This window comes from Cinclus cinclus, chromosome 29 (assembly GCF_963662255.1).
Source record: "Cinclus cinclus chromosome 29, bCinCin1.1, whole genome shotgun sequence".
NCBI lineage: Eukaryota > Metazoa > Chordata > Aves > Passeriformes > Cinclidae > Cinclus > Cinclus cinclus.
The window spans coordinates 3,693,644-3,764,089 of NC_085074.1; the positions used below are offsets into that span (position 1 = coordinate 3,693,644).

Genomic DNA, 70,446 nt, shown 5'->3' on the forward strand with positions numbered 1-70,446 from the left:
GACACCCCCAGGGACATCGGGGACACCCCCAGGGACACTGGGGACACCCTCAGGGACACTGGGGACACCCCCAGGGACATCGGGGACACCCCCAGGGACACTGGGGACACCCTCAGGGACACTGGGGACACCCCCAGGGACATCGGGGACACCCCCAGGCACATTGGGGACACCCCCAGGGACACTGGGGACACCCCCAGGGACATCGGGGACACCCCCAGGGACACTGGGGACACCCCCAGGGACATCGGGGACACCCCCAGGCACATTGGGGACACCCCCAGGGACACTGGGGACACCCCCAGGGACATCGGGGACACCCCCAGGGACACTGGGGACACCCCCAGGGACATCGGGGACACCCCTGGGGCCTGGGTCAAGGAGCCTCCAATGAGGTGGAGCCACCCCCAGTTGGCTCCAAGGGTCCCAAATTCATCCATTCCAGGAAAAACAGGAAGGTTTGGGATTAAAGGGGAGGAGGGGATCCCAACTGGGGCCTTGGAATGGGTTTGGGGTGGGAAGGATAGAGGGAAGGAAGGATTCCAGGAGGGATTCCAGGATTCCAGGAAGGATTCCGGGAAGGGAGGAAAGATTCCAAGAAGGATTCCAGGAGAGATTCCAGGAAGGAAGGAAAGATTCCAAGAAGGATTCCAGGAAGGACTCCAGGAAGGACCAAGGGGAAAAGAAAAGGGACGAATAATTGATGAACGGCTGGATCTGATCTTTCCCAACCTAAATAATTCCCTGACCCCGTGAGAATGGAGACAGGAGAGTCTGGCCCTGCCCATCCCAAGCCCCTGGGCAGGGCACGGAGCTGCAGGATCCAAATCTGGGGGGAGCCCTGGCAGGGCAATCAGCGCCAGGGCGCTAATGAGAGGCCCTGTGTTAATTGGCAGGAGCCGCTGCCTAAATGAAGATTTCTTATGTGCAGGAGGAGCCGAGATCAGGCCTGGATTCGGAGCCGGGCACATCCAATTTGTGCCTGCAGCTCAATTAAGCTGCTCTGGCTTTTCTAATCAATCCCAGTGCGCTCCCCCCGGGCTGGCGAGGGCAGCAGGGCTGAGCCTGGATCCTGGTTCCAATGGAAATGCCATCCTGGGATCCACAGGCAGCAGGGAATTCGCTTCCCTTATTTGTATTCTGTTGGTTTTTGGGTTATAAATAAACGCCCGAGTTTTCCTTTGGAAGCGAGTTCCTGGAAAAGACAGGTTTGGCTTTTGGGTGGCGTTTGAAACGTCATTCCTGAGGGAGATGGGGTTTGAGCTGTAGGATCTGCTTTTCCAGGGGGATTGGGATGGTTTGGGATATTCTCACTGCACCCTCTTGTCCTGCTGGGATGTTCCTCAGCAGAACCCAGGGGTGACAGGAAAATGGGATTTTCCCACCTGTGGAAAATTTTCCAAGGTTTCTCCGACAGGGATTTCCCTGCCTCGTGCCTCGGATGGAGACAGGAATGGGGCTGGATTTGGGGTGGGGATGGAGGTGTGGATGGATTCCCTGGGCTCTTGGAGCATCCCCGTGCCCAGCTCACCTCTCCCTCACTACTGCGGCTTTCCCCATGGATCCTTTTCCCTTGGGCAGGGAGACCTTGCACCATCCCAAAATCCCATCCCATAAATCCCATGAATCCCATCCCATCCTGGATCCAACCCGGATTTGGACACTTTCCAGGGATGGCACAGCCGCAGCTTTTTCGGGAATTCCATCCCACCACCCACACAGGGAAGGATTTCTAACACCTAATTCCCATTTTTCACGGGATGGGGATCCTCTCCTGGCACCCCAGGGAATGAGGGGACATCCAGCCTGGCCTCCTCTGCTGATCCACAGGAATTTAACTTTTCTCCAGACGTTTCCCAGCGCTGCTGCTCCCCTGGAGCCGCACAAGCATCAGCCAAGGACGCCACGTCCAGGCCGGCGCTGCCGCAATTACTCACTTAGCATCCCGGGAGTGCTTGGAAATCTCATTCCCGGGGAAGGGAGCGGGAGCGGCCGCCCAGCCCCGGCCCGAGCTTTTAGCCAAACTCGATTTGCTGCATTCCCCGGCCGGGCTGAGTGCGTGACTGGAGCCGGCCCCGCTCCGCGGCTGCTCCCGCGTCATTCCCGAGCTCTGCAGGGCTCCTCTTGTCCCTGGCCTGTGCCTCCATCCCATGGGAACAACTCCCTGTGCCCTCATCCCATGGGAACAACTCCCTGTGCCTCCATCCCATGGGAACAATTCCCTGTGCCCCATCCCATGGGAACAACTCCCTGTGCCCCCATCCCATGGGAACAACTCCCTGTGCCTCCATCCCATGGGAACAACTCCCTGTGCCCTCATCCCATGGGAACAACTCCCTGTGCCTCCATCCCATGGGAACAACTCCCTGTGCCCTCATCCCATGGGAACAATTCCCTGTGCCTCCATCCCATGGGAACAATTCCCTGTGCCCCCATCCCATGGGAACAACTCCCTTTCCCCCATCCCTGCTCCCTCCATTTAACAGGAATAATTCCCTCTCCTTTGCCTCCATCCCTATTTTCTCCATCTGATGGGAACAATTTCTTATCCTTTGCCTCCATCCCTGCGCCCTCCATCCAGCAGCAACAATTCCCTTTTCCCTCATCCCTGTTCATTCCCTCTGATGGGAGCAATTCCCTCTCCTTTACCTCCTTCCCTGGTTCCCTCCATCTGATGGGAACAATTCCCATTTCGCCATCCCTGTTCCCTCCATCCAACTGGAACAATTCCCTTTTCCCCACCCCCGTTCCCTCCGCCCAGTGGGAACAATTCCCTCTCTTTCCCCCATCCCCGCCGCCTCCATCTCCTGGGAATGCTCTGGTTGTCCATGGAAGACTCTTCCAGTCCATCCTAGGAGGCTCCTGATCCCAAATCCCGGCTGTCCCGGGCTGCCACTCCCGGTAACTCCCCGGGGCGGGGCTGGAGCCACGTTCGGACACCGAGGGGACAGCGAGGAGCCAGCAGGAATCTGTTCCTCGGCACAAAAAAATTCCCGAGCTCTTCCCTTCCAGCGCCGGCGTCTGGCTCAGGTGCCGAGGGCTGGGATGGAAATGTCAGCTGCGATTTGGGGCTGCCGGGGCTGACGAGAGCAGCAGAGGTGACAGCTCCGCGCCTGTCCCCACCCCCGGGCCACCAGCGCGGTGAGTCTGCCGTGGGCAGGTCACCGCAAATTCACAAATACCCAAATTCCCAAAACTTCACTGGCAGGAGAGGGTGGCTGCAGCATCCATGGTGGCACTGTGTCTGTCCCCTCCCCGGGCCACCAGCTGTGCCATGTGCAGGTCACCGTGAACTCCCAAAAATTCACTGTCAGAAGCGAGGTGGCTGCAGCATCCCTGGGCAGCCTCGCTGGTGGCCCTGTCCCAATTTGGTGCCAGAATTCTGGGATACCCCAGGGCTGTGCCTTTGTCCCCGGCCTCCTGGAAGCAGAGAGGTGGAATTTTAGGGAAGGTTTGGGAATCCCTGGCAGGGCAGGGCAGGGCCTGGCACGCTCTCAATGAGAGCCGGATGAACCCCGTGGTGGAGCATTCCATGGGAAGGGGGAATCCTGGGCACCGATGGGGCTGAGGGTGTCACCAGTGGGGCTGAGGGTGTCACCAGTGGGGCTGAGGGTGTCACCAGTGGGGCTGGCACTGCCACCAAGGGTGCTGACATTGTCACCAGTGGGGCTGAAGGTGTCACCAGTTGGGCTGACACTGTCACCAGTAGGGCTGAGGGTGTCACCAATGGGGCTGGCACTGTCACCAATGGGGCTGGCACTGTCACCAATGGGGCTGGCACTGTCACCGAGGCACACCCATCAGGGACAGTCACCAAACGAGGCGGAGGAGCCGCCGGGATGCTCCAATGCAGCCCCCCGGGTTTATCCAGAGGGGATTTGGAACCAGCCGAGTTCCATTTCTGTTCCATTTCTTCCCTCGCGCTTCCCGAAGCGTCAGGAAGCAGCAGGGAAGGGGTTGGGTTCCCCGGCAGAGGTTAAAGAGGCAAAATCAGCTCCGAAAACAGCAGCGAGGGCAAAAATAGCCTGAGCTTTGCGTGGAGCTGTCGGGGTCCATCAGTGTCGGGGTGTTCCAAGGACTCCCATCGCCCGTGGCCACGAGCCGGCTGCTGTCAGCAGCCCTGGGAACGCGATCCCCAGGGAATCACCCGCGGGAAGAGCGAGCGGCCGGGCCGGGCCGGGCCCCGACAGCACCGCGGGATCGGCCCCGGAGCAGCGGAGAATCCCGGCCGGGCCCGGAGGGAGAGGGACGGTGAGGATGAGGATGAGGATGAGGATGAGGATGAGGATGAGGATGAGGATGAGGATGAGGATGAGGATGAGGATGAGGATGAGAGGCTTCCCCGGCAGCGAAGAAGCTCTGGGAAAGGGGAGGAACTCGGAATTGTCCCCAAGGGTGTCCTTGTGCCCGCGGTGAACCCGCCCGTGCCCTCCGCACTGCCAGGGCTGGGGCAAACCTTGCCCCAAGTGAAAAACAATATAAAATAAATAGAAAATATCGGAGTCACGTCTGCAAGGGCAGGAAATGAATTCCAGGCCGGGCTTGGAGCAGCCTGGGATCGGGGGAGGTGTCGCTGCCCGTGACAGGGGTGGCACTCTGTGGCTCTAAGGTCCCTCCCAAGCAAAGCAAGCGGTGGGTCTATAATGGGCAGAATTCCAGGGATTTGGAGCTAAAAGGAATTAATCAGAGTGGGCTCGCTTTGCTGCACATCCCAGGAGGGCAAAGCCCTGATCTGGGAATTCCCAGCCCCAAACTGGGCTCTGCAAACGGAGCAGCAGCTCAGGGAGGTGATGCTCTGGTCCCGCTGCATCCCCGGCATTCAGGAGCCCCGGGGTGCGAGCAGAGGTGTGCTGCCACCTTCCAGCCACATCCCAGACCCTAAAAACTCCCAGGAGTGACAAAAAAACCCTCTTTTTTTTTTTTTCTTTTATTTTCTTCTCTGCAGCTGCCTGAATTGAGGCATTTCGTGGAGAGCAGAGCCAGCCCGGCTGGGGATGTCCCCGCTCCTCATCCAGGTGTCCCTAGAGGGGGACAAACCCAGCTCGCAGCCGAGGTGCTGAGGCTCTTGCCGGTGTTTTTAGGATGAGGAGCAGGCAGGGAGCGCGGCTGTGTCCCCATGGATTACACCGTTAATGCCTAATCCATCACCGTAACAACCTTGACTCCCATTAATGTGATAACGCTCCGCGGAATTAAAGCCCGGAGTCGGGAGGGTGAGCAAATCCAACCCATATTAATGGGACTTACAGGGAAGGAGGGGAGGAATCCGCAGGTCCCATCCATCAACTCCTGTGCGGGAACAAAGCCACGCCAGGGAGGGTCTGATCCCCCCGGGAATGCTGGATCCCGGCTGCGGGATCCTTTGGAAGAGAGCAGCGCTCCAGGGAAGCACTGGGAGCACTGGGAGCACTGGGAGCACTGGGAGCTGTGTCCTTGTAATCGGCTTTGCTGATTAACCTTGTCATCCCACAAAGGCTGGGAATAAAGTTGTGGAGTTTCTTGTGTTTCTGTTGTTTTGTTTTTTTTTCTCTCTCTCTTTCCTACTCCCCAGGGCTGAATATTTCTACGGGTACCTGGATCTACGGGATTCGGGTAGGATTTATCCATGGATCCAGGCGGGATTTATCCATGGATCCCAGCAGGATTTATCCATGGATCCAGGCGGGATTTATCCATGGATCCAGGTAGGATTTATCCATGGATCCAGGTAGGATTTATCCATGGATCCAGGTAGGATTTATCCATGGATCCAGGTGGGATTTATCCATGGATCCAGGTAGGATTTATCCATGGATCCCGGTAGGATTTATCCATGGATCCAGGTAGGATTTATCCATGGATCCAGGTAGGATTTATCCATGGATCCAGGTGGGATTTATCCATGGATCCCAGCAGGATTTATCCATGGATCCAGGTAGGATTTATCCATGGATCCAGGCGGGATTTATCCATGGATCCCGGTAGGATTTATCCATGGATCCAGGTAGGATTTATCCATGGATCCAGGTAGGATTTATCCATGGATCCCGGTAGGATTTATCCATGGATCCAGGTAGGATTTATCCATGGATCCCAGCAGGATTTATCCATGGATCCAGGCGGGATTTATCCATGGATCCAGGTGGGATTTATCCATGGATCCAGGTAGGATTTATCCAGGGATCCAGGCAGGGAACAAGCAGGAATTTTCCCTCCTGAGGAAGACGCAGAGGGACCTGGCCATGGCCTGGAGCAGCTCCTGCTGTTCCTGTTCTGGGATCCCCCCAGGGCACGAAGGGGAGGGAGAACAGCAGGATCGGTGTCCCGGGAATGACACTTTTGGGAAATCTGGCTGCGGGGGGGGCAGGAGTAACACCTGGAAAACCACGAACCAGCTGGGAGCTGGCCCAAAGCCCAGTGGCTCAGTGACCAGTCCTGGTCTCTGCCAGCTCCACCTTGGGAATGGGGGGAGCCCCGGGTCTGTGCCCCCACCTCCCCCCCCTGCTCCCCAGGCCTTTTTTTGGGGCGATCCAGATGAAGCATCCTCCTCCTCCTCCTCCTCCTCATTCCTGCTCCCCAGGATGGGATCCCCCAGGGCTGGGGCTTGTAGGGTCCCGGCCCCAAATCAGGGACAGAGAGAGGGGTGAGAGGTTCCAGCACCTCGCTGGGGCTGCGGGGTGAGGATGAGGAGGATGATGAGGAGGAGGAAGCCGGGAAGGCTGCACTGTGGGTGAGGATGAGGAGGATGAGGAGGAGGAGGAAGCCGGGAAGGCTGCACTGTGGGTGAGGATGAGGAGGATGAGGAGGAGGAGGAAGCCGGGAAGGCTGCACTGTGGGTGAGGATGAGGAGGATGAGGAGGAAGCCGGGAAGGCTGCACTGTGGGTGAGGATGAGGAGGATGAGGAGGAGGAGGAAGCCGGGAAGGCTGCACTGTGGGTGAGGATGAGGAGGATGAGGAGGAGGAGGAAGCCGGGAAGGCTGCACCGTGCTGCTGAAGTGGGGTGGTGACCCCAATCCCATTCCCAGTATGGGCCAGAGGGTTTGGATACTGGGCAGGATGCACGGGGAATGTCCTGGACGGAAATTTTGGGTTCCCTGGGCTTGGGGTGATGACCCCCCCAAAAAAACCCCGCAGTGGGGAGGGCACAGCAGCTGCTGGGTGCCCCCGTTTGGGTGGGGTCCCCCTGGCACCGGGCGGCACCTGCGGCCCCCCCGGGTCCCTCCTCCCGTTCCCATGGTTGTCACCCACCCAGGGATGTGGCGCCTTGTCCCTGCAGCCCCCCGGGACCCCAATTTCCCATTCCCAAGCTCATCCCCCCTCCCGCCCCCCCAGGGATCTTCTCCCACCCCACAGCGTCCCCGTTTTCCCATTCCCACACCTCTCACCCACCCAGGGATGCGGCCCCTCGTCCCTTCAGCCCCTCTGGTGTCCCCCTGCCACCCCCGCATCCTCCTCTGCCATCCCCTGGGACAGAGCAGCGCGGGGCTGCGATTTGGGGAGGGCGGGGGTCTCGCCTTCGGCTCTGCGGCAGCGTGAGAAGCCCGGGGGCGCTCCCCGGCAGGTGCATCCCAACCGGGAGGGATGGATGGGGACACGGGGATGCAGGAAAACGAGGGACAGAGCTCCGGGGGTCCTCACAGAGCAGCCCCGACCCCCGCCCCGGGCGGAAGGGCGGCGGAAGGGCGGCCCCGGTGGAGCGGCGGGCGGGGGCAGGGGCGGGGAGGGGACGGCGGCCCCGCCGGCTCTGCCCCTTGGCCGGGGCTCGGCGGAGCGCAGCCGCCCCTCGCCGCGCCCCCTCCCCGGCAGCCGGAGCTCGGCAGAAGCCGGCGGGAGCCCGGCGGAGCCGCCGAGCCCGGAGCGCGCAGCGGAGCCCGGCGGGGATGCGGGAGGCGGCGAGCGGCTGAGGAGGACCCGGCTCCGCGGGAGCCGGGCGGAGCACACACCCCCCGCTTCCCCTTCGCTTCCAGCCCCACTGGATTTGGGAATTTAAGATCTATCCGAGCGCCTTGGGAATTATTATTATTTTTTTTTATTGTTCTTTTTTTTTTTTTCCCTCCTTATTTTTAACATTTTTTTTTTTTTTGGCACACGTGGAGGAGCGCGTGGATTTCCTACCATGATCTTGGCAAACGCCTTCTGCATCGTCCTCTTCGTAGGTGAGTGGCCTCAGCGGAGGTGCCGGGGGAGGGGGGGGTGGTGGCGGCTGTCGCCTGGCCGAGGTGGCGCGTCCCTCCCTCCCCCCCCCCCTCCACCCCTCCCCACCCCGGGGGCGAGGGGCTGAGAGAGCGAGCGAGCCCCTCCGGGCTGGCAGCGGCGCTGCGGCAGGAGAGGGGCACGGCGAGGGGGTTCAACTTCATTTCCTATTCCTTGTCAACTTGAAACGGGGAGGGGGACACGGGGGACACCACCCCAGCAGCCCCCTCGGGGCTGGAGCGGGCAGCATCACCCAGCAGCCGAGCCTTGCTCGTCTCCCATCCCTTCTCCCCTTAAACCAGCAGGGATTTGCGTTTTGGGGGAGATCTCCCCATTTTTCCCCCCGCTCCCACCCGTGTCTTCCGCTGCTCCCTCCATCCTGGCTGCTTCCCCCCCCCCCCCAACACACACACACCCCCCGCGCCATTCCAGAGGTTGGGAACGCGGCGTGGAGACTGGGCTGGGAAAGTTGAGCTCGAGCCTCGGGAATCCGCGCTGGAGCCGCGGGCTCGGCTCGGAGCTTGGTGCCGGGAGAACGCTCCCGTTCCCCGGGCAGCCTCCTCTGGAAGGAGCCGCTGGGAAGGGGAGAACGCACAGCCCGGGCTGGGTTTGGGGTGAAAAGGAAAGGAAAAGGGAAATGTTCGGGGTTTTTTCTTTTCCTTTTTTTTTTTTTTTCCCTCCGCGGCTCGGGCGTGTCGCTCTCCCGGTGCCGTTGGCGGCTCCCGCATCCCTCGGGTGCCTGGGATGTGATCCCAGCTCGCTGCAGCGCCCGGAGAACTTTGCAGAGCCGGGCTGGGACCAGGGACCAGGGACAGGGGACAGGGACAGGGACAGGGGACAGGGACAGGGGACAGGGACAGGGGACAGGGACAGGGGACAGGAGGCCGCTGAGGGAGACTTGAAGGTTGGCACAGCCGCGTTCCGGAGGGCTGCGGGGCTGGGGGTGCTCGGGGTGCCCGGGGTGCGCTCTGCTCCCGGCTGGAATGGGGGGCACGGGCTGTGCCCCCTCCCAGCGCCACCCGAGCGAGCGAGGGGGTGCCCAGGGGCGTGAGTGCCACCCCCCCCCCCCCCCCCCCCCACAAGCCTTTGGGGACTCGGGGACAGAGGCCTGAGCTGAGCCCTGGGTTGGGGGAGTCCCTGCCCGGAGGGGTCGGGGGGGCTCGGGCAGTGGAAGGGGCGCTCGGGGGGCGGGGTAGGGACACGAGTGGGGACAGAGAGGGGGAAGGGTGCTCCAGCCTGGCTGGAGGGGACAGCCGGACATCTGGACGTGTGTCCAGGCACAGCTGGATGGCTCATGGAGAGATTGGGGGCACAGGGACCTCCAGGGGGACACGGGTCCCCCAACCTCAGGCATTCAAACCAGGGCCCGCCCTCACAGTGGGGCTGGCATCGAAACAGGACCGGGTGTCCCCCCATTCCGGGGTGTCCCCCCATTCCGGGGTGTCCCCCCATTCCAGGGTGTCCCCCCATTCCTGCGTGTCCCCAAGGTCCTGTGGGTGCAGGGCGAGGCTGAAGAGCTGGACCCCGAGCAGGGACCCTGCACCCCCGGATTTAGGGATGGGGTGACCACGGCTTTTTCCACGGCTTGGCCTCACAGTGAGGATCCTGGAGCAGGGAACATCCAGCTCTTCCCATGCTCGGGAAGCCAGAAAATCTCTCTGGTCCTGGCTGGGGAGCTGCGTGTTCCGGAGTGATCCTGGCGAGGAGAAATATTTCCCTCTAAAGCTGCCAGGTGTCCAAAGGTCTCCGGCAGCAGCAGAGCGGGAGAACATGGATTAGAGCTCGGGAAGAGGCTGCTGGAGCCGGGAGAAGCCGAGGGAGCGGCAGGAAAAGCAAGGGGCCATCGCCTTGTGCAGCAAATCCTCGCTGTGCTCCGGCACCCCCGAGCCTGCCGAGGATCAGCCGGGAATTCTCTGCAGATGTTTCAGCGATGGGAGTTCGGGAAGGGCGGCTCTGTCAGGAGGATTTTTATTTTTGGGAGGTTGGGGGGAAAGAAAATCCCCCTCCTCAGTCTCCCCCTCCTTCCAAACTCCCTGGGTGGGAATGAGGAGCTGGGAGGAGCGGGGGGCTCCAGGAAAAGCGCCCGGCCCGGGCTGATCCCTGCGGGATTTGGGGGCACCACGACAAAGGGCTGTGCCTGCCCTTCCTGCTCCAGCGGGATCCAGGATCTGCCGGCATTCCCGGCTCCGGGATGCTCCCGGGGCTCGCAGGACCCCGTTCCCTGCAAAACCGTGGGGGAAATGTGGGGAAAAAAAGGCAAAATCCAGGAGGATTGGGGCCAGCTCACCCGCACACCTCTTGCCCCCTGCTTCCAGAGGGTGGATTTGTTGTGGAATTCCCAATCCGGCCCAGCCGGCACCGGGATGTGCTGCTGAGGGCACACACGGATATTCCGGGTGGATCTTTGGATGTGTCCCTGCCCGCCGGGACAGGAGTGTGGCCAGAGGAGGGGATTTTTTTGGGAAGAGGCTTCTGGAGAAGCAGGAGCTGGAGCTGGAGCTGAGCTGGGAGAGCATGGAATGTGGTGGAGATCTGGAATGGTTCTCCGTGTCCAGTGGAGATCTGGGATGGTTCTCCATGTCCAATGGAGATCCGGAATGGTTCTCCGTGTCCAGTGGAGATCTGGGATGGTTCTCCGTGTCCAGTGGAGATCTGGAATGGTTCTCCGTGTCCAGTGGAGATCTGGGATGGTTCTCCGTGTCCAGTGGAGATCTGGGATGGTTCTCCGTGTCCAGTGGAGATCTGGAATGGTTCTCCGTGTCCAGTGGAGATCTGGGATGGTTCTCCGTGTCCAGTGGAGATCTGGAATGGTTCTCCGTGTCCAGTGGAGCTCTGGAATGGTTCTCCATGCCCAGAAGAGCTCTGGAATGGCTTTCCATGCCCAGTGGATCTGTGGAATAATTCTCCATGCCTGGTGGATCACTGGAATGGCTTTCCATGCCCGTGGAATTCTGGAATGGCTCTCTACACCCAGTGGAGCTCAGGGATGAATCTCCGTATCTGGTGGAGCTGTGGGATGGCTCCACACCCAGTGGAGCTCTGGAATGGCTCTCCGTGTCCATGGGTCTCCAGCATAGCTCCCCATGCCTGTGGAATTCTGGAATAGCTCCCCATGCCTGTGGAATTCTGGAATAGCTCCCCATGCCTGGTGGATCTCTGGAATGTCTCCAATGCCCTGGAGCAGTTTCTCTGTGGCCACGGCTGCAGCAGGATCAGGTTTTCCCAGCTGGATGCCTCGGGATGGGAATTCCCAGCGTGCGAAGGCAGAGTTCATCCCAAAGCACCATCCATGGCCCTGGATCAGCGTTTGGGGCTTCCTGTTTCTCCTCCAGCACACTGGGAATGTCGCTCCATGGATCCCTCCTGCTTCCTGTGTGGAGTTATAATCCTGCCAGGCCAGGTCTGGCCTTCCTGAGGGGAATCTGCTTCTCCAGACTGGATCTAACCTGGATGTGGGGGCTCCTGGATGCTCCCTAGAGCTCTCAGAACCCAGCAGGGCTGGTGTGGGAACACCGGGACCTGTGGGACCTGTAGGATCTGTGGGACCTGTGGGACCTGTGGGATCTGTGGGACCTGTGGGATCTGTGGGATCTGTGGGATCTGTGGGATCTGTGGGACCTGTGGGATCTGTGGGACCTGTGGGACCTGTGGGATCTGTGGGATCTGTGGGACCTGTGGGACCTGTGGGACCTGTGGGACCTGTGGGATCTGTGGGATCTGTGGGATCTGTGGGACCTGTGGGACCTGTGGGATCTGTGGGATCTGTGGGATCTGTGGGATCTGTTCCTCAGAGTGACCACAGCCAGCAGAGGTGTCCCCACCTGGGCACTTCCCACCCTGACCTCTGTCCCTCCTCAGAGACCCCCGAGGTGGGCAGAGTGGTCCATGGCCACCGGCTCCAGTGCCAGGGACCCACTCCAGTGCCAGGGACCCGCTCCAGTGCCACCCAACCAGTGCCAGGGACCCGCTCCAGTGCCAGGGAGCCGCTCCAGTGCCCCCCGCTCCCCAGCCCCGGGGGTGGCAGGGACCAGCCAGGCCCTCTGGGGGGGACAGGCGGGTGGCCCGTGTGGCACTCCTGTAGGTGTCACTGTCCCCCTGCCGGAGCAGGGCTGGGAAGGGGCTGCCAGCGCTGGTGCCAGGGGGGAGGGGACGGGCACGGGGCTCCCGGGGACTCCCCGAGGGGTGACCCCTGTCCCCCACCCTCGGGGGGCACCAGGCCGGGGACAGAGCGGGGTCCCCTCCCCATCACCCCTCCAGGGTCCCCTCCAGGCCCTGTCATTCCCATTTTTCCCTGCTCCGGGGCTTTCCTTGGAAGCTGAAGGGTGGAGCGGGGGGGCCAGGAGTGACAGCGGGTCCTGCCCACCCTGTCCCCATCACCCGGGGGAGGGGACAGGACACCAGAGCTGCCTGTCCCCAATTCCCTTGAGAGGGGACGAGCCGGACTGGGGCTGGATTCAGCAGGAATCAGTTTCCAGGGGGGGGGAAAGCAGATGAGAAAATGCTGGGAACGGTGGGAGAGCTGTGGGAATGCGGGGGCGGGAGGGGACAGGGACAGGAGGGGACAGGGACAGGAGGGGACAGGGATGGCCCGGCGCCATCCCGGAGGGAAGAGCCTGTTGGGAGCTGCAGCTGCCCCGCGGCCCGGCCAAGGCTCCAAAAAGCCATGAGTCAGACGCCCTAAAAAAATCCTGAATATGATGAGCGGCCAAACGCAACTCAAACTGCGGCGCGTTCAGGGAGTCGGGATGGACTCGCTGCTTCCCGGGACTCCGGAGATCTCCGGGAATGACGGGAACGCGCCGGGGATTGATCGGTTTGGGTGGAATAAAGAGCACGAGGTCCCAGAGCCGAGGTGTGGGGTTAACCCTGCACCTTCCTGCCCCACACCTGGGCTGCTGCGGGCTCAGTGACATCGGTGACATCAGTGACATCCCTGGAAGTGTTCCCGGCCGGGCTGGGAGCAGTCTGGGATAGGGAAGGTGTCCCTGCCCATGGCAGGGGTAATTTTAGGGTCTCTTCCCACCCAAACCGTTCCATGGTTGTAGGATTTCATTCCAGCCGCGGGCAGGGGCACCTTCCACCATCCCAGGGGGCTCCGAGGTGGCCTCGGGCACTTCCAGGGATCCAGGGGCAGCCACAGCTCCTCTGGGAATTCCATCCCAGCCCCTCCCCACCCTCCCAGAGAGGAATTCCTTCCATTTCTGCAGCTGCAATTTCCCCTCTTCCAGCTCGCCCTTTAAACTCCCTTCCAATGCAGACAATTCCAAAATTCTGTGGCGTTCCCAGGCTCTTCCAGTTTGACCTCTAAACCCCCTTCCAAGCCCAAGCACCCCGAGATTCCATGGAAATCGCAGGCTCACAGCTCGATCTTTCAAATCCCATCCAACCCTGACAATTCCAGAACTCCATGGCTCTCCCAGGCTTCCAGCTCTTTAAAATCCCTTCCAACCCCGATAATCCCGTGGCATTCCCAGGCTCTCTCCGTTTAAAACCCTTTCCAACCCTGACAATTCCATGATTCCCAGGCCGGGTTTAGCTGGGCTGGGCTGACCTCGGGTGTTTCTACACCCCCCCCCCCCCCCCCCGGTAAAATTCCTCTCCTTTGGTGGGGGAAAAAGGAGAAAAAAAGGCAAAATAAAGGAGCAAATTAATGCCCGCAGTGAATAAAATCAGCTGGCTCCAGGCACAGGCACAACTCCTTCATCCTTCCCATCCTCGGGCACACCTTTCCCATGGAATTCCAGAACTCCCAGCCCGGTGGATCCCTGGGATGTCTCCAATGCCCTGGAGCAGTTTCCTTGTGGCCACAGCTGCAGCAGGATCAGGATTTTATACCTCGGGATGAGAATTCCCAGCCTGGTTTGGGTTGGAAAGGGGCTTAAAAAATAATAATAAATAAATAAATAAATAAATAAATAAATAAATAAAATCCCAACCTGTCCTCGCAGGGACAGGGAGGGGCAGCTGAGGGAGGGTCCTCAGCCGTGCCCTCACCCCGTGCCCTCCTCTCTCGCCTTCCCCCGGCCCAGATGAAATCCTGCGCTCGCTGGCCGGGCCCCCATCGCCCCCGGGGCTGGCCCCACCGGGGTGGCGAGCGCCCGTGGACTGCGTGCGAGCCAACGAGCTGTGCGCGGGCGAGCCCAGCTGCAGCTCCCGCTACCGCACCCTGCGGCAGTGCCTGGCCGGGCGCGACAGGAACACCATGCTCGCCAACAAGGAGTGCCAGGTGGCCCTGGAGGTGCTGCAGGAGAGCCCCCTGTACGACTGCCGCTGCAAGAGAGGCATGAAAAAGGAGCTGCAGTGCCTTCAGATCTACTGGAGCATTCACATGGGGCTGACCGAAGGTATGGGGAGAGAGCAGTGCGGTGGTGGGGATGGGGATTCCCAAAAAAAATAAATCCACCTCGGGGTGGTGGGGATGGGGATGGGGATGAGGAGATCCCAAAAAGTTCACTTGGAGTGGTGGGGATGGGGAGACACCAAAAAAAAAATCCACCTGGGGGTAGTGGGAATGGGGAGATCCCAAAAAATCCACCTGGGGGTAGTGGGAATGGGGACATCCCAAAAAATCCACCTGGGGGTAGTGGGAATGGGGACATCCCAGAAAATCTACCTGGGGGTAGTGGGAATGGGGACATCCCAGAAAATCTACCTGGGGGTAGTGGGAATGGGGACATCCCAGAAAATCTACCTGGGGGTAGTGGGGATGGAGACACCCCAGAAAATCCACCTGGAGTGGTGGGGATGGGGATGAGGAGATCCCCCAAAAAATCCATCTGGGGACGGTGGGGATGGGGAGATCCCAAAAAATTCCACGTGGGGTGGTGGGAATGGGGAGGGGGCTACTGGCACTGCTGGGGGTTGGGGAGGTTGGAGGCAGTTTGGGTGAGCTGGGGCAAATGGGGTGAGGGGTGGTCGGGCAGCTTGGGCAGCACAGGCCACGGAATTAAAATAAAACCCACAGGAAATTTAAGTAAACCCCCCCCCCCCCCCCCAAAATTCAGATGAACACCCCAGGAAATTCAGATTAAAACCCCAGGTGGGAAGCTCAGGTAGGGCAGATGAACACCACAGGAAATTCAGATGAAAACCCCAAGAAATTTAAATGAACCCCCCCCCCCCCCCCCCAGGAAATTTAAATAAAGACCTCCACAAAATTCAGCTGAACACCCCAGGAAATTGAGATGAACACCCCCAAGAAATTCAGATTGGCACCTCAGACTCAGCACTGGGAAACCCCCAAATCCCCAAAATCACCTGGACTGGTAGGAGAGCTCCCTGCCCGTGGGAGGGAGGTTGGGATGAGATTTTTTTTTTTTTAAAGCCCATTTCCAGGCCAAACCAGGCTGGGAATTCTGAAATTCGATGGGAAAGCCGGAGAGGAGGATGAAGGAGCTGTACCCGAGGATGTGGGAAAGGGACCTAAGAGTGCAAAAACTCTTCCAGAGGGTGGGAAAACTCTTCCAGAGGATGTGGGGGAGCCGCACCCGAGCCCCCCTGGGTGAAATTCCCTTCAAATCTGGGTCAGTGCAGGAGGCAGCGAGCCCCAAACCCGGCTCGGAGCAGGAATTACACCTTAATTATTTCCTCCTGCTCATTAGCAGCCTTCGCCGAGCAGTTTCCCAGGGTTTTGCGGGAATGTGGATGGGAATTGTACCTGGAGGAGGAGGAGGAGGAGGAGGAGGAAGAGGGAAGAGCAGCGATTAAGGAGAGGTGGAAGCTTTGTGGCTATCCTTGACGAGGGGAGCGGAAAAAGCAGCGAGGAACCCAAATTTGTGCCTTTCAGCGGGAATTTTGGGGTTCCCCTCCTCCCAGGCAGCGCCGGGCCGAGCTCTCCCTGCTCTTAGGGAGGCTCCAGCCTCATTCCTGGGGTTAATTGCGGCTCCGAGAGCTCCGGGCAGGTCCAGCGCCCTTTTAATGCTCGGTAATTTCCCTCGCAAGCAGCAGGAGTCAAGCGGGTGTTTAATTATTGATGGCAGCGATGGAGAGGGAGGTCACGGGGGTGCCTGAACGCGCTGGAATAAAACGGGAAAAGGCGCAGAGGGGAAAGGGAACGGCCTGGAGAGGGATTTGGGTTCTGCTCCCAATTCCCGGTGAGGATCAGGAGTGGTCAGAGCCGCCTTTTTGGGTTTTGTCCCCAAATTCTGTCACCCTCAGGGCAGCGGTGACATCCCAGAGGAGTCGCTCCTTCCCAAAATTCCCGGGAATGTGGCTGGGCTCGGAGCAAACCCTTCTGCTTTGCCTCGTTTTCCACACGGGACTTTCCAAGCGATCCCCGAATTCCGCAGGGAAAACGCCGCAGGTTTGGGACGATGAGAACTCCGGGATCCTTTCGGTGGAATTCCCGGAATTCCCGGAATTCCCGTTGTCCCCAGCACTGGGGCGGGCAGGAGGGGGAGGCACAATCCCAATCCTGCCTCCAGCGGGGTCCATCCCCTCCCATCCCACGTGGAATTTTTCGTGTTCTGGAAAATTTGGGAGCTTCAGGCGCGGGATCCATCCCTCAGCGAGGGCAGGGATTTTGGGGAAGGAGCGCCTGGAAAAGGGGGATCGATGTTCCAGCAGCTGGGCAGCTTCCAAAGCCATCCAATATTTATTTGCATATTTGTATTTTTATGCCCATTAATTTATTTTCTTTTCTGTGGCTGCTGGGGTCTGGGGAGAGCCTTTCCTCTCCTGAGAGCTGCTTGTCCTGAAATCAGATTTTTCTGTTTATTTGTCGGTTTTTCTGGGGTTAAACCCAGAAAAATCTCATAGATATTCCCTAAAATCAAAGCGGGGGACGGGATTTTTCTCCAGCCTGGATTTGGTCCCTCTGGGATGTGTGGATTGGGATAAACCCCTGGAGGGTGAGGGGCTGCATTTCCCTACAGAAACATTCCCATTTTCCCAAGGAATGGGGTGGAAAACCATCTTACAATGGGGGTTAATTTAGGTTTTTAGGATTTTTTAGGGGATTCTGTAACCAATAAAAGACCCCAGAGTTGAGTGTGGACCCCAAAACTTCCAGCCTTGAACTTAGTGTCCACCCCCATGGAATACTGACCTTCCCAGTCCCAGCTCCCCCAGCTCCTGGAATCCTTTGGAACGCGGCCGCTGCCAAACCTGGCTGGGCCCAGGACCCAGCCCCGACCTCCCAAGCAGCCAAAAATCCCAAATCCCCTTTTCCTTTAATCCCAGCCCTTGGAAATCATTTTGCTTTTCCCTCCCGAGCCTGGAGCCGGCTGAGATTATTCACCTCGGGCTTTAATTTGCTTTTTTCTGCCTTTTTTTCTCCCTTTCCTCCCACCGAAGGAGAGGAATTTTATGAAGCCTCCCCTTACGAGCCGGTCACCTCTCGTCTCTCTGATATATTCAGACTCGCTTCAATTTTCTCAGGTAATAAAAGCGCCGTGTTTTATCTCCTGCCTGTGAGCACAGAGCTGCTCCCAGCCAGGGAAAACCTGCACCTCCCTCCCCTGGGCTTCGTCCTTTGCTCCTCCAGCTCCTCCCGGCCTCTCCTTCCCTTCTCTTCCCCCCAAATTCGGGGTTTCCGAGCAGCATTTTGGTGGTTTGATGCATTTTGGGGTGGATTCTTTCTGTTTTGGCTCATGGCAGGTTGGGATTTAGGATTTTACCTCTGCTTCCAGTCTGGGTTTATATAAAATCTGCTGGGAATTCCCGGAATTCCTGTTGTCCCCAGCACTGGGGCGGGCAGGAGGGGGAGGCGCCATCCCCTCCCATCCGGTGGGGAATTCTTGGTGTTCCAGAGGGTTTGGGAACCTCAGGACGGGGTGGACCCCGTTTGCTGTCCCCTCCCTGGGGCAGCGGCCTCAAGCCGAGCTCTGGGAAATGCTGGGAGAGGGATGCTGAGACCCTTGGAGTGTTCCCTGTGTCCCTTGGAACATCCCAATGTCCCTTGGAGCATCCCTGAGTTCCTTGGAATCCCTTGGAACATCCTTGTGCTCCTTGGAACCCCTTGGACTATCCCAGTGTCTCTTGGATCATCCCAGTGTCCCTTTGGAACATCCCAGTGTCCCCTGGATCATCCCAATGTCCCTTGGATCATCCCTGTGTCCCTTGGATCATCCCAGTGTCCCCTGGACCATCCCAATGTCCCCTGGACCATCCCAATGTCCCTTGGATCATCCAAATGTCCCTTGGATCATCCCAGTGTCCCTTTGGAACATCCCGATGTCCTCCTCCGGGGAACCCAAACTCCTCTGCCATCGTCGGATTTGGATTTCCCACTTTTTCCCTTTGGATTCCCCCTCCCCATTTCCATGCCAACCTTCCCGTGCCACCCCTCACCCCCACCCCACCCCAGGCCAGCGCTGTCTCGCCCTCTCCCCCCGGAACCCTTCCCCAAATTCCTCCCGCTGAGGGATTTTGGGGGGTCCCGCTGTCCCCACGCCTCGGGGACACCCCCGAGGCCACGCCCACCTCACCTGAGCACACCTGTGCTCGGGGCTGTGACACTGGCGATGTCACTGCTGTCACCTATCGCCTTCCAGCCCCCGGGGTGAATTTTCCAGGCTTTTCCAGGGGAATTTTCCCCGAGAGCTCGGCGCGGGTTTTTGGGATGATGCTGCCACCCCCTCCCGTCTCCCGCCCGCCTTTTTTGGGATTACGCTGGCGTCAGGAAAACCTTGAAGCTGCTGGGAAGTCTGGAAAGCAGCGAGTCTGGAGCAGGGATTAGACACTGATTTACCCAGGAAAGCGGGGCGGGAGGCGCAGGAGAAGCCTGGCTGCAGATTTTGGGAATGGGGGAAGGGATGATGGGCTCCAGGGAGGTTCTGCCACTACCGCGGTGGCCTCGATGCTGCTGCCACCTCTTCCCTGTCCCCTCCCTGGCGACCTCCAGGGACATCCAGCCCCGACCTGATCCCGAGCGCTGAAGCAAAGGAGTTGTTGGAGCAGCTCCCGGAGAAGGAGCTGCTGATTTCCTAGAGGGATAATTGGGAGCGGAGGGATTGCTGGAGAACTGGGGCTGCGTAACCCGCGAGTAACCCGCGAGTAAAAAGTGCGGAGCGCCCGCGGAGCCAGCGCTGCCCCCTCCCCACGCAGAGAACCCCGGGATGCTCATCCCGGCTGGATCCCGAGGAAATCACAGCCTGTGGGAGAAGGGGAAAGCTCCAGCCGGGAATTCTCCAAGCTCCGGGTGGGCATCCGACCTCCCCATCTCCCTCCTCCTCCTCCCCTGTCCCCAGCGGCCGTGGGGACACACAGAGGGGACAGCTGGTGGCCCCAGCCCCCGTCCCCAGCTCCTCGGCCCCCGTTTCCGTCTCCGCTCATGAAATTTTCATGCTCGTGCTTTATTAATGAGCTCCCCAGGAACGCGGCGCTTCCAAAGCCGCGGCTCCATTAAAATGCAGCCGGGTCCCTGCAGGTCTCGGGCAGGGCAGGAGCGATGTTCCCGAGGAGGAGACAAAGGGCTGGAGCTTCCCGTGGAGCCCAAAATCCCGGCTTTGTGCTGCAAGTCTGCTGCTCGCCACTTCCAGGGCTTGGGGCCGGGGTGGTTTGGGGTGCAGGGAGAGCTCGATGCATCCCCCAAAACCTGGGGAAGGAAAGAGACACGGGTGTCCCCCACCCCTTCAATCCCCTTTTCCCCACCTCCTAAATCCCCTTTTCCCCACATTAATCTCCCTTTTCCCCACCTCCTAAATCCCCCTTTTCCCGCCTAAATCCTCCTTCCCCCACCTCTTTAATCCCTTTTTCCCCCTCTAGCTGTGTCCATCCTCTGGAGAAAATCCAAACTATACACCCCTGCCACATCCTGGATTTTTTTTCCCCCGAATCCTTCAGGATCTCTGAATCCTGGGGATCCCTGAATCCTTCAGATCTCTGAATCCTGGGGATCCCCAGCAGGGCTGTGCTTGTGGCTCTTGGCTTGGGGACATCAGGACAATGGGACAAAAGACCCCTCCCCCAAATTCTTGTCCCACTTCAGGGGTGGTGGGCTCTGATCCTCACCTGGGATTTGCCATTTGCTAATTAGCAGCACGCTGCAATTAGGCCAATTAGGAGCCTTCCCTTGGCGCCAGCAGAAGCTGGGAGCCAGCAGAGGAGAATCCATGGATTTGGCCAGAAAATCCACATGGATTTGGCCGGGTTGTGGAGGGAATGAGGGATGAGGTGGCTGCAGCAGCAGCACCTGGGCCGTGGAGGGTGATCCATCATTCCCAGCAGAACCAAGGAAAATCCAGCGTTTGTTCCCAGGTTGGGGCTTGGCCTCATCCATCCTCTCCTGAGGGATGGGATTCCCAGCACGGAATTCCCAGGTTGGATACGGGAATTGTCCCTTTCATCCCTGTCTGGAGCTGTCCCAGTTTTGGGGAGCCCCAGGAGGAGCCACAGTGGAGTTGGATTGATTATTCCGCTTCTGGAGCAGAATAATTATTAATTATGAATTAGTTAATAATTAACAACAGTTCTTTGAAGAATTGACAAAAGGAAGGAAATATTGCAAATTCACGGCCTGGATTTTGCCCAGAGGGCCCTGGGTTTGGGGGGGGGGGAGGGGGGTGTTGATCCTAAAGATTGAGCCTGGAATGGGGTGGGATTGACCCAAGGAAGGGCAAGAGGTTCTGGGAGGTGACACTGGCACCAGAAAGTGACACCGACGCCTGTCACATCTCCCCCAGGTCCAGGACATTTCCCCATCCTGGGTCTGAGGGCATCTCCCGAGCTTTGAGAGCATCTCCTCGTTTTTCAGGACATTTTCCCAGTTTTGAGGACTTTTCCCTGCCCCAGTTTCGAGGACATCTCTTCAGCTTTGAAGGTTCCTCCCCATCCCAGGTCAAGGGCATTTCCCCATCCCAGCTTTGGGGACATCTCCTTGGTTTTGAGGAATTCTCCTCACCCCAGGGTCTAGGGCGATTCCCATCCCAGAGTTTAGGGCTTCTTCCTATCCCAGTTCTGAGGGCATCTCCCAATCCAAGCTCAAGGGTGTTTTCCCATCCCAGTTTTGAGGACACTTCCCCATTGCTGAGGACACTTCCCCATTGCTGAGGACACTTCCCCAATGCTGAGGACACTTCCCCATTGCTGAGGACAATTCCCCATTGCTGAAGACAATTCCCCATTTTTGAGGACACTTCCCCATTTTTGAGGACACTTCCCCATTTTTGAGGACAATTCCCCATTTTTGAGGACACTTCCCCATTGCTGAGGACACTTCCCCATTGCTGAGGACACTTCCCCATTGCTGAGGACCTCTCCCCATTTTTGAGGTCACCTCCCCATTTTTTAGGACCACTCCCCAACTCTGACCACATCTCCCAGTACCAAGAACACTTCCCCCACCTCAACCGCACCCTCCCAACCTCCAAACCCTCTCCCACCTTCAAGGCCACCTCCCCAACTTCCCACCCATCTCCCCCAATCCCTCAGTCCCACCTTCCTGACCCCGTGTCCCTCACGGTCCCCGGGCAGGAATGGACCCGGCCACCACCTCCAAGAGCAACCACTGCCTGGACGCGGCCAAGGCCTGCAACCTCAACGACAACTGCAAGCGCCTGCGCTCGGGCTACATCTCCACGTGCAGCCGCGAGCTGTCGGCCACCGAGCCCTGCAGCCGCCGCAAGTGCCACAAGGCCCTGCGCCAGTTCTTCGACCGCGTGCCCGGCGAGTTCACCTTCCGCCTGCTCTTCTGCTCCTGCAAGGACCCGGCGTGCGCCGAGCGCCGCCGCCAGACCATCGTCCCCTCCTGCTCCTACGAGGACAAGGAGAAACCCAACTGCTTGGATCTGCGTGGAGCCTGCCGGGCGGATCACCTGTGCAGGTAAAGGGTGAGCTGGGGTTCACCTGTCCTGGGGTTCACCTGAGCTGGGGTTCACCTGTGTGGGTAAAGGGTGAGCTTGGGTTCACCTGTGCAGGTAAAGGGTGAGTTGGGGTTCACCTGAGCTGGGCTTCGCCTGTGTGGGTAAAGGGTGAGCTGGGGTTCACCTGTCCTGGGTTTCACCCGAGCTGGGGTTCGCCTGTGTGGGTAAAGGGTGAGCTGGGGTTCACCTGTCCTGGGTTTCACCTGAGCTGGGGTTCGCCTGTGTGGGTAAAGGGTGAGCTGGGGTTCACCTGTCCTGGGTTTCACCTGAGCTGGGGTTCACCTGTGTGGGTAAAGGGTGAGCTGGGGTTCACTTCAACTGGGGTTCACCTGAGCTGGGGTTCACCTGTCCTGGGGTTCACCTGAGCTGGTGTTCACCTGTGCGGGTAAAGGGTAAGATGGGGTTCACCTCAACTGGGGTTCACCTCTGCAGGTAAAAGGTGAGATGGGGTTCACCTGAGCTGGGGTTCACCTGAGCTGGGGTTCACCTGTGTGGGTAAAGGGTGAGTTAGAGTCCACCTGTGCAGGTAAAGGGTGAGCTAGCTGGGGATTGTTCTGTTATGGGGCAGGTGTTGGTGTCATTCTCCTGGCATTGGTGTCACCACCCTGGCATTGGTGCTGCATCCCCCAAACCTTCCCTGGCTGCCGAATTCCTGCTGTTCCCCCACGGGAGCCGAGGCTCCTGCTCCTTGTCATTGTCACCTCCATTTGTCACCGGGCACAGCCCCTCCTGTCCCCCTGGGGAGCCGGATCCGCTCCCCGACGCTCCAGGAGCGGCACCTTTTACCCATCAAGGTGATGGAGATTCTCAGGGAAATAAATGCGAGCTCCGAGCGCTCCTCGGGCTGCGAGCGGCGATGTTTGAAATGTGGGAATGTGGCTTTTTATCAAAAACTAATCCAAGGAGCCCGGTGTCCATGAATAAAAGATACCTGGGAATGGCATCTCCTCTCCATCAGTGCGCTCCGAGGATCTGCGCTCGGAGAGGGAGAACGGGGCTGAAAAAGGCCACAGGTTTTAATTCTTGAGTGGAATAAAATCCCCAAACCAGGAGGGAAAGTGGGAAAGGGGGAAGGAGCAGCAGCTGCTGGGAGTGTTTGATCCAAGGTGGAAATGGGGTTTTTTGGGAGAAGCGTGGGAGAACCTGGATGGGAACTCTCACTCTGGGAAATGCCCAAATCTGGGATTTATTTGTGTTGGTTCTGCTGGAGTTTTGCTGTAAACTGAGGGATTTATTTTCCTTGGCATGGGGCATGGATCCATTTCATGGATCTGGGTTTTCAGGAGAAAATCCCATCCCATCCCATCCCATCCCATCCCGTCCCGTCCCGTCCCGTCCCGTCCCCCCTGGCAGCTCCAGCTGGGAATGGTGGGACTCAAAACCCCTCCGTGTCCCCTGATCCTGGAGGACAAGGCAGGGCAGGGCTGTGCCATGAGATTTCCTGTTATCCATGGGTTTTTCCAGCCAAAACTCCTGCATATCCCATCTTGCTTTTCCCATCTTGCTTTCCTCACCTTTTCCCCATCTTTCCCCCATCTTTCCCCCATCTTTCCCCCATTTCCCCCCATCTTTCCCCACATCTTTCCCCCATCTTTCCCCCATCTTTCCCCCATCTTTCCCCCATCTTTCCTCCACCTTTTTCCACCTTTTCCCCATCTTTCCCCCATTTCCCCCCATCTTTCCCCCATTTCCCCCCATCTTTCCCCCATTTCCCCCATCTTTCCCCACATCTTTCCCCCATCTTTCCCCCATCTTTCCCCCCATCTTTCCCCCCATCTTTCCCCCCATCTTTCCCCCATCTTTTCCCCATCTCTCAGGAGCCTGACAAAGTCCCAGAGTTTTTTGTGGCTGATTGCAAGGGACAGGTTTTAGCTCCCGGAATACAAAAACCTTTGGCGAAGCACAAACCTCAGCGAAGGGGAAAGGGAAAGGAAGGGGAGAAAAGAGCTGATTTCAGCAGCTGCAGCTCGCTGGATTTTTCATCTTGCATCAGCAAGTCGGGAACACAAATAATCTGCTCTTACACGCTCCAGTGGTGCCAGTGCAGGAGAAATTCCCAGCCTCCACTGGCTGGAGCTCCCCAGCATCCAAAGTGGGGATGTTGGATCATTTCCTGGACTTTTATCCCAGTTTTTGGTGTTTTTAAAGCCAACGGGGTGAGGGGTGCTCTCAGTCTCAGGATATTTGTACGTCAAGGATTTTGGCCAGGGTTGGAGAGTCCAAAGTGGGGATGTGGCATATTTCCCTGAATTTTATCCCAATTTTTGGTGTGTTTAAATCCCAGGGAGGTGAGGGATGCTCCCTCTCTGTGGTATTTGTACATCAAGGATTTTGGCCAGGGTTGGAGAATCCAAAGTGGGGATGTTGGGTAATTTCCTTGATTTTTATCACAATTTTTTGCCAAGGGAGGTCAGGGATGATCCCCCTCACAGGATATTTGGATCAAGAGGGTTTTGGCTGGGGTTGGAACATCCAAAGTGGGGATATTGCAGATTTGCCTGATTTTTATCCCAGTTTTTGTTGTGTTTAAGTCCCAGGGATGTCAGGGGTGCTCCCCCTCATGGGGTGTTTGTGCATCGAGGATTTTGGCCAGGGTTGGAGCATCCAAAGTGGAGATGTTGGGTCTTTTCTCTGATTTTTATCCCAGTTTTTGGTGTGTTTAAATCCAGGGGAGGTCAGGGATGCTCCCCCTCTGGGATACTTGTGCAAAGAGGATTTTGGCAGAGGTTGGAGCATCCAAAGCGGGAATGTTGCAAATTTCCCTGATTTTTATCCAAATTTTTGGTGTGTTTAAACCAAGAGGAGGTCAGGTACGCTCCCCCTCTGGGATATTTGTTCAAAGAAGATTTTGGTTGGGGTTGTGCTGGATCTTTGGCTCGGGAAGGAGGGAACGGGATCCAGGCTGGCTGGGAATTGATGGAACACCAAACATGGGAACAAAACGCGGCTCTGTGAGCGGCAGCACGGCCTTTGTTTAGCACAGACAGAACGCCACCGTAATGGATGTTTCCTTGATAAACAGCAGCTCAACTTTCTCATTACTCCCTGTAATGAGAGCCCCGCGCTCGCCTGTCTGGGAAGAAGAAGGAGCAGGGAAAAATCGCTCCCGGATTTAATGGGAGATGGGAGAGGTCAGGTTTGGAGGGTTCAGGGTGTTGAGGAACCTCCAAACCCGGTTTGGGATTGGGAAATACGTGAAAAAAATCCCCAAATCTGGATGGATTTGGGAGGTGGAGGAACAGCACAGAAGAGGAGGTGGCTGGGGAAGAAAAAGAGAAGAAGGAGCGGGGAGAGAAGGAGGAGCAGGGGAAAATCGCTCCCGGATTTAATGGGAGATGGGAGAGGTCAGGTCTGGAGGGTTCAGGGTGTTGAGGAACCTCCAAACCCGGTTTGGGATTGGGAAATACGTGAAAAAAATCCCCAAATCTGGATGGATTTGGGAAGTGGGGAGGGAGCACCCGGGGCGGTCCCTCACAAGAGGACGAGGCTGGGGGAGGGCTCGGCTCCCTGCGGGCTCGCCGGGCTCTTACCACGAGAATCAGTCAATTCTCGCTGAATAATTAACTCGAGAGGCTTCCCAAGTATTGACTTAATGTGACAGCGAGTCTGTCTTGAGCCGGGCTTTGCTTGTGTAAACACAATCTCCTGTTGGGCTTAGTTAGCGGCTCAATGGGACAGAACGGACCCGCAATTAAAATCAAACGATTCCTGCGCTCCGTCCTCTCCTTCCCGGGGAGCCGCAGGGCTCGGGGATAAAAAAAAAAAAAAAAAAAAAAAAAAAAAATCCACCCCAAAAAAGCCTTTGAGGCGATTTTTGTACCTCAAAATGTGGCGGCCTGAAATGTGGAGAGCGAAGTTGTTAATTAGTAACTGATTAGTAACTTATTAGTAACGCCCGACTTTGGGGGAGCGCTGGGTCCTGATGGTTTTTCCTCTTGTTGGGTTTCCTCTGCTTTGGGAATTTCTCCAGTGGTTCGTTCTGGGTTTGCCTTTTCCCTGCGGTGTCCAGCAAGGAGCAGAAATTCCAGAGGTTGGGGAAGTCCTCCAGGGTCAGAGTCCAACCTTTGATCCCCAGAGCTCTGAGTGTCACCTCCAGGGGTTCCCTGGACACCTCCAAGGGTTCCTTGGGCACCTCTTGGGGCTCCTTGAGGACCTCCAGAGGTTCCCTGGACACTTCCAGGGGTTCCTTGGATTCCTCCAGGGGTTCCTTGGACTCTTCCAAGGGTTCCCTGGACACCTCCAAGGGTTCCTGGGCACCTCTGGAGGTTCCTTGGATTCCTCCAAGGGTCTTTGGGCACTTCTAAGGGTTCCTTGGACACCTCCAGGCCATCCTTGGACCCCACCAGTGATGGTGACTCCCAGCCCCCCCTGTGCAGCCCCTTCCAAAGCTTGACCCCCTTTCCATGAGGAAATTCCTCTGGAATTCAGGTTGAGAGCCTCAGAACGATGACAAAAATCTCCCTTTTTCCCCTCAAACCTCCCGTGGCTCAGCCCAGAACAGGAGCCTCCTCTCCTCACACAACTTTTCCCGGATAAAACAAATCCATCCCTTGATCTTTTTTTCCCTCCCCTGTGAACTCCTTGCTCGATTTGGCAGCGGGTCATCCACAAAAGCCGAGTTTTATTCCCGCTTCCCTCTTTCCTTCAGCTGCTCCCTCTCCCTGGGACTCTTTGAATTTACCTGGGAGCGTTTGAGGGGAATTTTTTTTTAATCTCAGCATCTCCCGGCTTCAAAAGAATCCCTCTCCAGCAGGACGGGAGTGTTGGGAGGGCGATGCCCAGCGGGATTTTTGTGTCTCGCCGATTTTTTTCCGTGTTGTCGCAGCTTCCTGAACATCCCCATCTCGGCAGGAGAGGGGGAGCAGATTTCTCCCAGCTTTAAAAAAAAAGAAAAAAATTCCCTCAGTCCCTGTAAATTGCCCGTGGAAAAAAAAAAAAATCCACTTTTGGAGGAATCCCAGTGTCTTTTCCATGAAATATTCATGGAAAAGCAAGATGCTGTTGGGTTGGATTGGAGCTGAGTTATCACCGCAGCTCAGGGGATGGGAGTAATTAACGCTCAATTAAGATCTTAAAAAAATCACAAAATAATCCCAAACCCAAAACTTCAGTGTTTGGTAAATTCCAGTGTCAGAGCGTCCCCTAAATTTGGGATTTATGCTCCTGGGACAAGTCTCCTGAATTTGGGATTTGTGAACCTGGGATGTATTTACAGGTACAAAAATCCCCTAAATTTGGGATTTATGAACCTGGAATATATTTACAGGCACCAAAACTCTCCTAAATTTGGGATATCTGCACCAGGTGTGTGCACGAAGTCCCTTAAATTTGGGATTTATGCACCTAGGATAAATGCACAGGTGCACAGAACCCCCTAAATCCAGGATTTATGCACTGGGAATACAGGTAGGGAATTTAAAAGCCCTCTAAATTCAGGATATTTTAGTGCAGGTGCCCTGCAGGGATCCAGGTCTTTGGGAAGGGATGGATTTGGGAGCAGGGCCTGTTAAACCTGGGGTATCCTTTCCTGGGATTTTCCCTCCGGGAATCCAAGAGGAGCAGTTTGGAAGCCCCTAAATTAGAAATCCAACCCTTGCAGCGAGTTTGGGATGAGAGACCTAAGTTTATATCCAGAATTAATATTTTTAATCCCTTTCCCCACTCCTCTGGTTTTGTTTTTTATGATTTTTTTTTTTTTTTGGAGGGGTGGGCAACTCTTAGGAAAATCCTCCTCCCCCATCCCTCATCCAGAGCCAGCCCAACACTTCCCAAATTTTCCAGGCCATCCTCCAGCTGCCAGCAGCAATTTGGCAGCGATTCCTCCGTATTCCCACTAAGATGGACTTGGCTCCTTCTCCTTCCCCTTTTTTTTTTCATTTCTTCGGGGCCCTTGGATGCCAAAATCCGCCGCGCTTGAGGCCGAGCTTTTATTCCTGGCAGCGAATCCCATCCAGCAGCTCCCAAAGCGGCCGTGTCCAATGGGGAGAGCGACATCTGACTTGGATATTCCTGAAGGATTTCCCAGCTGCATCCTCATGGATTATGAAAGGAATAACCTTTGCCTCGGAGGATGCTCCGGGCAGGGAGCGGAGCCCCGGGGAGCGGAGGTGACAAAATTTCCTGGCGTTGAACTCACCGCGCTTCCTGCAGGGAATTGACGTCCCTTCGCCTCGGATTTGGGAAGAGAGGGAAATGCTGTCGGAAAGTTTTATTCCTCTCCTGTGGAGAGGCTGGAGAAGGAGCAGGTTTTTGGATTCATTCCCACCCTTGAGCTGAGGTTTGGCTGCAGGGAGGGTGGAGCATCACCCCTCATTACAAAAAAAAAAAAAAAAAAAAATCCTGGAAAAGTTTTCTGGGCTTTGTGCAAGGAAAATCCTCACCAGGAGCTGAGGATGTGCCCCAGGAATGGGATGGGAGCCCCAGGGCTGAGTCGCAAGGAAGGGAAATAAATAAGGACACGACGCTCTCGGGATGGGGAAGTTTTATTTCCGAGAAGAAGGAGAAGCTCAAAGTTTCCTCCTTGCTGAGGCACCACGGCAGAGCAGCAGAATCCTGGTTTTCCCTGGAATTTCTGCTTCATCCCGAGCTCTTTCTCCTTCCCCATTCTCCCAACCCCAGCAGGGAGCAGCCCCTCACACCCACCCAATCCCAATCCCTTCCCGAGGAGATTCCAGTTGTGTTGTCCCTGGTTTTTGGGATCTGAGGTTTAGATGTGCATGGCCATTCCCAGGATCCCGTCTCCTCTTGGATAACCCATCTGGGGAACCTGAATTGCTCTGGAATTTCTCAGGATGTTGGGAACGGGAGACTTTTATTCCATTTAAAAATTCCTGCCGCCTGCGGAGTCACTCTGGGATGGAACCGGCACTGAAATTCTGTTGTTTTCCCAACTTTTCCTCCTCTCCAGATCCCGCCTGGCCGATTTCCACACCAACTGCCAGGCCACCTTCCAGTCCCTGACCAGCTGTCCTGGGGACAACTTCCAGGCGTGCCTGGGCTCCTACGCGGGGCTCATCGGTGAGTGCCGGGAGCCGGGATTGGGAAGGGCTTTTCCCACTGGGATTTCATCCCGTTCCCTCCTCCTCGCCAGGCTTTGACATCACCCCCAACTACGTGGACGCCAGCACCACCAGCATCACCATCTCGCCCTGGTGCTCCTGCAAAGGCAGCGGGAATATGGAGGAGGAGTGTGAGAAATTCCTGCGGGATTTCACGGAAAATCCGTGTCTCCGTAAGGCTCTTCCCCGCCCCGCTCCTTTCCCGTTCTTTTATCGTTCCCATCCTTCCTAAATCTCTCCCGCTCCCAGGAAATGCCATCCAAGCTTTTGGGAATGGGACTGACGTGAACCTGGCTCCCAAAAATCCCAATCCAGCCGTGACGGTGCCGCCGAAGGCGGAGAAGAGCCCGGTGCTGCCGGACGACGTCAACGACAGCAACACCGTGTACGACATGAGCGTCATCAGCACCTGCACCTCGCTCCAGGTGTGGCCCCGCCCAGTCCCTGCCACAAACTGGGAGCGCTGGTGGGGCTGGGAGGTGTTGGCCGCATCCCATGGGATGGGAAAATGTCCTGCTCTGACTCATCTGGGGGCTGGGAGGATCCGGGCACTGTTTGGGGTCTGGAATGGGGAGGGAGGGATTCCCTGCCTGTGTCTCCGCTCAGGTGACTCCCTGAGCCCACTTCTCCTCATTTGGGAGCTGGAATTCCGGGGTTTTTGGGGAAATCTGGAAAATCCGTGTGGTCCTGCCAAGTTCTGGGCTTGGGCGTCTGTGTTTTGCTCCGTGGGTGGAAAAGGAATGGGAGGGAAATGGGATTGGGGAATGGCTGGGGATGTTCCAGGAATGCAGAGGAGTTGGGTGGGGACTGTTGGGGTGTCCCAGGATTCCCAGGAGGATTCCCAGCAGGATTCCCGGCGGGATTCCTGGCAGGATGGGATGAGCCTTTCCCAAATCTCTCTGTGCTCCATCCCCCACCCTGAGCCAGTTCCCAAAGGGAAATTCAAAACCCCAAACCTCTGAGCTCCAGGGGCACATTCCTGCCCTAACCATTCCCAATTTCTCCTGCCAGGAACAAGGCCTGAAACCCAACAAATCCAAGGAGCAGAACCTGTGCTACTCCGAGGTACTTGGAGGAATCCCGGGGCTGGGAATTCTCCCCTAAAACAAAGAGCCTGGGAGGTGTTTTCCAACTTGGGATGCTTTTCCCTAAAATCCCTCTCCCGTCCCTCCTTCCCAGGCGCAGCTGACCACGGATGTGATGCCAGACCAGAAGACTTTCACGGATCCCAAGGCGGGAAGCAGCCGGCACCGGGAGAGCCAGATCCTGCTCCTCATTCCCATCCTGATCCCGGCACTGGGGTTATAGAGGGGCGGGAAGGAGCGGCCGGTGGGACGGGGACACTCGGACCAGTGCCCACCAGTGCCCACCAGTGCCAGAGACTGGAATGCTCCCAAATCCCGGGAATGCTGAGCTCCGGAGAGGCAGAAGGACCCTTCACCACGCTGGGAAACTTTGGTGGTTTTCTTCCTGCTTTTAGTTTTTCCCAGGTTTTTTTGGGGGGTTGTGTTTTTTTGGTCTTTTTTTTTTTTTTTTTTGGGGTTGTTTTTCCGGAGCGGCTCTTGGGAAAACTCCCTGGAATGGGCCTGGAATGAGGGTCTGGAGCTGCCAGCAGTGCCGGGGAGGGGAAGAAAGTTGGAGAAAAACTTTGGGAAAGGTGAATTTCAGGATTCTTTGCACTGGGGTGGCCACAGAGACAACAAGGATTCCACGTGGGAACATCCCGGAGGATGAAGGCGCCGTCGGGAGTCACCTGGAGAGGACTCCTGGAGCTCTTCCCGTTGGTTGTTGGGGGATTTTGGTTGGGATTTTTCCTCGGAGAGTTTCCGCATGGAAGAGAAAAGAAACTGGTGTGAAACATGTGAGGTTGTGCTGATGTTTTCAATCATTCCAGGGGGAGAGGTTCCATTCTTTTTTTGTTTGTTTGGTTGTTTTTTTTTTTGGATTTGGAATTTGGGTTGGGAGTGGATTTTGACCCATCCAGGGTCGGAATTCCCTATTTTCCCTCTCAATTGTATTTCTTATATACATATAACTTATGGATATTCCCATATACATAACCTTACCCATCCTGTGGCATTTAAATTCATATTTTTCCCTTTATTTTCCTTCTTCTTATTATTTTTTTTTTAATTCCTCCAATTCCCACAACAACTTCCAAATGTATTATTGGAAAATTTATTTTTTTTAATGATGTCTATAATGGAAAAAAAAAAAAACAAACAAAAAACCAAATCAAAATAAACCAAGGAGAACAAACCAAGGAATGAAACAGCCCCAAAATCCAAGATTCCATAAAAATCCCAATATCCAGTGGGGAGGAAAAACAGGAAACTTTCAGCTGCAGGAATGCCAAGATTTGGGTTGGAATTCAACAATTCCTGGCCCTTTTTTTTCCTGCAGGAGACAACAAACAGGAAAACATTCCCAAGGAGCTGCCGCATTCCCATTTTTTGCTGGTATTTTGGGAATTTTTATGTGCAAGAATTTCAGGTTTCAAATTCCAGCCCCTCCCTTGATGAGGTTTTGAATTTTTTTTCTCCCAAGACAATGTGGCAGTGCTGGAAATGTTGGGATTTGTGGCACAGGAAGAGTGAGGGGCTGGAATATTTTTTTATTAATTTGTGATTTTTTAGTTATTTTGGGGTTTTGGGAGCAGAAATGTCAATTCCCATCCAGCTGTGCCCATGCAAAAGAGATTTTGGGAATCTTGGGAGCCTGGGGATGGCAAAATTGAGGAATCACAGAATTCCAGACAAGGTTGGGTTGGGATGGAGCTTAAAAATCGTTTCATTCCGGCCTCTGCTGTGGGCTGGGACAATTCCCACTATCCCAGCTTGCTCCAGCCAGGGGCATTGGACATTCCAGGGATGTGGAAAATGGGATGGAAGGATCCCAGTGCTGTTTACCGGGAGCTGGAGCTGACGGAGGAGGGAGGGAGGGAGGGATGAACATTCCCTTTTCCAGCATGGAAAATCCTACTGGGGGATGTGGGAGTTGGCACTGGGAACATAAACAAACCCCGGCTCTCCTGGAATTCCTGCTGCAATCCCTGGCTGCTCTTTCCCAGGAAAGGGCGGCTCCAAGGCTGAGCCAGGTGTGGGGCAACCAAAATTAAAAAAAATAAAAAGGGGTTTGGGAGTTCCACAGCAAAATTTTGGATCTTTCTTGGTGTTCCCAGCCAATGCCAGTTTGGGCTGACAGATTTTCCTTGGGAATTCCATCATGTGCTCCTTGGGAAAGCTGGGAATACTCCAGGCTTTTACAGAAGGAGCAGGAGCTGCTTGGGAAGGTCAGGGAAGCGTCTCCATCCAGCAGCTGGGCACCACTGGGGATTCCCGGTATTCCCTGTGGTCTGTGGGGGTGCTGGGGTTACTGGGAAGTGCTGGGAACGGGGATTGGCTCCAGGATTCTCTGCAGGAATGGTGATTCCAGGATTCCATCCAGGAATGGTGATTCCAGCACTGAGAACGCAGTCTTGATCCAGGATTCCCTCCAGGAATGGCGATTCCAGCTCTGGAATGGGGATTTGCTCCAGGATTCCCTTCAGGAAGAGGATTTGCTCCAGAATTCCCTCCAGGAATGGTGGTTCCAGGATTCTGTCCAGGAATGGGGTCCTGATCCAGGATTCCCTCCAGGAATGGCAGTTCCAGCACTGGGAATGGGGTCTTGATCCGGGATTGGCGATTCCAGCACTGGAAAAGGGTTTTTCTCCAATATTCCCTCCAGGAATGGCGATTCCAGCACCGCTCTGTGCCAAGGTTTGGAGTCATTCCCATCCCCTCTCTGCTCAGATCCCCAAAACCTCCCCAGCTCCACCCAAAACCCAGCCCCTGGAGCTTCCTCCACCACATTCTCAGCACGTTAATTACAGGAGAGGAGAATTCCCGTGCTTTGTGTGGAAGTGGAAAATGCTGGGATGTAAAACCCCGGCTGCCGGGATGGATAATTAACTGAGGAGATAATTCCCTCTTCATTTGGACTCAATTACTTTCCTGATAGGAGAAAGTGCTGAAAACACAATTTTTAAATTTTTTTTTTTTTTGGGCGGGATGTGACATAAAATAATAATGGGAAAAAAAATCCACTCAAGCTTTTCCCAGGAGAGCTTTTCCTTCCTGGGATAAAGGAGAGGATAAATCCTGGTTAATGCTCCAGAATTCCAATTTGGCATCGCCCTCCTGTCCTTGGAACGTTGGGTTTGGGGCAAAAAAGAGCGTTCTGGGGGTTTTTAGGATGGATCTGTTGGGTTGGGAATGTCACGGGGTTTGCTCCATGGAGGAGTTGCTGGGAAATAAGGTTTTTGTGGGATAATTTGGAATTTTGGAGGAGTTTAAATGAATATTTTGTGTCCCTGGTGTCATCTCATGCTGCCTCTTTGCACCTTGCACCAAAATCCTCAAATTCCAATGGATAATTCCATGAGGAATTCCCCCCTTATTTCCCATTCCCAGCCAGTTCCTTGGAACAGCAGTTCCAAGGGGAATTAAAAGCCATTTAACCTCCTTGGAGAACGCAGCATTTCCTGGAATATTCCGCACGAATTCCCAAATTTTTCCCTCCTGGCCGTGCCCGAATTCCTGTGAGCAGCCAGAAACACTCAGGGAATTTTGACGGAGAATTTTGGCTCCTTAAGGAATTTTTGCCTCTCCAGGTGTTTTCATTCCTTCTCTCTGTGCCTGGGGGCCATAAATCCCAGCCAGGCCCTTCCAAAGAAAATATTCCAGGAGTTTTTCTACATCCAGGTTTTTGGAGCAGTTAAAAAGTCCCTGCACTCCTCGGAGGAAATGCCAAGCAGTGGGAGCAGGGAGGAAAAAATAGATGGAAAAGGGTTTTAAAAATAGCGGATCTTTGGAGGAGAAATCTGGGAAGACGTCAGGAGGGAGCCTCAAACCTGATGGGGAAGGGATTTTCTGGAAAATTTGGATTAATTCATTGCTGGATTATGGGGTGTTGGTGTTCTGGGGTTTCTCCCAGCAGCAGTCCTGGAAATTCAAGGAAAATGGGTGAAAACATGGGAGAGGGATGGGAGGATTTGCAGCTGTTTGGGATTGGAGGGGGAGCATTGCTGGTTTTTCACCCAGGGAATCTGGAAGACCTGGAAAAGGGATGGAGGCACAGGACACGGAATTCCCAGGACAGGGATGGATGGGATGTTGGGAAGGAATCCCTGGCTGGGATGGAATTCCCAGGGGAGCTGTGGCTGCCCCTGGATCCCTGGAAGCGCCCAAGGCCAGGTTGGGATAATCAGGGACAGCGGGAGGTGTTGGAACTGGAGCTGGGCTGATCCCTCCAGTCCCTTCCGACCCAAAGCATTCCAGGATTCCACAATCTTCTCTCCCAAAAAACTTTGCAGGACAGACCAAACTTCCAGTGGAGGAGGTTTAAATCCCAGTAAATTCCAGTAAAATGCCATTCTGGAGGTTCCTTGGGGGGGAAAAAAAAATAAAAATCAAAAACAAACAAACAAAAAAACCCAGGAAAAAATGACAAGCACAGAAGTTCTCCCGTTGAACCTTCGGCCTCGGGAAGAAATGCATGAGGAAGAGGAAAAGCTCCCGGGATTTACACGGGGTTAAATAAAGCAAATCCTGGAACGTGCCACAGTCATTCCGTGCCAGCTGGGACGTTACCCCGCAGTGGGAGTGGGGGCACAAGCGGCAGCCTTTTCCAGGAGAGGAATTCACAGAATCATGGAATGCTTGGGGTGGGGAGAGACCTTGAAGCTCCTCTCATCCCACCCCTGCCATCCCACGATCCCAGGGCGCTGCCTTTGGATTCCTTGGATTTGGAGCCTTTCCAAGGACTGGAAAAGTGGGAAAAGCTCTCCCAAGCCTCTGACGGAGGAGGAGGTTTTGTTGTTGTGGCCAGGGCAAGGCCCACGTGGAGCCTTTTCCGTGTCCTCCTGAATTATTCCAGATTTATTCAGGAATTCTCCCCGCCTCTCGCTCCAGCGCTGCATCTTTGCATCTGTTAATTAGACTCGGTGGGTGAAATGAATCCCAGCCCTAATTCCCTGTCTGGATATTCATTATGGAAGCAGCAGCAGCAGCCGGGATGTCAAGGAGGATTAAGGCAGGAGTTGGGAAGTCACAGGTGGCTCCAGCACAGATTCCAAACCCGTGCATGGAAAAGCTGATGGATCCTGCTGGAATCAAACCCCAAAGCGTCCCAATTTTCCCGGGGCAGCGTGGAAAATTCCTTCCCAGTGCTCCCAGAGAGGGAATTCCCCCCAGGCTGGCGCTGAACTGGTCACTGTGTCCTGCTCTCTGTTTTTCTCTGGGATGATAAATGGGATTGGATCCCCCAGCTCCAGGAATTCTCCCAGCCCTGCTCCCAGACCTCGAGGCATAAAGGCAGCATTTTCCAGAGGATCCTCCAGCCCCTGGGTGATCCCTGAGGAGCCCCGGGGAGAACAAGGGCTCCGCTGTCTCCATCGGCCCCGCGGCCCCAGGCTCCTCTGGATGACCTCGAGCGGTCACTCCTGGAGAAAGTCAAGTGGAAAGGAAACGGGAAGGGGTGAAAACCTTGGAATTTCCCCCCTGGATCTGCTCCCAACCCTTCCCTGTGCCTGGAATGCTCAGGGGCTCGAGCACCAACCGCAGCCTGGAGCGTTCGGGAATCAAGCCCTGCGCTCATCCCGGGGATTTGGGATGCGTTCCCAGCCCCATTCCCGGCACTGTGGAGTTGTCCCGAATTCCCAAATTCCCGAATTCCCGGTGTCCCGGGGAGGCAGCGCTGGGCCGGGGTTTAATTAAGCGCTGAACATGACGCTGGTTTTAATTCCGTGCGTTCAGAGCTGCCCACACACCCCCGGTTGCCAAGGAAACGTTAATTTGTTTTGGAGCCTCCGCTCGGGTGGATTTGGGAATTATTTTTTTTTTTTTGTTTGTTTGTTCATCTCCTTTTCCTTCCCCCTCTTTTTCCTTCCCCCTCCTTTTCCTTCCTCCTCTCCCCCTTCCATCCTTCCCATTCCCTCTCTCCCGACTTTGCCCCCTTGTTCTCTCTCCCTTTCCGATTCCCCGGATTAAAAAGCACCGAAAATTCCTTGCGTGGAATAAAAATCTCCTTCCTCGACCCCCGGCCGGGCATCTACATCCCAGAGGCTTGGATTTCCCGGGATTTATCCCAAATTATCCCACCTGCCTTCCCAAATCATGCTCCTGCTCCCAAAGCATGAAGAGATCCATGATTTCCCTTTCCCACACCCTGTCCTGGGTTGAAAATCGGGAATAAATCTCTTGGAAGGCCTGGCTGTGATGCCGGGATTCCTTGGAATGTTTGAAAGGGAATTTTGGTATTCCTTGTAACGCTTGAAAGGGATTTTTGGGATTCCTTGGAGTGTTTGAAAGGGATTTTTGGGATTATGTGGAATTCCAGGTTAGGATCCATTTCCAAGTTTAGGATCCATCCCAGAATGGATTCCCAGCCTGGGTTATGGGAGGTTTTCCTGAAAAAAAGCCATTGGAGCATTGGGATTTTTTGCTTCCCACTCCTGGCTGGAACAGGATCGAGCCTGGAATTCTGTCCTGCCCTACTTCAGGAGTTAGAAAGGATTCATGGATATCACAGGGAAGAGGTAAAACTGGGAATTTCTGTCCTTCCAGTGGGAGCCACACATGGGTTTTCTCCTGTCCAACAGAAAATTCCCATCTTTTCCCCCAAATTCCAGATTTTAAACCAACACCAGCCTTCACCTCCCAGAAATCCATGGATTTGCCCAGGCCATGTTTTCCTGTGGATTAATGATTCCAACATGGAATTTCTTGTTCCATAATGGATAAATTCCCTGTTCGGGGAGTGCCAGCCGTTATTAATTAAGCCCAACCCAAGGATTTGTTTGCTTTGATGTCTAAAGCTGCAGCTTTTCTCTTTTTTTTCCTCCCTGCTTGTTAAACTTAATCAAAAGCAATCAAAAACGCTTCCCTAAATTAGAGCAAATTAATTCCCAACAAAAGGAGAAAGTCTCTGGTAGCACAAATGGAAAAGGAATTAAAAATAATCAGAGATGGGAGTCGGGGTAATCTAAATTTAAATATCAGGTTTGGCTCCTGGGCGGCATTTTGGAGGGGTGGGGCAGGGTTAGGATGGGTTTAAAAGCTGGGTTTGGTGCTGGGTTTAATTCAGGATGGGATAGGAAAGGTTTTAATGATGAGTTTGATGCTGGGTTTAATTCTGGATGTGTTAGGATGGGTTTAAACGCTGGATTAAATGCTGGGTTTGGTTATTGGAGTTTATTCTGGATGGGATAGGACAGGTTTAAATGCTGGGTTTGACATTCCAAAGCAGAGCCTGGAGGCCGGAGCTCTGGATCCGAGCGGATTCCAGAGGCTCCATGTATATATTTATCCCTGTTTATCCTTTATCCTCCCTGGCACCACCAGCTGCCATGTGGGAAACGCTGGGAAATCTCAGCCACCCCCAAAATCCAAAATCCAGAATATGGGAGCAGGAACAGGGCCTGGGAGCTGCTTCCAGTGGCTGGAAAAATGGGATTTGGAGTCAGGATATGGGGCCAGGGATGTAGGAGTGACAGCCTGGATGTCAGCTCAGGGAGAATCATGGAATTGTGGAATTCCAGAGAGGTTTGGGTGGGAAGGGACCATAAATCCCATCCACATCCAGCCATGAGACCTCCTGCTATCCCAGCTTATCCCAGCCTGGCCTGGGACACTTCCAGGGATCCAGGGGCAGCCACAGATTCTCTGGAAATTCCATCCCAGCCCCTCACCACCCCACCAGCCAGGAATTCCTTCCCAGTATTCCACCCCAATCTCCCCTTTCCCAGTGGGAAGCCATTCCCTGTGTCCTGTCCCTCCATCCCTTGTCCCCAGTCCCTCTCCAGCTCTCCCGAGCCCCTTCTGGGTCTGGAAGGAGCTCTGAGCTCTCCCTGGATCCTTCCTTTCTCCAACAACTCCAAGTCTTTGCTCACCCCAGCACTCTGTTGGATTTCTGGGTCAAACCAAGCTTCTCATCCCCCAACATCCCAAATTCCTTGTCCAAGCTGTTCCTTGGATGAGTGCCTGGCCTGGAGCCACCTGGGATGGTGGGAGGTGCCCCTGCCCATGGGACTGGCTGGGATTTAAGGTCCTTTCCACCCCAAACCATTCCAAGATCCCATTGTGACACGGAACAGCAAATTCCTGCTCCGAGACCGAGCTCCAGGGGATTTTGATTGAAAGGAAAACAAATTCCTGGAACTGAGGAACAAACATTTAACGGGAGCCCAATCCAAATTTTCCCAGCTGTTTCATAAACACCCAGTGAGGAAACATCCCAAATCCATCCCTTCCCATTGGAAATCCCCTCTTCAAACCACACCGGGGCTCGGAGCCACGTTGAAGCCATCAGAATATTCTCCAAGTGGGGCTTCCCAGCGCCAGACACTCGGGATAATCCGTTCGGGCACCGCGGGAATTCGCTGCCACCAAAGGCCATCCCCGGTGTCACCCGCACTCAGCGTCAGGACCGGCTCCTCGTTAGCGCCAACACCGAACACATCCCGCTGTTTTCCCGTCTCTGGGAGAGGGGAAAAAACCTTTCCTGACAGCTTGGCTAACCTTTCCCTGCTCCCATTCTCACCCAGGAAGCGCTGACGTTCCCGGCTTGGGGCAGCTGCGAAGAGCAGAGGGCGGGGAGCGGGGGGTGGGTAGTGTGGGGTTGTGCCGGCTAAAAATACAGCGAGTCTGGCACGTTCTGCCTTTTCCTTGGAATTCAAAATCCCTCTGTGCTGTTCCAAGGGTGGCCCTAATTAGGGGTGTCAGAGCGTGAACGGATTTTTTTTTTTTTTGGGTGTTGGGATTTTTTATTCTCCTTTTCCCACCACAGGTTTTTTTTTGGAGGGGTGTGGGGGGGCGTTAGCAACAAATCGCGCTCGGGATGAGGGGAATGGCTTCCCACTGCCACAGGGCAGGGATAGATGGGATTTTGGATGATTCCCAGAGAAAACTGTGGCTGGCCCATCCCTGGAAGTGTCCCAGGCTGGGTTGGAATCACCTGGGATAATGGAAGGAGGCCCAGTGGAAAAGGATGGGATTTAAGGTCCATTCCCACCCAAACCACTCGGGAATTTCATTCCTGGTGCCTTTTCCTGCTCCAACAATCCACTGGCAGGAGGTCCGGGAGCCTTTGTGTCCCCTCCTGGTGCCTTGTGGAGGGAAAGCCCCCAAACAAAGCCAGGACTCGTCAGTTAATTGTGATTTAATGGGAGAATAATTCCCTGAGTCAAAGGCACTGATTGACTCAATCCCGTCCTTCTGTGGGGGCTGAGGATTCGGGGCTTGCTTATTCCCAAGAAATTCCTGCTGCTCCTGCCAGAGCATACAGGGGTGAGGTAGTGGGAAAAAAGCTGCTTGGACCACCAAGGTTTGGGGGTGGGTTTGGTGTTTTGGGGCTGTTTGGGGAGGAACCCAACAACTGCAGCATCCTGGGTCCCCAAATCCGTGTCTTTGTCCTTTTTCCACAGCCTGGGATGGATCCCGGCTTCAAGCTCCTCCCATGACCTCCCTTATCCCAGATCAGCCAGTGGGAGGTGAGACCTTTCTGGAAGTGCCTTTTTCCCCTTTTTCCCCCCCGTTCTGACTCGGGTGACTCACGCAGCTCCTCCAGAGAAATCTTTTCCTCGGGGGAGCCACAAAATCCGCAGCGCTTGAGGAAGAGCGGAGCTTAAAACCGCCGCTGTGTTGGCAAACGCCAGGCTGCGAATCTGGCCCGGGATTTTTTCAATTAAGCTTTTCTTTTCAGTATTTTTTTCCTTTTTTTTTGTTTCTTTTTTTTTGTGTGTGTGTTTTGTGGGGTTTTTTTTTCCTCTCTGAGAGGCGAATTAATTGATATTTGCTCAGTGTGTCAAAATAGCTGCGGTGCGTTGGAGTGCCGCGTTCGGATCGGGAAGGGAAGGGAAAGGGAGGGTGACTCAGTGGGAAGGGAATTAAAAGCAGCAGCTCCTGCTCAAGGCCAAGCTCAGTTCTGCTCCGAGGAACGGGAGGGGAGCACGTGGATTGCAGTGAAGCTGTTCCCAGGAAACCGGCCCTGAGCAGCTTTGGGGGGATTCACCTCATTTTGCCTCTTCCCGGGGTTTTGTGGAAGAGTTGGAGCACAGGGTTGGGGTGTGGGGCAAAGTGGGGAGGGGATGGGGTGGAGTTCCCAGAAAAACTATGGCTGCTCCATGACTGGAAGTGTCCAGGGTCAGCTTGGAGCACCCCGGAGTAGTGGGAGATGTCGTGGTTGGACGTGGATGGGATTTCAGATCCTTCCAACCCAAACCATTTCCATGGTTTTGTGTTCCCATCCCTCTGTGGGTGCTGCAGGAGCAGCCCTGGACACCGGGAATCTGCTGGGAAAGAGGGCCTGGAGTGCCAGGAGACAGGGAATGGCTTCCCACTGCCACAGGGCAGGGTTTGGTGGGATATTGGGAAGGAAATCAGGGCTGGGATGGAATTCCCAGAGAAGCTGTGGCTGCCCCTGGATCCCTGGCAGTGTCCAAGGCCAGGTTGGGATAATCTGGGACAGTGGGAGGTGGTGGGATTGGACCTGGATGGGATCTAGGTCCTTCCCAACCCAAAACATTCCATCATTCCCTGATCTTCATCTTCCATGGAGAATGAGGAGGCGCTAGGCTGCTGGATTTGGGAATGCCATGCATTTGTTGTCAAGGCTGGATAAACACATCCCTGGATTTGTTTGTTCTGGCAGAGACACCATTCCTTAGGGGGTGACTCCCCAGCGAAGTCTCTTAGAATCTTCAAATCTATTGAAGATATTAATTAAGAATCTATTAATTATACTATTTTAGCTCACCTGGGGCATCCCTGGCCCCACCTGACAGCAGGAAAATCCCTGGATATGTTTCACTCCAGCTTTCCCAACTCCCATCACAGAAAACTATAATCCCCTGTTCCAGGGGTTCTGACTTTCCCAATTAAATCCTGGTTTTTTCCATTAAATGTTCCCATTTATCCCCCCTCATTTGTCACCTTGATCCGTTCCTGATCTCCCACCGGGGCCGTGGAGTTGAGTGCAGGATTAGGGGGAGTTTAATTGGATCGCCCTCCCACCATCAGCTCCAATAAGACTTCACGGAAAGATAAAAATCTCCCAGGGTTTTCCAGAACAAAAGGGGCCAAGGAGGGGGACGGGGATCAATTTTCCCACCTCCCATTTAATTTTTTAATTTTCTTTTTCCAGTTAAATTCTCTGCCAACCTGCGTTTGAGGCTGATTAAGCAGGGAAGGGAGGATTTCTGGGAGCTGCGTTATCCCATTTTTCCATGTGTAAGCACTCGCCGGCTGCTGCTCTCGCCCTCTCGCCGTGATTCCCCCTGACAGGAAGATGAATTGGGCTCCGGCCGGGGAGAAAATAACATTTATTTCACATGGAAAAAGTGCTGAGCCACGGGAGAAGCGGGAGCGGGGAGGTCAGGGTGGGGGAGTGGGGATGGGAAGGGAGGGATGCACCTGGATTTGGGATCCCAGGATGTGGAACCCGCGGTTATCCTGGTTTAGGGGCTCGGGTTTAACATTCCAGGCATTGGGAATTCGTTATCCCGGTTTAGTGGAACATTCCTGGTGATCTTCAGGCATTGGGAATTTGTTATCCCGGTTTAGTGGAACATTCCTGGTGATCTCCAGGCATTGGGAATTTGTTATCCTGGTTTAGTGGAACATTCCTGGTGATCTCCAGGCATTGGGAATTTGTTATCCCGGTTTAGTGGAACATTCCTGGTGATCTCCAGGCACTGGGAATTTGTTATCCTGGTTTAGTGGAATATCCCTGAAAATTTCCAGGCATCAGGAATGTGTTATTCTGGTTCAATGCAACATCCCTGATAATCTCCAGGAGCCAGGAATGTCTTTCCAGCCTGGAATTTCCATGGGAAGGCACATTGTGGTTGTTTTGGGGGGCTGTGGCCCCTCCAGCCTCTCCCAACCTGAATTCCCATCCCGCTGTGCTCATCCCATCCCATTTTCCTGGCACACAGAGAAGATCCTGTTGTCCTTATCCCGCTCCTTCTCATCCAGGAGATCCCTGGGATGATAGAGGCCTTCCAGAAGGATCCAGGATGGATGGGAGCTGGTTGAGGCCACCTGGAAAATCTGGGAATGATCCCAATTCCCTCATCCTCCACCACAGAGCCCCAAATCTTCCCCTGCTGGGGGCTCTCCCAGCCCAAAGCAAAATTCCCGGGAAAAATTCCCACCACTCCAGAGGAACATGAGAAGCTGCTGGATCCAGCTGAGCCTTGCAGGAAAATCCAAATAAAAATTGGGAAAATCTGCCCTTTCTTTGCTTGTTTTGCTCCTCTCCTTTATACGGGGAGCTGCTCCTGGTAGGAAAAAAAATCCACACTAATCATTAGGGTGGGAATTGTTCCCATTTCTGTTAAAAATAATCCTGACTGGGTTTTTTCCTGCTGCTTTTGAGTCTTTTGGGTTCTCGGCCCAAGTTTTTCTTCTGAAGTGACATTTGGGGGGGAAAGTGGGGGAAGTGTGAAAGGAGGAGGCGGAACAAAGGAAAGGGCATGAAAATATGGAAAATTGGGGGTGGCTGGTGGAGAAAGAAGGAGGGGAGAGTTTGAGGCTCTTAAGGAGTGAAATTCCTATCCCAACCCCCCCGAAAAACAGGGAAAAGGCTGCAGGGAAGGTGCTTGACCCTGCAAAGAGGATCCTGCTGGGAACTGAGGGTTTGGGGAATGGGGCTGGAGAATCCAAAGGGGGAGGTTGGGGTTGGAGAACTCCTGGCAGCCAGGAATGTGAGGATTGGAGCATCCATGGGGACAGGGAATGTTGGGTTTGGAGCATCCCTCTGGGTGTTTTTCCCATGTTTTTGCCTTCTCTTCCTGAGTTCCCCGGAATTCCCTTCCCTCCAAATGCCTTCAGGAAGCATCAGGCAGGGAACTGGAGGTAATTCCAGGCCGAGAGAAAATTCCTCTGCTGGAATCAGAGAGGGCTTGGATTCACTGCCAGCTCCTCCAGGGACAGCGACGGGGACAAAGGGACATTGTCCAGTCCTTTCCAGCCCCAAATCCGGGTTTTGTGAGAGTTTTCCAGACCCCAGCTGGATCTTCCATAGACCAAATATCCTGGTATGGAACAGGGGCTGGAACTGCTCTGGTGGGATCGATTTTTACCAGATTCGAGCTTTTAAAATGTGTATTTCTACACAAAATTATTCTGTGCCTCAGTTTCCCCCTTGTTGACTGCTCTGACTCTGCTTCCCATTTGTTTCCCTGTTCCCCTGCTCCCAAAATTCTGATTTTTCGGGTCCTAGACGGTGAAACCTTGGGAGTTTCCAGGCTCAGCTCTTGGACCAAAAAATGAGGGAAAACGCGGATTTTTGGCTGATCGGTGCATTCCTGGCAGGGTTGGGGGCGCCGGGCTGCGACTGGCGCTGATCCAAGGATGAGAATCACCCAGGAGCGACCCAGCAGCATCAAGAGTTGAATTAATTACCGGCGAATCACTAATGAGGCGTTGTGAGTCAGCAGCGGTTTGATCTCGGGCACGCGAGGAAGGAGCTGCTGGAAATGGATTTGGATTGAAGTTGTTGGAAAAGGGTTTGCATTGAAGCTGTTCCAGCCCCATGGGTGAGGATGGGCCATGATTGCAAATGAGGCTCCTGGAGCATCCCAAAGCCCCTCAGCGTTTCCAAATGGAGCATCCCAAACCTTTAGGTTCAATTCCCAATTCTCAGGATGGCGCTGTCACTGACCCCAAGACATCCCATGCCATCATCCCTACCTGGAGCTGCTCCAGCTCCTTTGGGATCCACACTAAGAATGTCCAGCCCTGGCCCGATGTGGCTGTGAGGGGTTCTGGGCGTGAAACCCACAGCGAATAATCCTAAAATTATCCCTTAAAACGCCACGCCAAACAATCCTAAAATTATCCCTTAAAATCCACACCCCCAGCAGTGCCCCAGTACTGCCCTGAGCCTCTCAGGGGTTGGGAATGTGAACCCCACGGAGGGGTTGGTGGCACTGGGGACACCTCTGGGCACCCAAGTTGGGTTTGGTGGCACTGGGGACACCTCTGGGCACCCAAGTTGGGTTTGGTGGCACTGGGGACACCTCCAGGCACTGGTCCTCTCCCCGGTGGCAGAATTGGTGGCACTGGTGACACCTCCAGGCATTGGTCCCCTCCCCACTGAGGATTTGGTGTTGGAGAAGCCTGTCCAGGCAGGAAAGACTCTGGAGCCAGCAGAAAATCCAACATTTCCAAAACCCGAAGGCGGCGGGCGAGGGAGGGAGGCTTTTCTCAGCCGGGTAATGGCTCGTGGCTGACAAGGAGCCTCTGTTCTCCTCCTCGGAAAAGCTTTTAAGAGCCCCGGGAAGGACGGGCAATTACGGGAAGGTTCGTGCTCTCCGCGGGGCGTTGCGGATCACTCGTGGATGTTTTGCCGAGCAGGGAAAAAAATGGGATTTTTGGAGAGAGGGAAAAGCAGCGCGGTCAGACCCGGCCCCAGCCCCGCGCTGGCACTGGTCCTGGGGTTAATGGAGCTCTGTAATTAGCGTTGTCAATTAGCGCTGCTCACTGGGGAGAGGGGGACTCATCCACAAAAATTCTGGAGAGATCTAAAGGGTAAAGCTGAGGGAGAGGGGGAAGAGAGCGCAGGAATTCTGGGGTTGGCTCAAAGGGTGAGTGCAGCCGGGCCAGCGGCCTTTGCGAGGGACTGGTGGCACTGGGGACACCTCTGGGCCCTGGTCCCTTCCCCGAAGGGGTTGGTGGCATTGGGGACAGCTGTGGGCCCTGATCCCTCTCCCTGTGGGGAAGCTGAAGTCCGGCAGGAATTCCAACCTCAACCAAACCTTTCCAGGGACTTTTCCCTGCTGGAAGTGGCTCAGGGGCAGCTCCCAGAGCATCAATTTCAATTTTCCCCACTCAAATTCCCACTGCTCGGAGGTGCCATCCTGATTTATTCCAGGGATTTCCAACCTGCCCGAGCTGCTCCCAGGATCCCCAAAGAACTGTGCTGGGGGCTCCCAAAAATCCCAGGAAAGCCGGGATTCCAGAGGCTGGAAACCCCCCCTCATTCCCTGTCCATCACCCGCCATTGGCGTCATTCCCGATTTCCTGCTGAGCCACCAACGGGAAAAGTGGGATTGGGGGATTTTTCCCCCTCCTCCCACGCTGTGGTTTTCCGCACGGCTGGGAATTGTGGCTGTTTCCACGTGTTTTCACTGGAATCTTAATTCTGAGAAAAAAAACCTTTCCATACGGAGCTGATTTAATTCCTTTTCCCTTGGCTCTGCTTTTCCTTCAATCTTCCGCCGCTTTCCCTTTTCCAGTGGCAAAAGTCCCTGTGAATCCCTGATATCCCCTCTGGGGAGGAAAAGTGGGAGCACAGCAAGATTCCTGGAGCTTGGATGAGGCTTTTTTTTTGGGATCAACCCACCGTGCCGATCTATGCAGACGGAGCCGCCGCCATCCCCGTTAATTCCATGTGCAAGCTGTTTTTCCAAGGAATTTCTTGCGTCACCAGCGTCCCAGCAGGGCTCCATCCACCTCCTGCCGCTCGCCCTTCGCTTGGAAAAGGTGATGGAAGCTGTTCCTGCTGCCAGCCCCTTCCCACACGGATCCTGTCGCTTCCCAGGAGCCGGAAAAATCCACAATAATTTCCTGCGTCACCTTCGCCGGGCTGCCAAGGCCCAGGGGGAAAAAAACTGTGGAAAAAAAAGCTGGATTTTATAAGATCCGAAAGGTCAGGGCAGCTGTCAGGAAATCAATGGTGTGATGATTCCGTAAATAAGCTGGAAAAACAGGGATAGGGCAGAGGGAAACCAGGAGCAACAGCAGCTTGTGGGGCCAGGGAAAAAAACACTCCTGGGATATGTTGGAGGACAAATTCCAGGAAAAAATTGGATCCAGATGGCCAGGGCTGGATGTTGGGAATGGGAATTGTCCTTCTGGAGCCAGATCCAGCTGGAACGTGGGAATTCTGTGTTTATCCCTGATTATTTCCATGAGCTGGGGATTATTTTTCCCACCAGGAGAAGGTGGATGCTTGGCTCTGCTCTTTTCCAGGAGGAATCAGCCTTCACCCTCCTCACCCCATGGATAATGAATTCCTGCTGGGCTCTGCAGTTCCTGCTCCAGAGAGGAATTGCAGCAGCAGGGAGGCTCCGAGCCCCAGGAATTCCTGGAGTTTTCCAGCAGGAAATTTTCCAGCTCCTGCCTCTTCCAGCAGTGCCGGGATTCGGCGGCAGCATATCCATCCAAATTTACAGGGATTTGGTGACAGATCCATGAAATTCGCCAGGATTTGGTGACAGATCCATCCAAATTGGGCAGCCCAGCGTCTCCAGGAGAATTCCTGGATCCTGTGGGGCCATTCCCAGGAATTTCCATGGGTTTCTCCCCTCCTGCTTTTCCTTGCTGTCCTGGACTCTGCAGGGAGCTGGGTTTGGGATTCCCACTGGGACTGGGATTCTCCACTTCCCACCCTTGGAGCAGGAGCTGGGAGGTCTCTGTCACTTGTGTGTGTCCCAAAATTTGGAGGATGCTGGATGTTGGCTTCAAGATTCCTACAAAGCCCTGGAATCCCCTTGGAGCTCTGATCTCCTCTCCCCATATCCCAGTGGATCCCATTGGAATCACTGCATTCCTTGTGGGATTTTTCCCTGTTTAACAAGCAGGGAATGGTGGTAGGATCTGGCTCTGGAGAGTGGAAAAAAGGAATAAGGAGCCAGCAAAGCTTTTCCAGTATTTTTTTTATATTTTCCCCTAAAAATCTGGATCTGATGATCCTAGTTTGCTGATTCTCATTATCCCTGCTGCTCATTAATTAATTATCAGTCCTGTTCCACACCTAATCCCTCACTAATCCCTGGATGGGATTGCTGCCAGTTGGAAGCGCAGGATCCCAGAGGCGACCTTGATTTCCCAGCCCTGAGGAGCTTCCCACATGCAAGCAGGCTGAAATTTTGGGAAAAACATGAAAAAAAAAAAAGGGAAAAACTTGGAGAGGAGGATCCCAAGTTGTGGCTGCCTCATCCTGGGAAGTGCCCAAGGCTCCAGGAGGTCTCCACAGGTTGTTCTGAGCTTGGATTCATCCCATCGGACCTGCCGGTGAAATCCCGGAGCAGCCTTGGGTTTGCCCCAGTTTTTTTCCCTGTGGATTTGCAAGCTCATTACACGGCCAGGCCTGATGGCATTCCAGGGAGGAGCAGAGTGGGATAACCCTGCCACAATCCCCAAAATCCAGCCCGGAGCTCCATGGAGGATCCATGAGGGAGCTCCAGGCAGAGGGACACTCCCACATCCCGAATTCCAAACCCCACATCCTGAATTCCAAATCCCACTGTTCCCACACATTCCAAACTCCACACCCCACGTTCCAAATTCCAAAGTGTCTCTGAACACCTCAGGAAGCAGAATTCCCACCCAGCCATTAATTTGTGATTCTGATCCCTAAAAATGCTTCGGAACGCCCGGATTCGCAGGATTTCAGGAGCAAGAGGCGGGATCCGGGATAACCAAGGACACAGCTGGGTATCCTGGGAAAACAACAGATCCTGACTCCTGCTGCCATCCCTGGAAGTGTCCAAGGCTGGGTTGAAGATCCTGGGATAGGGAAAGTGTCCCATTCCAGGGATGGGCTCTAAGATCCCTTCCCATTCCATGATTCCGCAATTCCCAAACATGCTCCAGGAAAGAGCCGCTGATTAAACCCGTCCGACCATGCTCCGCTGCTCCCAGGGCTGTGACATCCATAAAAAAATGGGCCCAGGAAATCAATTATTCCAAGGAGCTTCTGGGAGCCAGCAGGCAGTGCTTGGAATGCCGAGGGCACCTTCCCATTCCATGGTTAGATCCCAAGGGCTGTGGGAGGAAGGGGGTTGGGAATTCTTTAATTAATGTGATTTATGTCCCTTCCCTTGATTCCATCCCCGGAGCTTCGGGAATCCGTCGGAGGGAACAGGCGGCATCGACTCCTGTGTCCAGGCTGGAATCCTGGCGGATGTGGGGTGCTAATGAGGAAAAATCCCACTGGAAAAGCAGCTGGAATGTGCCTGGATGGGAAAAACCAGGAATGAGGATCAGGGATCCAACAGGAGCTGGTTGGGCCATCCCTGATCCATTGGGGCAGCTTGGGTGGATCCAGAGGATCCAAAAGGAGCCAAAACCAGGGATGGACAAGGAGCTAAGGAGCCAAAAGATGGGATGTGGTTGAAATCAGGGGATCAAAGCCAAGGCAGGTCCTTGGGAGCTGAGGAAATGAGGAATTTGTACCTTGGGATGAAGAGAGGAGCTCTGGGAGCTCCTGGATATCCGGGATCGCAGCCCCGTTCCCACATCCTGCTGGACCTCTTCCCTCCCGCAGGCTCCAGCCCCATTCCAGAGCTCCCAGTTGGGTTTTTCCCTTTATCTTTGGGATTAGGACTCCTCCCTCTTGATCCCAATAAAAACAAAGGGAAAGTGGAATAGAAGCTGAAATCTTTGGAGAGGGAGGATGGAAGGAGGCAATTATTTTGTGCTCGGAAACGATTCCCTAATTGTGCCATGAGCTGTGTCCAACGGGAACCAATAAAGGGATTTCATTGGATTTGGGAAGGAAAGTGGAAAGAGCAGAACTCATCCCTTAGGATGTGCTGGAGTGTCCCAGCAGGAAAATTTGGGATTAAATCCATTGATTTTGGGGAGCTCCGAACAAATTCCCTGGGAATTGTGCTGCTGCCTTTTCCACAAAGATCCTCCTGGGATGCTGGAGAGCCTTTGGAGCAGCCTGGAGATTTTTTCCATGTAGGAATGGTGGCACATGGATTCAGGCATCACTGGAAATGCCCTGTTTATGGAAAGGGGAAACTGAGGCAGATGTGGATCATGGGAATATCCAAGTCTGGAAAATGTGGGAATGAGATAGGAATCTGCCTCCCCCAGGCAGCTATGGAGGGAATTTCAGAAATTCTGGATTTGGAAATTCTGGGAAGTTCTGAGGAAGGGGCTGGGAAATAGGGAATGAAACATTCCCAGAACATCTGAGGAATACTCGGGAATCACCTGTGCCCGAGGACCTGCCTGGAATCTCCCCCTTCTCCCACTGGAATAACTGATGAAAATCAGGAATAACAACAATTTTCCAGGAGTCAGGAATTCCTACGCGGGGATTTTCCTCCTCCCATGGATCACCTCATCCTCGCTGCGATGGATTTTCCTCCACTTCCATCTCCTCTTTGCCACCTCCACACTTGGATCCCCTGGAAAAGCAGGAATTGTTCCGCTCGCACCAGCAGCTCTTGGAGCAAGGAGTAAATCCAGGCTCTGGAAAACGACTTCAATGAATTTTCACCTTCCTGATTTTTAATTCCCAACAGCTTCACTCAGAGCATGGAGTGATGGAGACTCCAGAGGTGGAGATTCCTTCCCATCCCAGGTTTTAAGGAGCAGGAAATCTGAGCAGGAAGCGGCTGCATTATTTAAAAACGTGCTGCTGAATAATTTATCCCAGGAGTCTGTGCATGTTGGACAATATTCCATTACAATATTCCATTAAAAAAGAAATCAATTACAATTTATGGAAGAAAAAAAAAAAAAGAAGAATCCCTTCCCTGGCTCGTGGAAAAATGCTGTGGAGTCAAAGATCCTGACGTTTCCTGGGATCAGGGATGCTTTTTCCCCCTAAAATTGCTCATTTTCCATCCAACCCCCTATGCCAGGGCGAGATCCCAAAGATTTCCAGGATCAGGGATGATTTTTTTCCCCCTCAACCACCTTCTTTTTCAGCCAACCCCCTGTGACAGAGGAAAATCCCAAAGATTTTTGGGATTGTTATTCCCCCTAAAATGGCTCCTTTTCCACCCAAACCCCTGTGCCAGGGGAACATCCCAAAGTTTTTGGGGGTCAGGGATGGTTTTTCCCCCTAAACGGCTTCCTTTTCCCAATAAATGTAAAACAAGGCAGGATTTCCCAGGAACAAGTGGCAGGAGCAGCTCGCAGCCGTGACCTGCAGCACCGGGAATGTGTTCCCAATAATCAGCCTGTGTTTATTTAATGGACAATAATTCCGTGCTGAGCTCTGGTGGAACGTGGAGTTAATTAAAAATGGCTTTGGAATCGTCCTCCGGGGAGGAGATTTTGAGTTATCCTAGGATTTTTTTTTATGAATATTTCTTTTTTACTTCTCTTCCTTCTATCCGGCCCTGCTACTGGTTTTATCTTTCCTCTGGAATTCTGGGGCTGGTTTCAGCTGGAAGTCCATGGAAAATGGGCTCTGGGAGGGGTTTGGGTTGAATCTCCTGGGATTTGGGAATTTTTCCCTGTGGGAAATGGTGAAAATTTGCCTCATTTTCCCCTGGGATTTGGGGCTGGGATGGAGGGGTTGGGTGGGATCACCAAAGGTTCCTTTGGGAGGAAATTCCAGCTCTTTCCCTGCATCCCTGCTGGGATTTGGGAATGCTGGCGTAGGTACAGCCAGAGACTCCGGAGTGTCCCATCCCAAAAGGCAGGAATGGGGCGAGATTTTGGGATAAAAGAGGCTCATGGAGCCCATCCAGGTTTGCATTGAGAAGATTCCAGCACTGTCCCAAACCTTGACCGGTCATTCCTATGGTGATCCCACAAGGATCAGCATTCCCAGTGACACATCCCTATCCCAGGCTCCCCTGGCTGTGTTTTATTCCACAAATCCCCAATGGGATCCTCCATAGGATCAACATTCCCTTGTCTTCTTTCCCAGATATTTTATCCCAGAAATCCCCAACAGGATCCTCCATAGGATCAGCATTCCCTGCTCCTCTTTCCCAGATATTTTATCCCAGAAATCCCCAACAGGATCCTCCATGGGATCAACATTCCCTGCTCCTCTTTCCCAGATGTGTTATCCCAGAAATCTCCAACAGGATCCTCCATGGGATCAACATTCCCTGCTCCTCTTTCCCAGATATTTTATCCCAGAAATCCCCAACAGGATCCTCCATGGGATCAACATTCCCTGCTCCTCTTTCCCAGATGTGTTATCCCAGAAATCTCCAACAGGATCCTCCATGGGATCAGCATTCCCTGCTCCTGTTTCCCAGATATTTTTTCCCAGAAATCCCCAACAGGATCCTCCATGGGATCAACATTCCCTGCTCCTCTTTCCCAGATGTTTTATCCCAGAAATCCCCACTGGGATCCTCCATGGGATCAACATTCCCTGCTCCTCTTTCCCAGATGTTTTATCCCAGAAATCCCCACTGGGATCCCTCCATGGGATCAACATTCCCTGCTCCTCTTTCCCAGATATTTTATCCCAGAAATCCCCACTGGGATCCTCCATGGGATCAACATTCCCTGCTCCTCTTTCCCAGATGTTTTATCCCAGAAATCCCCACTGGGATCCCTCCATGGACTATTCAGCCATGGAGTATTTCCACACCTTCCTTCCCACGGAGTCTCCAGGTGGGAACATCCCCCTCTGGAATATCAGCAGCTCCATCACCGCCGGGCTGTGAAATGGGAGCCGAGGAAACGCAGCTGGGAATAATTCACCTCCAACCTGCCGGGAATTCCCGCTGGAACGAGGCCGCGGCTCCGCTCGGGATCATCCCACTCCTGTTTCCTTGGAGCAGCCTCTTCATCCTGCCGGATCTGATTCCTCCTGATGCTCCCTAATGGCTCTTGCTCCGCTGCCGAGTGGCTTTTCCCTCTTTTTTTTTTATTCCTGTCTCCTCTTGTTTGGATCAGGTGTTAGCTGTGTTATCCCGCTGTTTCTCTTTATTTTTCCTTCGGGGTTTTCATGGTGTTTCGAGCACGGGGTTGGGATTAAAACCAGAGGAATAGTCCCAAAAAAAAAAAAAAAATCCAAACAGCTCCAAATAAAAAAATTAGGAGAAGGTTTGACCCCAGATCCTGATGAATCCCAATAAAAATCAGCTCCCCTTTGCTGCTTCCTGCCCTCCAAAGAATCCAGGAGCGGGAAAAAAAAAAAATCCCATTTTCTCTCTTTTCCCCTCCACTCCAGGGAGAAGAAAAGGAACAAAAAACCCATCCAGTCTTTTTTTATCCAAACACTTTCCAAGTTAATTTCCAAAAGCTGGGAACACTCGATAGTTTTAATTAAGCTGCTGCCTGGGGAAATCTAATTTGTGCGGGCAAAGCCTCTCGCTTTCCTCGGATAGGGATCTCACTCCTGGGAACGCTGATGGTTCTGGCAGCAGTGACTCCAGGGATTTGATTTTATTCCATTTTATTCCACTTTACTCAATTTTATTCCATTTTGTTCCATTTTATTTTATATTTTATTTTATTTCACTATGGAAATCCCACGTTTCCCAGTTATTTCGGCCTGGCTGGGCTGTGCTGCTGGAAAAGAGAATCCAGATTTTTTCCAGGGATCATCTGGAGCCCATGTGCGAACAGCTCATTCCCCCAAACTTCAAATTTATTAGCCCCAAATTTGATTTTTCCCCTCAGCAACCATCCAGGTTTAATTCCTGATGGGAACATGGAAAACACTCTGGGATCATTGGAAATACCACGCTGGGGTTGGGATCAGGATAGATTTTTTTCCTGGTGGGATCATGGAAAATGCTCCGAGATCATTGGAAATACCACACTGGAGTTGGGATCAGGGTCATTTTTCCTGGTGGGATTTGCTGTTAGCTGGAATTAATTAGCGATCCAGGAGAAGTGAAAATCCTGGATTTGGGCACACCATAAAACAGCAATCCCACTAAAAACTCCATCTCAGCTCCTTCCCAGGCCTCGTCCTGCTGCAGCCCCAGCTTTTCTGGAGGCTGCCAAGGAAATTTCTGGGAATATTTTTAGGCCTGGCACCTGCCCGTGGAGAATGAAGGTGGGATTTGCCAGCTGACTCCGGGCGGGATTTGGGAGCAGATGGAGCTCCCTGGCTGCTGACAGGGCTGCGAGGAGAAGCTTGAATTGAAATTTTGGGAGCCTTGGGTGCTTTTCCAGACAGATTTCTCTTTCCTTTTTCATGGAAACAGGCAAGCCTGGGTTGGATTCTGCTCGTTTTCCCAGCCAGAACCACTGGAATGAGAACTGCGATCCGGGAAAATTCTTCTCTCTATTCACCCATCCCATTTCTTTGATGCTTTTCCCATCCAAAGAAAATGCAGGAAAATGGGGTTTAAAGTCTTCAGCTGGGATTGGTTGGAGATTTAGGATCCCCCTTTCCATGGAGTCATTTTTGGGGGAAGCCAGGAGCTCCAGGAGTGCCTAAAATCAAATTTTGAGCCTGAATTAAGTTGAAAAATCCTCAGAAAACAGAGCCTGAAGCGGGACTGAACATTCCTGCAAATTATCTGTGGCCAGGGAGAGTGGGAGACACCCTCAGGAGCCATTCCCTCTTCCTGGAACATCTCCTAGTCCATAAATATTCCCCAAAAAAGCAGGACAAAGCCTGATGGATAAAAGATTGGCTGGAGGATGTGTTATGGCACTCACAGCAATCCCGGCTGGGGGAATTTATGGCACCGATAAATTCCCTGCAAAAGGAGGCTCTGCCACCGGGTGGAGGAGTTCAATCCATCGCAGATCTGTGGCAAATTCCCGATGTTATGGTTTGCCCGTTTAAAGGGGAATTGGGATCGAGTCTTTGGGGGATTCGGAATAAAAAGAAAATCAAAACAAGCCCTAAAAAATCTCGTTTAAAAGCCCAGTGGTGCTGTTTTTTTCTGGAGTTATTCCTCTGGGATCCTTCTCATTCCCACAGCACTCAAGGATGTTGGGAAGATGTTGGGAAGGAGGGAATGAGGTGGCGACGGTGACAATTCCTGGTTTTAGGGTGGCAGAATTCCTCTGGGAGCAGCTTTTCAAATCCTACCCTCGTGCCTGTGTGGATTTTTGGGTGGGATCATGGGGAAACTACTGCAGCTGTGTGGGATCTGCCTGTCCTTGGGATCAGAGCATTTCCCGTGGCATCCCTGTGTGTCCTCCTCATGGATTCTGGGATCCCACACCCATTTTCCAGCTGGTTTTGGAATTTTCCTGAATTTCTGAATTCCTGAATTTCCACATCCTCCCACTGGAATTCCAATGGGATTGGCTCCACCGCTCCCTCTCCAGCAGTCCTGCATTCCCCATTCCCAGTTCTCTCCTGGTCCTTTCCAGGACTCATCCCAGAGGGAATGGGATTTGGGAATTGCCATCTTGGGATGCTCCAGGGGGATGGAGCCGGGCAGGGATGGTGGCGCTGCCACCGCAGCTCTCGGTGGCCATTGGGATGCTCCAAGGGTGATATTCCTGGGATAATGGGCAAAAGGAGGGATGAGGGCTGGGAATTCCCACTGCTGGATGAGCTGGAGCTCCCCCACCCATGGATTCGGAGCTGATGAGAGAAGCGAGTGCTGGAGGAGATTCAAGGAGCAGCTGGAGAACCAAGGAGCTCAAAACTATGGGAAACAAAAAGAGATTTATTCCCAAACTCGACATATTCTGCAGCAATTCCAGCCTGGAGCCTGAACTGAACTTCCCAGTTCTTTATGGAGGTGACATTTGCATGGAAATGGGATTGGAGAGCACTTTTAGGGGAGAGCATTCCCAGCTGTTCCTGCTGCTGGATCACCTGGAGGGATCATCTGGGATGAGCTGCATCCGTGGGAGGTGGGATGGGATGGGATGGGATGGGATGGGATGGGATGGGATGGGATGGGATGGGATGGGATGGGATAATGGGATGGGATAATGGGATGGGATGGGATGGGATAATGGGATGGGATGGGATGGGATGGGATGGGATGGGATGGGATGGGATAATGGGATGGGATAATGGGATGGGATAACGTGATGGGATAATGGGATGATCCCTGCACCTTCCCATCCCTGCCCCTGCTCCCGGCACCTCCTCCCTTCCCAAACCCCTGGAAAACCCCAAACCCTGAGCTGATCCTTTCCCACATATTCCAGCATCAAACTTGGATTTAATTCCACGTTTTCTCCTCATTCTTTCCAGCTTTTTCTGCTCTGAAACAACCCTGGCTGAGTGCTGCTCTTCGATCACTGCTTCCTCTCCTTCCCACCTCATTCCCAGCCCCATTTCCCACCCTTTTGCCCTTCATTCCTGCATTTTCAGCCTCCTCACCTGGAAGCTGCTGCATTCCCAGCTTTATTCTGAGGAAATTTGGCCTCGGCCCCATCATGCTGAGCCATTTTTAAATCACATCCTCTCATTATTTACACTTTAGAGCCCACTGTGTTTTTCCATGTCCTCTTCCCATCGATTTTTGGGGAGGCAGGAAAGGAGCTCAATTATTCCCCACAAACCAACATTTTTTGTCCGCGGCGGGTTTGGGGTTTTTATTTTTATTTTTTGTGTGCGTTTGACATTTTTAGAAAATCAATTCCTGGTGGTTTGGTTTGTTCAGACTCCAGGGCTGGAAGGAGCTGACACAGACACGACTTTTATTCCAGGAGTAGCCATCCAAACCCTTATCCTGGATTTATCTCTGGCCCAAACATTCCCAAACTCTCCTGGTCACGTTTTGGATGCCTGAGAGGTTGGGAAGTGCTGTTGTTATTTAAGGTAAAAAGGGAGTAAAAACTGAAACTAAAAGAAAAAAAATGAAAACGTAATTGGAATTGGAATTGGAATCAAAATCAAAATTAAATCAAAATGGAAATTGGAATTGGAATAGAAACAGAAATAGAAGTGAAATCAAAATTGGAATTGGAATTGGATTTGGAATTGGAATTGGAGTTGAAATAGAATTGAAATTAGAATCAAAATAGAAATAGAAATTAAATTAAACTTGAAATCAAAAACATTTATTGGCTCCAAATATTCCCTGTTTTCCTCTCCTGGAAGCTCCTGAATTCCAAGGGCTCCAGGGGAGGAAAATCCTTTTTTAATATTCAGGAATTCCGTCATTTATTGATTTTCCAGCTGGGATGAGCCCCCAGCACTGATCATTCCCATCCCAGTGGGATAAAAAAAAAAAAAAAAGAGGGAATAAAGCCAAATAATCCAAAATAAATGGAGCACACAACCTCACTGAGTTGGGGATGCTCTTCCCAAGACTTTCCCACGGATTTCAGGGCTGCTGGAGGATCCAGGCAGAGCAGGGACATCAGAGGGGACATCAGGGGGACAAAGGACAGCCAGGACTAAATAAAGTTCCCATTATCCCTGGGCAGGAGGAGGGAGGGAGGGAAGGAGATCGACCAGGCTGTAAATTTTCGGAATTACCCCCAAAAAGCTTCTCCAGGGAGAAAGTCCGAGGGAGCGGCCGGGCTGGCTGCAGATAATGGATTCCTCATTAATTAATAATGCGCCGTGATGGAGGCTTTTATTGATCCCTTCGATATAAACCTGACCCCCCTCCATGAATAAAACATGGATGAAAAATGGGATCGGAGCACGGAACGGGCTGAGTTACGGCTGGAGATCCCAAAATGACCGGGATGGATTGCAGGGCTGTGGGAATTGTGAATGGATTGAACCCTTGGGATCCCACAGAGCCAGCCTGGGTGTCCCCATGGCCTGGGGACAGCGGGGTGGGGACAGCGGGGTGGGGACAGCGGGGTGGGGACAGCGGGGTGGGGACAGCATGTCTCAGCCCATGGGAAGGGTTGGAGGGATTCTTGAAAAATGGGATTGATGGGAATGCCCTTCCCAGCTTGTTTATGGCTTGGCAGACACCCAAGTGCCACCATTGTCCCTTTAGGGGATCCTTAGCGATGCTCAGGAGGTGCTGGCTCTGATCCATCCATTCCTCTTTGTGTCCTGGCTTCCACCCATGGCTCCATCATCCATCCATCCATCCATCATCCATCCATCATCCATCCATCCATCCATCCATCATCCATCCATCCATCCATCATCCATCCATCCATCCATCCATCCATCCATCCATCCATCCATCATCCATCCATCATCCATCCATCATCCATCCATCCATCCATCCATCATCCATCCATCATCCATCCATCATCCATCCATCCATCCATCCATCCATCATCCATCCATCCATCCATCCATCCATGGCTCCATCCATCCATCCATCCATCCATCCATCATCCATCCATCATCCATCCATCCATGGCTCCATCCATCCATCCATCCATCCATCCATCCATCATCCATCCATCCATCATCCATCCATCCATCCATCCATCATCCATCCATCCATCCATGGCTCCATCCATCCATCCATCCATCCATCCATCCATCCATCATCCATCCATCCATCATCCATCCATCCATCCATCCATCATCCATCCATCCATCCATGGCTCCATCCATCCATCCATCATCCATCCATCCATCATCCATCCATCATCCATCCATCCATCCATCCATCCATCCATCATCCATCCATCCATCCATCCATCCATGGCTCCATCCATCCATCCATCCATCCATCCATCCATCATCCATCATCCATCCATCATCCATCCATCCATGGCTCCATCCATCCATCCATCCATCCATCCATCCATCCATCCATCCATCATCCATCCATCCATCATCCATCCATCATCCATCCATCATCCATCCATCCATCCATGGCTCCATCCATCCATCCATCATCCATCCATCATCCATCCATCCATCCATCCATCCATCCATCCATCCATCCCTGCATCCATCCTTCCCTCTCCTGCCTCCAATCCATCCCTTTTCCTCTCCCACTCTTTTATCACCTCATGGAATATCCATCCTCAGCCACCACACAGCTCCTTGTTTATGGCAAAGCCCTGGATTGCTCTTCCCGTGCTCCAAACTTGGCCTGTTTTGGGGAAAATGGGATCCAGGAGAAGGAAGAGATCCAGGAGCAGGATGAGATCCAGGAAAAGATCCAGAAGGGTGTGAAATATGTGAAATTCTGGGAGAAATTCCACAAAAAGAAAGGATTTAAATAAAACTCTTTGTTTTGCTGCTCCCTCTTCCCCCGCTCCAGCTCCTTCCTCCACTTCCCAATTATTTCCAGAGATTAATCTGGGAGACAAGGTGAGGGAAGAGAGGAGGTGGCAGCACTTATTTACTGGCAGAATGAAGCTCCAGGATAAATATTTGGAGATGGGAAAGAAACGGGAGTGATAAGGGAGCCAAGAAAACCGCCTGGAGTGAAAACTGCTCATGGTGGAGTCCTGGGAAAAGGGGAAAATAATGGGACAGAGACAGAAAGGGGGAAAGAATGGAATACTGGGAAAAGGAATTCTGGGATTCTGCACAGCCCTGGCAGCTTGGAGCAGGGAGCCCTCCCTGCCTCCAGCGGGATCGAGGCGGTTGTTGGAGTTAATTAAATGTCGGGGACCATTAGGAGCTACAAGAGCTGCGGCTCCAGAGCCACTGGAAAACTCTGGGAGTGACAGGGAATGACAGGAAACAACATTTATTTGTTCATTTATTTGTTTGCTGCGGTTTTGATGGGGTTTTTTGGGAATTTGGGGCAGCTCTGCCTCAACAGTTCAGCCTGAAATTCCAAATTATTTCCTTTACCTCCCCATACCATCAAGGTCATCCCTGATCAGGGATTGCTCCCCTCGCAGCATTTCTGGGATGGATCAAACTTGACCTGTGCAGGTATTGATCGAGATTTGGAGCCTTTATTCCCAGACAAGGACATCGACGGGAGCAATGGAGCGGAAAATGCTGTGGCTCAGCTCAGGCTGACATTAAACTCAATTTGGGGAACAAAATCCTGTTGTTTTCAGGAATGTTTGGCTCTCCTGGGATTAGTGTTGCTCCAGGATCCTTGTGCTGGGTGAACCTATAGCAAAATTTTTATCTGCGTTCCCATGGGAAGTCTGGGAGGATTGGGAAGGGGTTGGGAAGGGCCAGGCCAGCTGGTTTGGATGGATCATGGAATATTTGGGTTGGAAAATCATCCAAGCTGTGTCCCGTCCTTGTGCCACATCCAGGCATTCCCTGGACACACCAACAGCTGCTGGAAGAGGGATTGGGAATGGCCCTGGGGAGGGGAACATCCCTGCAGCACCAGCAGAACTTGGGAATCAGATCCTGAGCCTGGGATCCACATCCAGAGCCCAAATCCCGGGATTTATGAGAAGGAACTGCACGAGCAAGGAACGGCTCCACCCAGAGATTCCTTTGGGGTTGCTGTTGTTGTTGAATTCCAGAATTTGTTTCTCCGGGATTCTGGGAAGCTGCTCGGGATGCTGAGCACGGCCCGGCTGCTGTGAGGAGATGGCTCAGCCCCAACCCCGGCAGCTGCTAATCCCGATGTTAATGAGGGGATTTGGGATGAGAATTCTGGCACAGAGGAGGCTCCATTCAGCCCCAGCAGCTCCCGCATTTTCCCTCTCCCCCGGTGCCACCCAAACCCTGCCAGTCACAATTCCCAGCCACAATTCCCAGCCACAGTTCCCAGTCACAATTCCCTGTCACGATCCCAGTCACAATTCCCAGTCACAATTCCCAGTCACAATTCCCTGTCACGATCCCAGTCACAATTCCCAGTCACAATTCCCAGTCACAATTCCCAGTCACAATTCCCTGTCACGATCCCAGTCACAATTCCTGTCACAATTCCTGTCACAATTCCCAGTCACAATCCCAGTCACAATTCCCAGTCACAATTCCCTGTCACGATCTCAGTCACAATTCCCTGTCACACTTCCCTGTCACGATCCCAGTCACAATTCCCAGTCACACTTCCCTGTCACGATCCCAGTCACAATTCCTGTCACAATTCCCAGTCACAATTCCTGTCACAATTCCTGTCACAATTCCCAGTCACACTTCCCTGTCACAATCCCAGTTGCAATTCCTGTCACAATTCCTGTCACAATCCCAGCCACAATTCCTGTCACCATCCCAGTCACGATCCAGTCACAATCCCCCACAATTAAAAGCAAAAATCCTCATTTTTAGTGCCGAATTTCCTGCCAAAATTCCCACTTGGAACACCACAATTAAAACCCAAAATCCAGTGGTTTTCTCCCCTATTTTCCTTCCCCAGCAGGGATAGGAAATCCCCCAGGATATTCCAGGGATATTTGAGGCATCCCTCAATCTCTGGAATCTGAGACCCCAAATTCCTCCATCCCCAGGTTGTCTTTAGGTGTTTATGGAAACTTTGGAACTTTGGGCATATCTGGGCCTTTTTTAAACTCCGGAAAATTCAATTCCACGCATCCAGGCTTGTTTTGCCTCCCTCCCATGCCATGATTTGCATTCTGCTCGGGATTCACATCCCGGCAAACGGAGCAGCCTCGTGCTCCTCGTGAATTCATGAGCGCCAATTCCTGGAGGGAAAGGCAGGAATGCGAGCTTGGAAAACTCCTGGAGCAAAAAGCTTTTCCTTGCTTTCCCTTCTCATCCCAAACCCTGGCCTCGGGCACTTCCCGGGATCCAGGGGCAGCTCCTCTGGGAATTCCATCCCAGCCCCTCTGGACCACCTGAGAGGACACAGGGAATGCTGGGGGTGGGAAATGAGGTGGGAATCCCGGAAAAAGGGCAGGGTGGGATCGCTCTCCACAGATAGGGATGGAAGGAGGGACACCTCAGGGATGCTCATTATGAAGTCTGGGATCATTTTCCTGCCCAGGGATGATTTCTCAATCCATGGATAATTTCCATATCCAGGGATCCTTTCCCCATCCAGGGATCATTTTCCTGCCCATTCAGGATGCGGTGTTAGGAATGCCGTGGGAATGTGCCCTGGAGCCACCTCGGCATCACCAGGAGCGGGATTTTCCCTGTTCTGCATCCCAGGAATGCCAGGCAGCTCCTTGGGATGGGCAGGACCAGAATTCCCAGCGGGAATTGCAAAGCATTCCATCCTGCAACTGCCAGACAAACTCGGGGGGAAATAAATTTTAAAAAAACCCAAAGCATGGGTTATCCAAGGGTTTATTCCAGGGTTTCTTGTGGGATTTCTCATTTCTCACCTCTGGCATTTCCAGGGAGAGCTCAGCTCCCGCTGTTTCCCAAAAAACCTGTCCCCAGTCCTCCCATCCCTGCCCTGACATTTGATTCCTTATCAGGGAGAGACCCACAGAGGGAAGGAATTTATTCTGGGAATGATTGGAAAAGGCACAGCCAGGCAGCTCCATGACCTTAAATCTGCCTGTGAGCAGGGAAAGGGGGAAAAAAAAATGGGGGGGGGGGGGGAGAGAAGAAAAGACTCGGGAAGACCGCTGGAAAATTGAATTGGATTTTTTATTTTTTTGCCATTTCCAGGCTTCTTTAACTCTGCCCTCGGGGTCAATCTGCTCTGGAACAACCTTTTCCTCCAAGAAAATGTTACTGATCCCAGCAGGAATTCGGGATCAGAGGGCTCTGAGAGGGAAGTTCAGTGCCAGGAAGCTGGAAAAATGAGGAATATCCCTGGTGGGATGCAGGGAGAGCACCCAGGATGTTCCCAGGGCTTGGCACACCCAGGGAGCAGCCGGGATAAACAGGCCCAGCCTCCCTGAGGCGTTTTCCCTGCGCCAGGGGTTTGTTTATCCCAATTTTCCCCAATTTTTCCCGGTTTATGAGCCGCCCCCCTCCTGTTGGGTCTCCCACCTCAGAGCTGGCGGTCAAAAAAAGGACGGGATGCGTTTCCATGGCAACAATTTCCTTCCAAAATCAAGGCTGCGGTCCCGTCCCCATCATTCCCGGCTGGATCCATCCCTATCCCGCATTCCCAGCCTGGGAAGGGCCGAGCTGCCCCATTCCCGGCCCCGGGATGAGGATCCACCTCTGATCCTCTTTGGAGCATTCCCGGCCTCCCTGCTGCTCCTGCCCCCGGCAGCCTTTCCCAGGGCCTTGTACCTGCTGAGTGTCCCCTGGGTGTCCCCTGGGTGTCCCCTGGGTGTCCCCCCGAGTGTCCCCTGCTCCCCCTTGCATGTCCTCTGAGCCCTCTGCGGTGTCCCCCTGTTCTGCCCCTGTCCCCCCTGAGTGTCCCCTGTTCTGCCCAGATGTCCCCTGAGCCCTCTGTGGTGTCCCCCTGTTCTGCCTCTGTCTCCCCCCAGGTGTTCCCTGTCCCCCCCAGATGTCCCTTGAGTGTCCCCTGCTACCCCTTGGATGTCCCCTGCTCTCTGAGTGCCCCCCTGGGTCTCCCCTGTCCCCCCCAGATGTCCCCAGCCCTGGTTCCCTGAGAGGGGACACTTGTCCCCTGTCCGGAGCAGCTTCTCCCAGGATGGAAACCTCGGGAACAATCCCGAGGAGCAGCGGGGCTGTGTGAGGTGCCGGGGCCGGGGTGGCCCTGGCGCTGCTGGAATATTTCAGGGGTGACAGGGACCTTGCCGGGTGTCCTTGGCGGGATGCGGGTGATGGATCTGGCGCTTCCCGGGAGCAGCGAGGCCCTGAGGTGACAGCGGTGACGGATGGGCCCTCCCGCAGCCCCCGGTGATTACCGGGAACGCTCGGCAGCCTGTAAATATTCCCGAGGGGACACAGCTGTCACCTCCTCGGGGAGGTCTGGTCTAGCAAAGCCTGGCTTAGGAAAGGGATGGACTGGGAGGAAATGGGGGTTTGGGAGCGCTTCCTGCTGGGGCAGGGGGCACATCCTGGAGCAGGAGGTGCGGGGGCTGCTCTGTGTCAGCTCCCTGCATCCCTCTGCATCCTTCTGCATCCTTCAGGATCCTTCTGCATCCCCCTGAATCCCTCTAGATCCTTCTGCATCCCTCTGGATCCTTCTGGATCCTTCTGCATCCCTCTGGATCCTTCTGCATCTCTCTGGATCCTTCCGGATCCTTCTGCATCCTCCTGAATCCCTCTAGACCCTTCTACATCCCTCTGGATCCTTCTGTATCTCTCTGGATCCTTCTGCACACTCCTGCATCCTCCTGATTCCCTCTGCATCCTCTTCCATCTCTCAGCATCCTCCTGAATCCTTCAGCATCCTCCTGGATCCTCCTGGATCCTCCTGAATTTCTCTGCACTCTCCAGAATCTTCCAGAATTTCCCTGCATCTCCAGAATCCTCCTGATTCCCTCTTGACCCATCCAATTCCTCCTGTGTCTCTCTGAATCCTCCCACACCCTCCAGCAGCTCCCTGGGATCTGCACCCTTTGGAAAACCGAAGTCCCCACACGGGGCTGGGGGTCAGGGTGGGGAAATCCCCCCGCGGGTGTTCTCCAGGTGGAGAAATTCCTCAAAACCACCCCAAAATCTCATCCCCGAGGTGATGGCAGGAGGGGAGGGCTGGAAGAGAGCCAGGGAAGGAGGAAAATCCCTTATCTGTGGTTTAAAGGGAAATAAATAAAGTAAAAGTCAAAAGGAACAAAAGAAAATTCCGCCAAGCAAATGGAGATCTCTGGGAGGGGAAGGGAATTGATAAACAGGAGCTTATCAGGAGGCAAAGCTGATAATGAAGAGCTCCTCAGATCCGGCTGGAGCTCGCAGAGGACAGGGAAGGGAATGGGATCCTCGGGAAGTGGGAAGGGCTGATAAGGGCCAGCAGTGACTCAGAAAACTTCATTTAAATTTTAAAAATGAGGAGGAAAAAAAATCTCCTTCTTTTGTCATCAGTCCCTGAACTTCCCCAGCTGCAGCTCAGGGGAATGGGGAGGAGAAGGAGAAGGAGAAGAAGGAGAAGGAGAAGGAAAAGGAAAAGGAGAAGGAAAAGGAAAAGGAAAAGGAAAAGGAAAAGGAAAAGGAAAAGGAAAAGGAAAAGGAAAAGGAAAAGGAAAAGGAAAAGGAAAAGGAAAAGGAAAAGGAAAAGGAAAAGGAAAAGGAAAAGGAAAAGGAAAAGGAAAAGGAAAAGGAAAAGGAAAAGGAAAAGGAAAAGGAAAATCCATCCCAGGAGCTGCTCCTGGTGAGCTGAGCCCCCAGGATTCACTGAGAATTCCCTGGAAAGGTGAGAATTGTGAGGTTTCAAGGTGGGCTTCCCAAAATCCATTCCCAAAAGCCCTCCAAGTCTCAAAACTCATTCTGGGGAGGCACAGAATCCTCCAAAACCATCCCGCATCCCAAGTAAACCCATCCTAAATCATCCAAATCCATCCTGCATCCCTAAAAACCATCCTAAATCCTCCCAAACCATCCTGTATCCCAAAAAAACCCCATCCTAAATCCTCAAAACTCATCCTGCATCCTCAGAAATCCCTGTTCCCATCCCTCTCCCACCACATTTTGCCCACGGATGCCCCAATTTCTTCCTCTTCCCTTATTTCCCATTGTGAATCCTCTCCGGATGCTACCGGAAGGAAAATGGAATATCAGGATTTTTTATTTTTCTCTGTCTGTTTTACAGGAAATTCCGTCTGTTCATGGAATTTTCCTCCCCCCCCCTTCCATTATTGTTGTAAACAACCTTCAAACAACGCCAGAGCCACAAACATTCCAAGGGGAAGCGGAGGAAATTATGGAGATGCTGGAGCAGATAAGGAGAGCTCAGCGCTGATAAAGCCGGAGTCGCTTTGTTTTTTCCTTTGTTTTCCCAAAAATCGGCTCTTCCCTGTTTATCCAACAAATATCCGGCAGTAAAGAAATATTTCCCTGCTTGGGGTTTGGGAAGCAGCGTATCCAATTCCAAATGGGAATGTCAGATGGGGAAATGGGGGAGATCGTGGGGAAAAAGGGATCATGAATCCAGGGATGCATCCCATGGGAAGGATTCCAGGTGTCCTGCTTCCCGCTCACATCTCCAGAATTCCCGATGTCCTGCTCCCACTTTTTCCTGACCCTGGAATGCCCCAGGATTCCCCATGTCCTGCTCCCACTTTTTCCTGACCCCAAAAAGCTCCAGAAATCCCAGTATTCTTCTCCCACATTTTCCTGATCCCAAAGTTCTCCAGAATTCCAGGTGTCCGTCTCCCACCTTTTCCTGATCCCAAAGTTCTCCAGAATTCCAGGTGTCCTTCTCCTACCTTTTGCTGATCCCAAAGTTCTCCAGAATTCCAGGTGTCCTTCTCCCACCTTTTCCTGATCCCAAAGTTCTCCAGAATTCCCGGTGTCCTTCTCCACCTTTTCCTGCCCCTGGAGTTCTCCAAGATTCCAGGTGTCCATGTCCCACCTATCCCCAGACCCAAGGTTCTCCAAAATTCCAGGTGTCCTTTTCCCACCTTTGCCTGGGCCTGGAATGCTCCAGAATTCCAGTTTCCCAAGATTTATGTATTTGTGGACTCCTTGGAGCAGCCACTCCTTCACCTCCATCTGTGGGATGAGGAATTTCCACCCTCGTGGATCAGAGAAGATTCCTGGGAATGGGCTCATTCCCTTCGGATTTTTACGCAGTTTCCCAGAAGTTTTGGCTCTTCCTGGAGCTGAGAAAAATCCAAATTCTGAGGGAAAAATCAGAGACAAATGTCAAGAAAAGAAACTCTGTCGCAGGAGATGAATAATTCAGCTGCCAAGAGAACATTATCAGTTAATGATCTGTAATTATTAATTAATAATTGAGGCGCTAATAGGCAGGAAATGAAATGCTTAATTGCATCATAACATAATTAATGGAATTAGTGGCTGGGAATTCAAGGAGTTACAGGGTTGGGGTTTTTTTTAAGGAAAAATCTGATTTTTCCAAGGTTTGTTTTTTTTTTTTTGGAGGTTGTTGTTCCATTGGAGCTTAGGAAGGTGTGGGAGAGGAGGAGGAGGGAAAGGAGGAAGAGGAGGAAAATTTGGGAGCTCAAAGACCACAAAACTGGGACAATTCTTCCCAAAAAAACACGGAAAATCAGGAGGTGCATTTGTTGAAACTTTGAAACAGCACAGACCTCAAAATCTTAAATTAAATGGGAAAAAATATTTTTGAAAATTAATTTTGGTGCTAAAAATACAAATCCAGCTGTATTTTGCTCCATGAAGACGGACAGAGTTGTGGTTCCATGGATTCTCCTGGATGTTCATCAACCCGAGGCCAATCCCCAGGCCCCATTCCGGGGTTTTTATGGGAAAAATCTCAACTTTTCATTGACGATGGGGATGGGGTTTATGGGGTGTTTTTAGGGCTTCGTTCCCCAGGCCCCCTCCTGTCCCCACTGTCATTGCAGAGGGACACAGATCATTGTCCCTTCCTGGGAAATGGGGATTTTCCAGCAGCGGGATGGCCATAAAGGCAGCAGCTCCCATCTGCTGGTGCCAGGAAGGAGCCAATTAAATCCTGGGGATGCAATTAAATCCTGGGAATGCAATTAAATCCTGGGAATGCAATTCCAAACCTGTTTATAATTAATAAACCTTCAAATGCTCCAAACAATCCCAAATATTCCTCCTGGAGAATTGTTGGAGTGAGGATGGGATGATGTCTGGATGAGAACTTAACATCCTGATGTGGGTTTGGCTCCACTAAACAATCCACCCCAAATTCCTCCATCCCATCCCATCCCATCCCATCCCACCCCACCCCAATATCCTGTCTCAAATTCCATGCCATCCCAAAAATCTCAAAATCCCATGCCAAAATCCCATTCCAAATCCCATCCCAAAATCCCATTCCAAAATCCCATGCCATGCCATATTCCCACCCCAAAATCCCATCCCAAATCCCATCACATTCCAAAATCCCATCCCGGAATCCCATCCCATCCTAAAATCCCATCCCAAAATCCCATCCAAAATCCCATCCCTCATCCTTAATTTTGAAGGGATTTACTGATTTCCCATTCCCTGTGGGAGAAGGAAACCCCAAACCCCCCATTCCCAGCCTGGAGCTGACATCCCCCTCCCTTCCCAGGAAAACGCTCCATGAATCCCAAACAAACAGATTTCACTCAGCCCTGAGTCTTTCAGCGTTGTCATTTTAATTTTTTTTTTTAATTTTTTTTCTTTTTTTTTTGCTTTCCCTTTCATGGCAGATTTTCGGGAAGGCGGCAGCCAATGGAAAGGGAGGACAGGGATTGAAAAGGGATTCAAAGAAGCCTTATCAGGGCAGGGCCAGAAGCACATGGAGCCTTGGAGATAGCGAGAGCGGGGCCGCAGATCCACAGTGCTTCCTTTGCTTTTTGCTTTGGGAAATTGCATGTCCTGTCCTTTTTTATTTTTTTTTCTTTTTTGGAGGGGTGGGATTCCCGCCTAAACCGGCAGGGTTTGGGATCCGGGGCTGCTGGAATTCTGCACATCCCTGGTTTAAAAGGTTAAAGGGTGGAGGATGTTGTGGGGAAAAAGAATCCCAAAATTGAGGAGTAGCTGTTAAAGGTGAAGAGTCCTGGCCTGTGCTCCTGGAAATACCAGGAAAACTTGGGGAAGGGATTTTAATGCTCAGCTGTTCTTTTTTGGGAGGCACAGGTCTGGGGTTTAACAGGATAAAGGGATGGATGGATGGATGATGGATGGATGATGGATGGATGATGGATGGATGGATGGATGGATGGATGGATGATGGATGGATGGATGGATGGATGGATGATGGATGATGGATGATGGATGGATGATGGATGGATGATGGATGGATGGATGATGGATGGATGATGATGGATGATGGATGGATGATGGATGGATGATGGATGGATGGATGATGGATGATGGATGGATGGATGGATGGATGGATGGATGGATGATGGATGATGGATGGATGATGGATGGATGATGGATGATGGATGATGGATGGATGATGGATGGATGGATGGATGGATGATGGATGGATGGATGGATGGATGGATGGATGATGGATGATGGATGGATGATGGATGATGGATGGATGATGGATGGATGGATGGATGGATGATGGATGGATGGATGGATGGATGATGGATGATGGATGATGGATGGATGATGGATGGATGATGGATGGATGGATGATGGATGGATGGATGATGGATGATGGATGGATGATGGATGGATGATGGATGGATGGATGATGGATGATGGATGGATGGATGGATGGATGGATGATGGATGGATGGATGGATGATGGATGGATGATGGATGATGGATGATGGATGGATGATGGATGGATGGATGATGGATGGATGGATGGATGGATGATGGATGGATGGATGGATGATGGATGGATGGATGGATGGATGATGGATGGATGGATGATGGATGGATGGATGGATGATGGGTGGATGATGGGTGGAATCTCAGATCAAGGCACTGGAGCCCCTCTAGAGCTGGGCTGGGAGAGCTGGGAATGTTCCCCTGGAGAAGGAAAGGATCCAGGGAGAGCTCAGAGCCCCTTCCAGGGCCTAAAGAAGATCCAGGAGAGCTGGAGAGGGACTGGGGACAAGGGATGGAGGGACAGGACACAGGGAATGGCTTCCCACTGGGAAAGGGGAGATTGGGGTGGAATATTGGGAAGGAATTCCTGGCTGGTGGGGTGGTGAGGGGCTGGGATGGAATTCCCAGAGGAGCTGTGGTGTCCCTGGATGGGTTTAAGGTCCTCTCCCACCCAACCCATTCCCACAGCTGCTCTCAAACCTCTTCCTGTTTCCCCTTTCCCACTCACAGGTACCCAGAGCTCTGGCTCCAGGAGCTAAAGAGGAGCAACATGTTCCTGAGGAGAATTTGAGGATGAAAAGCCAGGAGAAAGGATTGGGATTTAAATCCAGCTTCCCCTCCGGATGGAAATCCCCACAGTAGGAAGTGTTGGGGAGAGGCTGAGCTGTCCCAACCCATGGCCTGTCCCAAATCCGTGCTCTCATCTCTGCGGGACGGCACGGGCAGGGTTTGGTTGTGGTTTTGGATGTTTGCTCCAGGCTTTTGGAGTGCTTTTTATTTTTCCCCGTTTCCCTCAGCTTGGCAGGATTTCAATCCTTCTCACCTCAATAAAAGCCGCGTGTCAGGCTCCAGGTTTTCTGCTGGAATGACCTTTTCCACATGCACAAAACCCAAAGCTTTCTTTGCATTTGGAGGGGGAGAGACTAAAGCTGGGTTTGATGAAAAACAAAGCCTCTGACTCCACAGGTGAGATCCCTCTGCACGGGAACAATGGGAATCGTGGGGGGTTTTAACTCCGTGGAATTACACCGGGATAATCTGCATTAACACCAGGATATCTGCGTGGGATGGGGCAGAAAAACTCCTGAGCTCCCCCAGGATGCTCAGAGCCATCCCAGAGGCACTTTGGGAGGATATTTGGGATATTTCATCCTGAATCCAGGAGAACACAACCTGTCTGTTTTCCATGCCCATCTCCCAGGCTCCACAAGGCAGCCTGGGGATAAATAATCCTTCTGGAATCTGCTGGAATCCACAGAAGCTCTTCGTGTCCTGGAGCCTCCATCCTGTTTATTAGCACATTGTTGAGGTTCATTCATGAAGTGTAAAACTGTAATTAAAAATAATCCACTTTTCTTGCACGAGAAAAAAAAATAAAAACAAGAGGATGTGGAAGGAGGGGAAATTAACCTGGAGCCTGAATGGGCTTTAATTGCAGCTGTGGGAACACCATGGCAAAACAATTTGCTGGGTTTGTTTTTCCTCCCGCAGGGATGAGCCAGGAAAACTGGGGAAGAGCCCAGCCCTGGGGAGAAAGCTGCAAACATCCCCATCCCAACTGGAATCTGTCTTTTCCCAACAACCCCGGGCCTGGCTGATCCCTGCTCGCTCAGGAGTGGAGCAGGGTTGGGGTTTCTCTGATTTATCTCCCTGGGTGAGGATTTCATTTCAAGCTGGAGGATGCTCCAAGCAAAGCCAGGCCTGTTCCAGCCTTAATTGGGCCATATTTCAATCCCAGTTCATCTGTTCCGTGTGGATTCCTCATCCTGGCTCCATAAAGTTTTATTAAGTGATATATCAAGGAATGGAGATGGAGAGGCTCGGGCCTGCTCACAGGTTGGGGAAGTGAGGGAGGTGCTGGTGCACTCCGGGAACTGCTGGGAATGTCATCCCACAGGGAAAAACATCATTGGGAGGGGGCTGTAGGAAAACAGGGGAGAATCAAGGTGAGTCCATGGACATCACTTGGGCACCCACCAGCCTGGCTGCTTGGATGTTACCTGTGGATAATTTGGGATTTTGGGGATTCCAAGGCTGGAGGAGGAATGGGATGTACTGGGGCAATGGGAACCAGGAAGATTGGGATGTCCTGATGGCAGCCAGGAGAAGCAGGATTTCCTGGGATGAGGGGGACCAGGAGGAGTGGGATATCCTGGGACAAACAGGAACTGGGAGGATGGGATATCCTGGGACAAACAGGAACTGGGAGGATGGGATATCCTGGGACAAACAGGAACTGGGAGGGTGGGATATCCTGGGACAAACAGGAACTGGGAGGGTGGGATATCCTGGGACAAACAGGAACTGGGAGGATGGGATATCCTGGGACAAACAGGAACTGGGAGGATGGGATATCCTGGGACAAACAGGAACTGGGAGGATGGGATATCCTGGGACAAACAGGAACTGGGAGGATGGGATATCCTGGGATGACAGGAACTGGGAGGGTGGCAAGGAGAGAGCAGAAGGCTCTGCCAAGCCCCGGCACCATCGGGATGATCCCAATGGCTCCCAAAGCTCCTCCTGGAAACCTTCGGTGTTGTCGCCGCAGCCACTGTGGAGAGATCTTGGCGCACATTAATGGCCCTTGATTTAACTCGAGTTCACGTTAGATCTCCATGTTGATTGCCGGAGTTAATTACGGAGTTAATTACCAGCTAATAACTTTGTTGCTAATGGCTGTGACGGATTTTTTGGCAGGGCT

At 53.3% G+C, this 70,446-nt stretch overlaps 1 protein-coding gene across 1 annotated transcript; it reads left to right on the top strand.

The window, feature by feature from the left end:
* Window positions 1-7,580: 7,580 nt before the first annotated feature.
* On the top strand, window positions 7,581-30,341 carry GFRA2 (GDNF family receptor alpha 2). Its single transcript, XM_062510588.1, has 9 exons — window positions 7,581-8,136; window positions 14,203-14,517; window positions 17,468-17,551; window positions 21,587-21,935; window positions 28,883-28,992; window positions 29,066-29,206; window positions 29,283-29,458; window positions 30,045-30,098; window positions 30,213-30,341. Exons 1-9 carry the CDS (start codon window positions 8,097-8,099, stop codon window positions 30,339-30,341), a joined length of 1,398 nt encoding a protein of 465 aa, XP_062366572.1. The 5' UTR covers window positions 7,581-8,096.
* Window positions 30,342-70,446: the final 40,105 nt, after the last annotated feature.

What these genes read in the sequence shown, in the direction of transcription:
- GFRA2 (XM_062510588.1), top strand. Translation starts at nt 8,097, where the DNA reads ATGATCTTGGCAAACGCCTTCTGCATCGTCCTCTTCGTAG. An exon ending in TCACATGGGGCTGACCGAAG is followed by an intron (nt 14,518 to 17,467) that starts GTATGGGGAGAG and finishes CTCCCACCGAAG; the next exon opens with GAGAGGAATTTTATGAAGCC. An exon ending in CACGGAAAATCCGTGTCTCC is followed by an intron (nt 29,207 to 29,282) that starts GTAAGGCTCTTC and finishes TCCCGCTCCCAG; the next exon opens with GAAATGCCATCCAAGCTTTT.